Source organism: Aptenodytes patagonicus, chromosome W, assembly GCF_965638725.1.
Source record: "Aptenodytes patagonicus chromosome W, bAptPat1.pri.cur, whole genome shotgun sequence".
In the NCBI taxonomy this organism is placed as follows: domain Eukaryota; kingdom Metazoa; phylum Chordata; class Aves; order Sphenisciformes; family Spheniscidae; genus Aptenodytes; species Aptenodytes patagonicus.
This window is the reverse complement of record NC_134981.1, coordinates 23,098,093-23,169,639: the sequence shown is the minus strand read 5'-3', so window position 1 is coordinate 23,169,639 and position 71,547 is coordinate 23,098,093. Positions and strand designations below refer to the sequence as shown.

At 50.8% G+C, this 71,547-nt stretch overlaps 1 protein-coding gene and 2 pseudogenes across 1 annotated transcript; all 3 read right to left on the bottom strand.

The window, feature by feature from the left end:
* Nucleotides 1-27,744: 27,744 nt before the first annotated feature.
* Nucleotides 27,745-27,935, bottom strand: LOC143172277 (adropin-like). The gene has a single exon (XM_076361506.1). The coding sequence runs from the start codon at nt 27,933-27,935 to the stop codon at nt 27,750-27,752; it is 186 nt and encodes a 61-aa protein (XP_076217621.1). The 3' UTR covers nt 27,745-27,749.
* An 11,558-nt stretch (nt 27,936-39,493) lies between these two features.
* On the bottom strand, nt 39,494-40,552 carry LOC143172189 (ribonuclease P protein subunit p25-like protein; annotated as a pseudogene).
* Nucleotides 40,553-41,244: 692 nt separating this feature from the next.
* On the bottom strand, nt 41,245-42,647 carry LOC143172188 (transmembrane protein 271 pseudogene; annotated as a pseudogene).
* Between the last annotated feature and the right edge of the window lie 28,900 nt (nt 42,648-71,547).

Genomic DNA, 71,547 nt, shown 5'->3' with positions numbered 1-71,547 from the left:
TGAAAGAGATGAGAATTTAAAACAGATGACATGCAGTGTGGTGGCAAAGTGGTGGATCTAACCCAGCCAGCTCAGCTGCCTTTCTGTGCCACAAGTGGACAAGTCAGCAGGGTCGCTGAGCCCATCTTTCATGGCTGATGTGACATCTCCTATGCCAAATGACGGTGTCCGGGACTCTGCGGTGGGGAGGTTTAGCTGCTGTGAGAGGGTGCTTTAACAGAGGGAAGTCAAGCCCTGGCAGAACAGGCAGGGCCATCCACTGCGTCCTCCTGTACCCCCCCGATGAACATGACTGGCAAACTGGTAACAACAGGCGAGGAGAAGGCTGAGGTACTCAACAAATTTTTTGCCTCAGTCTTCACTGGCAATCTCTCTTCCCATACCTCTCGAGTGGATGGACCTCAAGGCAGGGACTGGGGGAGCAAAGTCCCTCCCACTGTAAGAGAAGATCAGGTTCAAGACCACCTGAGGAACCTGAACATATACAAGTCCATGGGACCTGACAAGATGCATCCCAGAGTCCTGAGGGAATTGGCTGATGTGGTTGCCAGGTCACTCTCCATCATATTTGAAAAGTCATGGCAGTCCCCGGCGACTGGAAAAAGGGAAACATTGCACCCATTTTTAAAAAGGGTAGAAAGGAGGACCCTGGGAACTACCGACCTGTCAGTCTCATCTCTGTGCCTGGGAAGATCATGGAGCAGATCCTCCTGGAAGCTATGCTAAGGCACATGGAGGACAGGGAGGTGATTCGAGACAGCCAGCATGGCTTCACCAAGGGCAAGTCCTGCCTGACCAACCTAGTGGTCTTCTATGATGGAGTGACTACATCAGTGGACAAGGGAAGAGCTACGGATGTCATCTATCTGGATTTCTGCAAGGCATTTGACACAGTCCCCCACAACATCCTTCTCTCTAAATTGGAGAGATATGGATTTAACGGATGTACTATTCAGTGGATAAGGAATTGGCTGGATGGTCGCATCCAGAGGGTAGTGGTCAACGGCTCAATGTCAAGGTGCGGGAGAGGGCTAAGCGCATCCCTCTGCCCTGCAGCATCCCAGCCCACTGCTCCAGGGTGCGTGACACAGCAGAGAAGAGAAGGTCTGTGGCACCTGGCTTAACTGTAGGAGCTGCTTCACTGTTGGGCTGCACCTCTCAGCTTTTCCTCATTCAATAAGAACTGGGTCACTCCTGATTTGACATGGTAGGAAAACAGCATCAGCCTCAGCTGATTTGACTCAGCTCCCACGAGTCAGTAAGAAACCAAAGCCTCAGCACATAGAAGAGCTGCTATTCATTCAGACAGGCTGAGGACCATTTGACCTCTTCTGAAAACCCTGTTACATTGTTTTACAAGAAAGTGCTTGTTTATCTGAGCTAACTTCCCTGTCAGTCACCGGTTCTGCCAGCCTGGCTCTGCTCCGAGAGTCTCAGTGTTTAGGATAATCTCTTTCATGTCTCGGTCCTGCACACTTCTGAATGCTGTTATCTGGTGCTAAATAGCTGATACAGCCTACCCCTAAGCTGGTTGCGCTTCAGTTTGGTCTAACATGATTCTCTCATGTTGCCCGTGACTTTTTTTTCCCTCTTAAACATTAATAGCATGCTTTGGAATGAATCACAAGGCCTCCTTCTGCTCTTCACTTTTGTACTAAATTTAATGTTACTTTCCAAATCACTTCTGAAAGGTGAAAGTCAAACAGAGAAACTAATCTGTGCTGAACTCGTGCAATAGCTAGGCTGATAATAGCAGCCGGTACATCTGCAGTACGCTGCAATCCCTTCTGCAACAGCAGAGATGACCCTTCCTTAGAGACCAGCATCCAAAGTCCAGCCTGGGCCCCAGCTGTGCTCATGGGGTGACTCTCCCCTGCATCTCCCAGGGTTTGACTCAGCAGCACAGTTGCATTGTTAGCGAGAGCATGGCAGCGCAGGCAGTCCCCGGCCCCAGCCTCCCTTACAGTCCTGCTGCTTCCCCAATTAGTGCTCATTTCATATTGCACATTTGGTTTGTGTCGTTATTGAATTTCATCTCACTGATTGCGAATTGCTGCTGAGGTTGTCGAGCTCATTTACAATTTCAGTTCTGGCACCGAAGCACTTGTAAGTCCTGTCCGCTTAGTCCCACCACAATTACTGCTGGGTTTCAGCGCCAGCCCCAGTCCCTGAAGCGTCCCTAGCTGCATTGCACACTCTGCTGAGGATGATGTCCATTGTGCCACATCCACCTTCTCACCTGCCTTGTAGTTTGCTTATGGGCTTGTGCCAACAGTGTTCCCGAAGTCAACATATTACATCTCCTTCCTCTGATTTACCAGGCCTGTTACTTTCAAGAACTGTATTAGATCAGTTTTATGTGATATGGCCTTACTAAAGCCTTACTAGACTGGCTGTTCCTTGATCTACCAGTGCTTACAAATAGACCATTCAATGATTTGTCCCAGGGTCTTTCTGGATAGCATATTTAGGCTGCCTAATCTCTCCTGCACTGTCATGCTCCTGAATACTGGGCAAAGTGTCTTTCCTTCAGTCCTCTGATACTTTCCTACTCTGCCATCCCATCTCAAATACCTGGTGAAGAACTGGGAGACTGTTTCAACCAGTCCCTTATGTGCCCCGGGGCAAATCTCCCAAGGCTGTGCCACATGAATACATCCCAGCTGTGCCAGTCCCCCTGTGCTCTCCCTATCGTGACCCACAGCCCAGCCCCTAGTGTCAGGCTGAAACTGTCCTCTTAGACTAGGACCAAGCTCCATCTCTTCACATGTTGGCAGGGTCCTGGCTATGCCCCGTGGAGAGTCAGCGCTGGAGGCTGGGGCGCAGGTGAAGGCAGGCAGTTGCATGAGCAAGGGCAGCATCGAGTCTGACGAGGGAAGCAGTCACCACCCTCTGCCACCTGCAGCCCTGTGGCAGGCCGGCAAAGCTGTTCATAAGGCAGATATCAAACTCTCACGGTTTGGAGACTGGCATCTAAAATGAACCAGCACAGGTTTCAGGTCATTATAAAAAGCAATAAACATCAAGGTTCAGGAGCTGCTGTCTCTGTACAGCAGGATGCGGCAGACAACTGGGGGCTCTCAGTGGCCCTGATGCCAATCGTCCCCACTCGCAAATTCAAATCTAAGAGAGGGGCCATTCTCAGCGGCGGCCAATAGCAAAGAGCAGAAAGGCACCTAGGAGCAGCTTTCTAAACTCTCTCAGATGCTCCTGATGGGCTCTGTGCTCCCAGTAGGTTTTCATGCAAAGTCTAACAGGTGAATCAAAGAAATCTTTGGAGATGTTGCCCAAGCCATTTGTTCACTCACATATGTTCATACAAGCAGAAAAAGGCAAGCTCGGTTCCTGTGTGGCTGAATGAACTAGTTAATCTCAGCAGGTGGGTTTCATCAAAATGCTGTATTTCATAACCTGAAAGAGCAATAGCTCTAGTAATGAAAAACTGGCCTGGGAGCATCTGTGTAAGAAACAATCCCTGCAAAGCCACTGACAAAAGAGGTTTAAATTTATCAGTTTGACTTTGCACTGAAACCAACTACTGTGCTGACAAAGTCACCTCACCTGCGACTCGGTAGCTAAGGGATGTGAGTGAGCAGTCGTGTCCTGAGCTGCCTGATGCACATCTTCAGGCTTGGAGCCCACCAGAGCACCCTATGATGGGATGGGAGCTGCAGCAGGATAGAGGTGAGGACTCTGACACTGCAGGGACACACCAAAATCTTCCGGGCTGGCTTTATTTCCTAAGAGCAGCTGCTAGGGGAGAGAAATGCCAGTGCACAGAGAGCCTGGCAGCTGGGGGAGGAGAAGGGAGGACAGCCCGACTGGCATGAAGTGGAGGCAGCATTAATCCCAGGGACTCTGCCCATCTACCTCACTGAGCTTTGACATGCCACCAGCCCTTGTTTTAAAGCAGACATAGGTCTGCCCAGCAGTCCACATCAATCTCAAAGATTCAGCAGGGAATAAGAAAGAGCCTTTTAGGTTTTGTGGCAGAAGAAAATGAACAGTTTTACTGGAAAGCAACCATTTTGCTGTGAATGCAATTTTGAAGACATTTTAAGAAAGCCCCTGCCCACTTCAGCCTGCTCAAAGGTTCTTCTGGATGATGGCAAAGGGACCTGCACTCATTTGGTGTTTTCACACCCCAGCAATCACCCCGGCCATGGTGCAGAGAGCCAGGAGATGCCTTGTCCCAGCCCTGCAGAGCTAGCGGTGGCCCCATAAGGCATGGATGAACCCCATGGGCTACTGCAGAAGGGTAGGAGGAAAGACTCGGACATGGCAGGGACATCTGTAGCCGTGAGGGGTTCACAGTCCTGACTCCCCTGGGCAAAAGCAGTGACTGATGCTGAGAGGTCTGCCTGCACACCTGATTCATGCCCTACAAGGAGAGGCAGGATTAGGTCCAAAATACCCAGTGAAATATTTGCAAACCTAGAAGGTTTAGCAAGCCTCTTATCTGCAAAATCATTCATGCTTTTAAAGACAGAGATTGGCTTTTGCTGCCAGTCAATGCTAAATAGGCAGCAAGTCTCTGCAAATTGCTCTATGAACACACACACCCCCCAGCGCTAAACAAGTGTTTCTCTCCTAGCTAGGAAAGGATGGGTATCAAGACAACAGGCATTTCTTTGGCATCTTATCCTGTAAGTGAGATACAACAGGAACCTGGTCTTCAAGACTTCTCATACAAAGCAGTTGTTCAGTAAAATGTGTTTATATAAGCAGGAAAGGGCACACTCACTTCCTGAGCAGCACAAAGCATTAGCTAATTTCCTGAAGGTTTGGGTGGTTTCAAGTATTTCATATCTTGAAAGGTCAACAGCTTCAGTAATGGGGGAAAAGCCCTGGAGCATATGTCTGAGCAGCTTTCTCTGCAGAGTGCACACTTGGATGGCATTTATCTTGAGGCTATCAATATTTACTAAAGACGGCTATAACATCACCTTGCTCTTGCTGCATTAGTCATGAAGGACACAGACCACAAAAACATGAGAGCAAATGGACTTGTACTTAGTGCATGCTCCCGAGCCTGTTGTAAAACCCCTGGGATCCTCCTTCTCACACAAGGACATTTCATAGCATCACAGGGTTAGAAGATAATTCAGGTTGGAAGGGACCCCCAAAGGTCTCCAACCTCCTGTCCAAAGCGGGGTCAGCTCTGAGGTCAGATGCGGTTGCTCAGGGCTCTACCCACTCTGGTCTTGAAAACCTCCATGGACAGAGATAGCACAACCTCTCTGAGCAACCTATTGCATTACTTGACTGCCTTCACGGTGAAAAAATTTTTCCTTATATCCAGTCCAAACCTCTCGTTTCAACTCATCATCCCTTCATGCACTGCTGTGAAGACCCTGGCTCTAACTTCTTGATGACCTCCTTGTAGGCACTGGCAGGCTGCTGCTGGGTTCCCTCTGAAGCGTCCCTTCTCCAGGCTGAACAATCCCAGCTTGACCATGCCATTACAGCCATCGCATGGGGCAGCTGTGGCCCGCAGCCTGAGATCTAGCCATCCGGGGACACTTGTGACGTGGGTATCTTTGGCTTTTTTTTAAGAGGGTAACAATTCATGCATTAATTCAGCATAAGAAAGCATCCGCATGGCCAGAGTGAGCCAGACTTGGAGGTTTGCAGCATTGCCCTTGTACAGCACAACCTGCCAACACCATTTTCTTACTTAAAGAAAGTAAGTAAAAGAAGCCCAAGCAGGAAATGTCAGGTATCTGATTCCCCCTTTTACATGTTTCAATGTTTTTTTCTGCTTTAACCTAAGTTTGAGATGGGCTCAAAGCAAAACTCCCAAAGGCAAATCCTGCTGGATGATGAAGGGATTGAATTCCTCCCCTCCCTGTTTCCCTGCCCTCTGTCCTTAAAGCCAGAGGGCTTTAAACTAGGTTCGAAGGGGGAAGGGGATAAAACCAGGCTCACTAGAGATGAGCCTAGGGGTGGCATGCCGATGCTGGGGGCGAAATCGATAGCCCAGCTCAAGTGCACCTACACCAACGCACGCAGCATGGGCGGCAAACAGGAGGAGCTGGAAGCCATTGTGCAGCGGGAGAGATATGACTTAGTCGCCATCACAGAAACATGGTGGGGTGACTCTCACGATTGGGGTGCTGCAACGGATGGCTATAAACCCTTCAGAAGGGACAGGCGAGGAAGGAGAGGCGGTGGGGTGGCCCTGTATGTTAGGGAGTGTTTCGATTGTGTAGAGCTCAACGATTGTGATGATGATACGGTCGAGTGTTTATGGGTAAGGATGAGGGAGAAGGCCAACAAGGCAGATATCCTGCTGGGAGTCTGTTATAGACCACCCAACCAAGATGAAGAGGCGGATGAAGCGTTCTACAAGCGGCTGGCAGAAGTCTCTCAATCGCTAGCCCTTGTTCTCGTGGGGGACTTCAACTTCCCGGACGTCTGCTGGAAATACAACACGGCAGAGAGGAAGCAGGCTAGGAGGTTCCTGGAGTGTGTGGAAGACAACTTCCTGACACAGCTGGTAAGTGAGCCTACCAGGGGAGGTGCCTCGCTCGACCTGCTGTTTACAAACAGAGAAGGACTGGTGGGAGATGTGGTGGTCGGAGGCCGTCTTGGGCTTAGCGACCATGAAATGGTAGAATTCTCGCTTCTTGGTGAAGTAAGGAGGGGGGGCAGCAAAACCGCAACCATGGACTTCCGGAGGGCGGACTTTGGCCTGTTCAGGACGCTGGTTGAGGGAGTCCCTTGGGAGACGGTCCTGAAGGGCAAAGGGGTCCAGGAAGGCTGGACGATCTTCAGGAAGGAAGTCTTAAAGGCGCAGGAGCAGGCTGTCCCCATGTGCCGTAAGAAGAACGGGCGGGGAAGACGACCGGCCTGGCTGAACGGGGAGCTCTTGCTGGGACTCAGGAAAAAAAGGAGAGTTTACCACTTGTGGAAGAAGGGGCAGGCGACTCAAGAAGAGTACAGGGATCTCGTTAGGTCGTGCAGAGAGGAAATGAGAAAGGTAAAAGCCCAGCTAGAACGCAATCTGGCCGCTGTCGTTAGAGACAACAAAAAAAGTTTTTACAAATATATTAATGACAAGAAGAGAGCCAAGGAGAATCTCCATCCTTTATTGGATGCGGGGGGGGGAACATTGTCACCGAGGATGAGGAAAAGGCTGAGGTACTTAATGCCTTCTTTGCCTCAGTCTTTAACAGGCAGACCAGTTATCCTCAGGGTATTCAGCCCGCTGAGCTGGAAGACAGGGACGATGAGCAGGATGAACCCCCCGTAATCCAAGAGGAAGCAGTTAACGACCTGCTACGCCACCTGGATGCTCACAAGTCTATGGGGCCGGATGGGATCCACCCGAGAGTGCTGAGGGAGCTGGCGGAGGTGCTCGCCAAGCCGCTCTCCATCATTTATCAGCAGTCCTGGTTAACGGGGGAGGTCCCGGGCTACTGGAGGCTTGCCAATGTGATGCCCATCTACAAGAAGGGCCGGAAGGAGGATCCAGGGAACTACAGGCCTGTCAGCCTGACCTCGGTGCCGGGGAAGATTATGGAGCGGTTCATCTTGAGGGCGCTCACAAGGCATGTGCGGGACAACCAGGGGATCCGGCCTAGCCAGCACGGATTCATGAAAGGCAGGTCCTGCTTGACCAACCTGATCTCCTTCTATGACCAGGTGACCCGCCTAGTGGACGAGGGAAAGGCTGTGGATGTGGTCTACCTGGACTTCAGTAAGGCCTTTGACACTGTTTCCCACAGCATTCTCCTAGAGGAGCTGGTGGCTCACGGCTTAGACAGGTGTACTCTGCGCTGGGTAAAAAACTGGCTGGACGGCCGGGCCCAGAGAGTTGTGGTGAATGGAGTTCAATCCAGTTGGTGGCCGGTCACGAGCGGTGTTCCCCAGGGCTCAGTTTTGGGGCCGGTCTTGTTCAATATCTTTATCAATGACCTGGATGAGGGGATCGAGTGCACCCTCAGGAAGTTTGCAGATGACACCAAGTTGGGCGGGAGTGTTGATCTGCTCGAGGGTAGGAAGGCTCTGCAGAGGGACCTGGACAGGCTGGATCGATGGGCCGAGGCCAACTGTATGAGATTCAACAAGGCCAAGTGCCGGGTCCTGCACTTCGGCCGCAACAACCCCATGCAGCGCTACAGGCTTGGGGAAGAGTGGCTGGAAAGCTGCCTGTCGGAAAAGGACCTGGGGGTGCTGGTCGACAGCCGGCTGAACATGAGCTGGCAGTGTGCCCAGGTGGCCAAGAAGGCCAATGGCATCCTGGCCTGTGTCAGAAATAGTGTGACCAGCAGGAGTAGGGAAGTGATCGTGCCCCTGTACTCGGCCCTGGTGAGGCCGCACCTCGAATACTGTGTTCAGTTTTGGGCCCCTCACTACAAGAAGGACGTCGAGGTGCTGGAGCGTGTCCAGAGAAGGGCAACGAAGCTCGTGAAAGGTCTGGAGAACAAGTCTTATGAGGAGCGGCTGAGGGAACTGGGGTTGTTTAGCCTGGAGAAAAGGAGGCTGAGGGGAGACCTCATCGCGCTCTACAACTACCTGAAAGGAGGTTGTAGCGAGGTGGGTGTCGGTCTCTTCTCCCAAGTAACTAGCGATAGGACGAGAGGAAATGGCCTCAAGTTGCGCCAGGGCAGGTTTAGATTGGACATGAGGAAAAATTTCTTTACTGAAAGAGTGGTTAAGCATTGGAAGAGGCTGCCCAGGGAAGTGGTTGAGTCACCATCCCTGGAAATATTTAAAAGACGTGTAGATGAGGCGCTTAGGGACATGGTTTAGTGGGCATGGTGGTGTTGGGTTGACGGTTGGACTCGATGATCTTAGAGGTCTTTTCCAACCTTAATGATTCTATTCTATTCTATTCTATTCTATCTCCTGCACACTAAATGTAGAAGTCCAGGCATCCAAATCCACCTCCACATTTTTTTTTATTTCCAAAGCAGGTCTCTCATCCCAGCTAGCCTTTTTCTTTATGTCAGGCTTTTACCATTTACAACCTAAAGCCACTGAAACTAGGTGTTCTCTAACCTCATTTTATTTCATTGCTAATCACATCAGTATCTGCACCCAGGTCCCTGTAGGAGATGGCCTGGAGGGACCACAGAGCTGCTGCCAGCCAACTGAGCTGCAGGACTCATGTTTAGAAATAACAGATCTCTCCACCTGTCTGCTTTAGGAACACTGTGGAGTCTTCAAGGAACATAAGTGTCATATGAAATGCAATCACAGAGCAAAACTGCAGTGGACTTAGCACACTGATTGAAACCAAAGCTGAATGCTCTGTAGCAACCACTCTGAGTGCATCCAGCAGAGACTAGCTTCCATAAAAGCAGCTGGCTGTCCAGTCCTTTTAAAATCAGGCCACTTATTCAGGCACCTAGTTATAGATTTGGGAGGTTTTTTTCCAGGCGGTGTTGGCATGGATGTGCATGTCTCAGTGATCATTTTATTTTATTTCAATTTTCATTGCAAATCATTTATGCTCATTCTGAAATAAAATGGCTATCAGGCAGAGCAGGAGACTAAGAAAATTACCCAGAACATGATAAAGAACAATAGTAGCAGTTAGTATCCACTGCACCAGCAGCAGAATGTGCACACTCAGGTTATTTATGAAGAGGTGGTGCTGTCTGAAGCAGATGCCCAGCTGCCAACACACACATTTTATCATAATGCCCCTGATATTTACAGCTTTTCTTAAATACCCACCTCCTGGATTCATGGGGATTGAGAGATTTTTGGATTCTAAAATGCCCTGATTTCCAAGTCAGTCTTACGAGTTGGGGGGCTGATACGCACATTTTGGACACATAGCATCAGCTTGAATAAGGAAATGTGTTTTTCAAAATATGCCAGGTATCCCTTTAAGACTGCAATTAGGGCCTGATTTTAAAACCACCTCCAGGCAACCTTCAAGTTTTGCAGGCATAATTATGTGCGGATGCAAAGCTAGAGGCTGTTTCTGAACGGGAGGCCTTTAATGTTTTATTTTCTGGCTGCACTTCCTGTAGTTTTCTGCATCCTGTTAATGTAGATTTTTTTCCCAGCATTAATGGAGCCTGCCCTTTGCAAGGCGCTGAATTGTTCCCAAGAAGTGTGCTCTGCTACAAAGTGGAATATCTCCAGGAATGAAAAGGCTGTAAACAACTATTTATTCCATTTCCACTGCATATCTAAAAGGTTCTGTTCAAAATAGAAACTAAACCACGTCTCAGACACACCCTGCTGCAACCAATATGGTTAGTGGCTAGCACAGGGGCCCAGGATTTCTATCAGCATCAGTCCTGGCCAGCCTACTGCAATGGGAAGGCAGCTCTTGTCTGGACCTTTCCTGCTAGGCGGCCCAATTCTGGGCTGCTCCTGGCTGATGGTCACTCTTCTGAGAGTTTGGGATTAAAGGCATAAAGCAGAATTAGTTCCTACTAGATTAGGATCTAATTAGGATTACTGAATTAGATCCAAGGTAGGATAGCCAAGGTGAGATACCCTGGGTGCAGTCCTGCCAAGCCAACCAGTCTTCTGTCATCCATAGCGTCATATGAACTCCAGGCCCATGGATGTTGCAGCTAATGTGACTCTGCAACAACACAACTAGAGTCACTGCAGCAGCGGCTAGGACAAGCTAGGGGTGGGATGGAAAGACTTGATTACACAAACTTTTGCCAAGTCCATAGGAGCTCCTCTGCAGCAGGTAAAGCTCTGACAAAGAACCTGGCCCAAGTGAGTAGCACAAAGCCTCCCTAGAGATGAGCTATCGCTGCAGAAACTTGACCACGTGAATAAGAAATCCAAGCATGCCCAGTGCTCACCTTCCATCTGCTCACGCTGCCCAGGGTGTATCACTGCCTGCAGACATCTCCATCCTCTTCCCCACAGTTCGGTGCTAGGACACCCACAGTTCTCTGCACTGTTCACCCCAGCACTCAGTCGAAGCTGTGAACGTCAGCTGGACCCTTGCCAGATGTGCTGGTTTTGCTGGGATAGAGTTAAATTTCTTCACAGTAGCTAGTACTATGTTTTGGATTTGTGCCGAAAACAGTGTTGATAATGCAGAGATGTTTTCGTTACTGCTGAGCGGTGCTTACACAGAGTCAAGACCTTCTCTGCTTCTCACACCACCCCACCAGCAAGTAGGCTGGGGATGCACAAGAAGTTGGGAGGGGACACAGCCGGGACAGCTGACCCCAACTGACCAAAGGGATATTCCATACCATATGACATCATGCTCAGCATATAAAGCTGGGGGAAGAAGAAGGAAGGGGGGGACGTTCGGAGTGATGGCGTTTTGTCTTCCCAAGCAACCGTTACGCGTGATGGAGCCCTGCTTTCCTGGAACACCTGCCTGCCGATGGGAAGTAGTGAATGAATTCCTTGTTTTGCTTTGCTTGCGTGCACGGCTTTTGCTTTCCCTATTAAACTGTTTTTATCTCAGCCCACGAGTTTTCTCACTTTTACTCTTCTGATTCTCTCCCCCATCCCACCGGGGGGGAGTGAGCAAGCGGCTGTGAGGTGCTTAGTTGCCGGCTGGGGTTAAACCACGACAGTTATCATCTTGAGGCCTCTCAAAACATCACCAGGTTCTTGCTCAGCCTCTATTGCTTCCTCCCAGACCTGCAGCCTGACAACACATCTGGGTTTCAGGGAGCTCCTCACACTGGGACGATACCAGGAGGATCCATGCGTGGGCTCAGATCAGAACAGAAAACAGGAGAGCCTGGGAAGAAATGACCCCTCTCGAGATGATGGTCTGACCACGCTGGGGGAATCTGCAGCCAGAACTGGTACCCAGATGTGGCAAGATCTCTACCATCTCCACCAAGGAGATACCTCCTCTGAGGGCCCTCCAGGACAAATGCTGGCTGCTTGCCTGGAAGCACTGCCCCTGCCATTTCCCTCTGTCCCAGCTCCAGCAACACAAAGAGTGGGGTGAGGATCAGGCCATGTTTGCTAGTGTGTTGAGGCTTTCAACCTCAGTAAGGTGACAGGCTTTGCGCTGCTGTTGTTCTTTTAATATAGCGTATCTGTCCACTTAGCGTTAGGCATGTGCATCAGCTTCAGTTAACCTCTGCTAATAGGATCCTTCTAGTCCTTAAATCTGGCAATTAATTGTCAGATATCTGCTGCTGACAGCTTGGCCGCTGTCTTGCTGAAGCTGCCAGCTGCTGGTACTCGTGGGACTCGCTGAGCAATGGAGAGATTACCTTGGGAAGTGCTCACCTTAAGGACCTTAATGACTTCTACATCATTTTCTTCACAGCCTGCCTTTATTTTGCAATACTCTTGCAAAGAAGCTCCATTAGGTTCAGCAGCCAGCTGAGCAGATGAGTTTAACTGGTCCATGGCACTGAAGTAATTATGTTTTGGTACAACAGAGACACAGCAGCAAACATGTAAAATTAATTCAGGTGCAGCATCCTGGTCAGTGACTCAAAGCAAAGAGCAGTTCAGGGAGGCCACCCCTGGCCACACTGTGGCCATGCTGTTGGCAACATGGACAGTCACTAGGAATATATCCCTCTGGTTTCCATAGATGATACTGGATTAGCTTTTCCCATGGCCAGTTCCTTCTTCAGATATGTATTAGCATCAGAGAGATTGATTACTGCTCACATCTCTCTTCTGCTTCTGTTATAATTAAAACAGCAATATATGCATGAAGCAATTAGATTTTAATAATACTTTTCTAAACAGGATGTTAAGGAGCTTAGTACAAAGACTTGGGCTGGAGCCAGATCAGCATCTTAAGACTAGATTGTCATTAAAATGACTGCCTCCCACCTGGACAGCTTACCCAAACACAGGCTCTACATCTGCTTTTAAGTCAGGGTGCACCTCATCTTCCTCTGCAGACAGGACCCAGGAGACCCCTACCAGACATGGATAGGGACAGATCACCGGTGCATGTGGAATCTGGGTCTGCTGGTGGGACAGGAGCATCCCCAGCCCCACCGCTATCCCCATCATTGTGTGCCAGGGAGCCAATATTCAGGTCTGCCCTGCAGAGAAATTGTTGATCAGGTCAGGGTTTTCTTCAGGGCAGGTCCACTCACCTCTGGAAGTGTCTCCCAGAAGGAAGCGAGGTGCTCCACGGGCACATCGCTGGTTTTCTCCTGTGGCGTTTTATCCTGTGTGTTTCTGGCTGATATGCAGTCCTTGGGCCCTGCATGATGAATCCTCTTCTTCTCTGTACAGCTCTTACTCAGACCCTTATGGACAGTCCAGTGTCATCAGGTCACTGTGAACATGAACAGGGAGGGTGTAACATAACCTCAACATCACTGCGGGCTGTGCGGGCTCAGCAGATGTACCAAAAGGCAGCAATGAGCATCCTCCACGAAGCAGCACTGTGCCAAGCCCATCTTCAGGAGAGGATTGACACCAGCAAAGCTGCTAACCGGGAGTTCCCAGGGCAAAGGAGCATCGCGGGGGGTTACAGCTGAGCCTTGTCTGTCTCTGGGGCAGGAAGGGATTTCTCAGCTGCTGTAACAGGGTCAAATCCTGGGGAAGAGCAACAGCTCTAGCTGCAGGATTTCCCGTGCTCATCCTGCATCCAGCTTCTCACTGACCCCTTTTAAGCCCTGATTTGCATGCTGCAGCATAACTCAGTCCTAGCTGATGTGATTTAGCGTGACATCCCACATAGTCCAGACTAATAGTGTATCTGGTTTCCAGGCCTGGGAGTGTTTGTGTGGCGTTTATCATTTGCCTGGCCGTTTCCTGTGTAGCAGGTGAAGAGAAGCTGTGCAAGTCATTTAATTTGTGGCAAATGGGAGACATGGTCTGAAGTAAACAGGATGCGCTTCAGTGAGGACAGAGGCAAAATAGGAGGAGAGGGAAAGGAGATGGGAATAATCAACTGGGGAGGTGAGCAGAAAAAGATCTCGCTTGCCAGCAGTGCCCTGCCATAGCAGAAGTGTTGCACTGGAGAGCACAGGCAAGAGAAGGGTAAGCAGGACATGTGAGCTGATCCTGTCGTGCCACTTAGCAGCGCAAAGGCCTCAGCTCTGATTTGGGGTACCGGGCTTGAAAGACATGAGGAGCAGGAGAACAGCAAGGACAACGTGGTCAGCTGAGAGGCTGGAAGCAGGGAGGTGCAGAGAGATGTGCACTCCTAAAGAGGTCCCAGGCTGGTGGGGTGAGGAAGGCAGCACTCTGAGATTATAAAATGGCAGCAAAAGGCTTAGGGAAAGGGTTTTAGCAGGCATGAGAGGGACGTGCTGGCAGCCATCACCAGGGGATGGGTTGGCAGCACCGTCCCTGGGGGTTTTCAAAAGAAATGGCCGTGCAGGTGATGGGAGCAGAGCGTGACAATCCATGCTGCTCAGGGCACGTTGTGCTGGGCACCCCAAGGACTGGGTCAAGCGCTGGACAAGCATCTGTCAGAAGCAATTTAAAAGTAGCTGCTCCCGCCATGGACCAGGGCGGACTAGCGGACTAACCCCTCCTAGCCCTGCTCCAGGTGACACTGTGATTTAAATGAAACCTACACACAAGGATGTGTTGTGGAGATGACACAATTGTTCACGTGGTTGAAATATCTAGTGCTATTTCCAGAGCATCCCTGAGTTCAAGTGCAGTCATGGAAAGCAGGAGAGAGGAAGAGAACACTGTGGCCTGACATTAAATTGCAGACTGAGCTCTTTCAGTAAGCACAATAGTATCAGTTGTAATACATCTTTCATGCCATTGGCATTTAATATTATTAAATATGGGGCATCTGCAAGTGAAGACATTTATTTTCACTTCTATTTATAGCAAAACTCAGTTTCCAGTGTACTTGTATTTATCCAGAGTGAAGTATATTCACACACTTTCATGTTAGTAGCAAACAAGAATACAGTTCCTATGCATATATTTTTATGAGTTATATTAAAAAAATGGCATGACAAAAGTTTTAAAGTAAGTGTAATGTTAAGAGAGAAATAGCAGCTGGACTTTCTTAAGGCAGTTAAAAGGTGATTGCAGGGGATATATATATTAACAGTGGTGGTCAGAGAAAGAGGTACAGGAAAAAATTGCAACTTTTTAAAATATACTGTTTGTACAACAGTGAATGATCTCTCATGAGATGCTATAATCTGTGAGATAACAGTAGTACCAAAGTATTGCAGGAGCTGCATATTTGCATCCGTGTTTGGTTGCTTTTCTTAAACTCTAATCCGTAACAGCTTACTGAGCTGTCATGCAAAAATGCTAAAGTAAAGCTGAAGTAAGAAAAAAATAAGAGATGCTGAGTGATAAAAAAATGTTGCCAGGCAGCTGACCGGTGCTACCTGCCAGCTGGCATCAAGGGCTGCAGCTTAAGACTGCCGGGGTCCATGCGCACTGCAGGGCATCTTGATTTCGCCCCTTTGGATGGGATTGATGTACGTGCACATGGGTGCTGTGTCTGCCTGAGCCTCTTGCTGCAGGGCTGCCAGCCCAAGTAAAGAGGTACCACAGATGTGGCTCCTTGTGGTAGGCACAAGAGCTAGGGAAGCCTGGGTGTCTTTAGGGTTGGTTAGGTTGCATTGAGGTTTGGTGTCTGGGTGTGTTTGGGTTTCATTGGAATTGCAGCAATATTTGAAGTTGAGCCAAGGTATCGCCTGTCTAGTGGTTTGTATGGACATTCCCAACTAAAACCTGCTTCTCGCTTCCTTCCTCCCCACTACTTGTGTCTGAGATATCCCACAGCTAAAACATCGGGCACTAATGCCCCCACCAGCATTTCCATCTGATGCCATTATAACACGCGGCACGTGGGCAGGCTTTGGGTAATGGAGCTTCCCACTGAGCGGTGCTAAGAGCTAATTAAAGTAATCCATCCCATCCAGACTTTTTTGCAGAAAGTCTGAACCCAGTAGGGCTGGATCCAGGGTTTGAGGGCAGTGGGGGATGCACTGCCTGTCCCCCCCAGGGAGGCAAAGGAAAGGGCATCCCATCCCTCTCTCCTTATCCCAACAGTGGTTTGCACCACCCTGGGCTGGAGGCAAAATCTTTTGGGCTTTTTTACTCCCCTCCAGCCCTTTTACAAAGCCTCTGCGGGTCAGGGGAGGGTAATTATCTTGCACACTGAGCACAAAATGATTTTTCACAGTGCTTAGCACTAAATCTGTGAACTAATATGACTGAAAATCATTTCCATGTGCTTTGTGAGGAGTTTATCATCTCACCAGGCTGCTCTGTTTGAGGTGGCTGCTGTTGGCTCATCTCAGTGACCGAGGGTAAAGATGCCCGAAGGCAAAGCTGTTCTCCAGCTCGCTCTCTCTCTCACACACACACACTCTCACACTGCGCACAGTTAGAGTGCGGCTAAATCGTCCCCAGGACTGGCAAAAGCCAGTGTGACTTCCTGAAGGAGCAGAGAGCCTGTTGCTGATGCTTCCTAATCGCAGCGTCAGTGCAGGGCAGAGTTAAGGATATTTGCTCAGCTAGCCCATTTCAAACCGTAATGTCTTTGGATAACTTTCAAATTTAGCCTTCACTTTAAAGATTTCGTTTTGGTGATACATGAACTGAGGATCACAACCACATCCCAGTTTTGAACCCATAAGTGTCAGATATGGAAAAGGCAGAAAAGCAACTGTTTTAAATGGTTTTGGTGGGTTTCTGTGGTTGGTACTGGGATAAATTCAGAGAGAGTTAACGAGTCATTATAACACCTAGTTCAGAGGAGCTGCAGGGGACCGCCACGGGCCCTGTCTGCAGTCAGCTTGGCTGTGCTCGCTGAAGTTTTCATGCACGGCTGCTAAATGTGGACTTCTTACAGCTATATTTAGGTGCCTAAATTAGTGGTGTGTAAGAGACATTGCTTGTGGCTCTGGAGTTAGCAAGAGCAGGGAGCGTTCAGCGTGGCTGGAAGCCAAATCTCTTCGTTGGCAGCCCAAGCAGAAGAGCCCGGTGCTAAGCCTTTCTTAGCCCTTAAGTGAGCCTGGTCTTGCCTGTCCTGCGCCCTGCAGTGCCCACCAGCACCATCCTCGTGCTCCCCTGCATCTGGGGCTGGCGAGGCCAGGCTCCGCATTATGGTCACTGTGAGACTGCTACACAGTTTAGCAGTTTCCTGTGCTCAGCCAGGGTATGCAACTGGACCAGGCCAGCTAGCAAGTGCTTTTGGAGGGTGAATCCTTCACTGGAGAGCCTGATGGGGCTGCATCTGGAGCAGGCAGGGCTGCAGCAGCTGGGCAGGCGTTTCCCCCGCCCCATGCCTAATACTCCTAATCTGGCAGCTCCTCTTCCTCCACTGGCATGGGCCAGGCCCCAGCACGTTGCAATGATCTGCATCTCTCTGGAGGTGCCAGGGTGACAGCATACCTTGTCCAAATATTCTACTAACTTTTCAGGATTCTGCACTTGCTCAGGGGTGAAGTTCCAAAACACTGGGGGTGCCCATTGGCCTAGGTACTTGCCCATCTTGTCCCACACACCCTGCCACTCATAATTATTCAGCCTTGGGGCAGATCTCTGGATGATATTCTTAAAATTGCTTATTAACTTTAGACAAAACCGAAACAATATTCCAAAGAAGTACCAATAGAAGTATCTTAACTACCCAAGGATGTTCAAGATACTGAAAAGTTACTCTAATGAAGGAGGAAACATCATAGAAGGAGGTAGCGACGCTGCCATTCTGTAATTCCTCCATAGAAAAACTCTCAGAAAAGTTACTGCAATTGCTAGCTGTCTCCACAGAGTGGTACCCGAAGTACAGTAATGGCTTCAGTACGACAGATACCAATTTAAGCCCAAGGTCAGTGTGTTAAAAATAAACCTCCCAAGCGAAACATCACCAATCACTGCAGACCACAGCCAACTGCAAAACCCAACACCAATCTCTAACATGTACAGCAAAAAAACGAGCACAATGCAGATTAGACAAATCAATATCAAGAACAGAGAAACCAACATTGTGACCCACAACTGTTAACAGATATAAGTTCCTTAATACGCTCTGGTTAATCTGCTATTATCTCAAACCCTTCGAGCCCCACGTTGGGTGCCAAAAAAGGACTGTCGTGGTTTAACCTCAGTCGGCAACTGAGCACCACGCAGCCGCTCGCTCACTCCCCCTCCACCCCCGGTGGGATGGGGGAGAGAATTGGAAGAGCACAAGTGAGAAAAACTCGTGGGTTGAGATAAAAACAGTTTAATAATTGAAATAAAATGATAATAATAATAATAATGTAATAATAATAATAATATACAAAGCAAGTGATGCACAGTGCAATTGCTCACCACCCACCTACTGATGCCCAGCCAGTCCCCGAGCAGCGGCCCCCCCAGCCAGCTTTCCCCAGTTTATGTACTGAGCATGACATCACATGGTATGGAATGTCCCTTTGGCCAGTTTGGGTCAGCTGTCCTGGCTGTGCCCCCTCCCAGCTTCTTGTGCACCTTCAGCCTTCTCAGTCGGTAGAGCATGGGAAGCTGAAAAGTCCTTGACTAGTGTAAGCACTACTTAGCAACAACTAAAACATCGGTGTGTTATCAACATTATTCTCACCCTAAGTCCAAAACACAGCACTGTACCAGCTACTAGGAAGGAAATTAACTCTATCCCTGCCGAAACCAGGACAGCTCCTTGCTGAGGATCAGTAAAGATCGCACCGTGGCACCGATCAGCACGAAAGCAAAAGCCAAACTCCTCCATGGCTTTGCTGGAGGCTGCCAAAACTCACAGGGAAGGGTTTGGCTCCTCCTGTGTGCACATCTTTTGCTTGGCCAGAGAATACTATGAGGGGGGTGAGCAAGGGCGTGGGGTCCCAGTCTGCCTCCGCCAGAGCAGACACAGAGCTGTGGTGACAGCTGTCCTCCCTTATAGCTGTGGATGAAGGTTTGACCTTGCTATTAGCTCTCTGCTGCTGCAGAGCCCAGCCTTTCCATCAAACAATCTCTCCCCTCTCACATGGGTGTTTGTAAATCAGCCCACCCTGCAGCATGCTGCAGGCAGGTACCTGCCATTTAGATACAGGTGACCCCTGCCCACATCCCCTGGGTTTCACCCAGTTCCCTCTGGTTTATGCCCTGTGATACTCCCAGCTCCTTCCAGGTCTGATCTGATTTTGTTTGCACCTCCTGCCTGTCGCACATCGCTGGCCTTTGCTCCCGCACCTTTACTGGAGAGCAGGCTGGTCCCATTGCTGCTTCCAGTGGCTTCACTGGGGCTTCCAGCAAGCAAGAGCAGGTCACCTGGGGCCACGAGACCTGTGTCCCCTGCTATGCTTTGGCATGGCCCAGTGTAGATGCTAGCAGAGATCTTTGAGTCAAATATGTGAGCTGGAGCAAGGAGAGGTGCTTGCCCTGAACAGAACAGCTTTTAGCTGAAGCTGGAGGGACGAGCATCTTTGGGGCCAGTGATCCTGCGTGGTTGTTGACGCCTGAATGACCCAGCCATCCTCTGGACTTTTCTGCCGGTTTCATTCCCTGCAAGCAGAACATTTCCTGCATCATTTATTTCCAAACAGTAGCAAAATAAGCCTAAATCCTTATCTCCAGTCTGTCAGCTAATCCTTCCGCGGGCCAGGAGCAATGCTGTCAAATCAGGCTGAGTGTGACTCGAGGCTCTCCGTGGTTGATAAGCGCATTGCTGCTGTATGTAAATGGCTTCTTGAGAGCCCCAAAGTGGTCCTGGCACAGTAATCATCCCCAGCTTAGCGTAACTCCAGCTTCACCCACAATATAACAGCATTGGGTTGCAATAGGACCATGACAGGGTAGGTTTTGGAAGGCTTCAGGGCTGCAGGTCATATCACCTCCCATTGATGCATGTTTGGTTGGTGGCCCAGGAAGCCAGTGAGGAAAATCTTGCTGTGTTCACGAAGGAGTTTGGGTTTCCTTAGTCTTCCCAACAGAAATGTTCCAGTGAAGTCTCTGCTTTCATTCACTGAATTCTCTGGACCCATTGCTGGGCTAATGGAGGAGCCCTCACCCTGGAGGTGTCACCTTGACCTACTCCTGAGCCAGGTAGAAGGAACAAAGAAAGGTCTTCTCCAGAAGCATCATACCTCTGAAGTCCTGGCAGGCAGTGTGACCTTTCCCACTGAGGATAATAAGGATGGGAGTTTTGGGCAGCCCCATTGGTGGCTTCTTGGAGCTCCTCATCCCTTTCTAAATCAATCTCTAAAAGCTTAAGCCCCTTTTGCATGGGAAGCTGGTGTCCTAGGTCACTGGGATGTTTTGTAAAGTGGCCAGATCCTGTCCCAGGACGGCTGTGCCCAGAAATCCCATCCTGTCAGGAATGGCAGGGACTGGGAGCATCAGTGTCACAACAGCAGCAGGGCAGAGCCAGGCCTGTGCCCCTTGTCCAAGACTCAGCAAGGGGAAGGGTTTACTGTTCAGTGAGGGAATGAAGGCATCAGCCAAGACACAGGGAATCCAGTTTAAATTACTTCCATATCTTGGATGTAGAGTTCAGTATGTGCCAGCATGGGGAGGGCTGGGGCTCTCAGGGCAATGGATCTGGGGTCTTCAAACAGCCAGTCCTCGTCCTCGTCCTTGTCCTTGTCCTTGTCCTTGTCCTCGTCCTCGCCCTGCCCTCATCCCTGGGGCTCCACCTTAGTCATCTTCCACCTCCCGCTTCACTTCCAGTGTCAGTACTCACCTTTGGGGCTGAGAGGACCGTCAGGGGTCCTGCAGCAGTTGTGCCCGCACTTCCAATAGGGCCAGGAGCTCCTGTCGTGGTTTAACCTCAGCCGGCAACTGAGCACCACACAGCCGCTCACTCACTCTCCCCATCCCGGTGGGATGGGGGAGAGAATAGGAAGAGTAAAAGTGAGAAAACTCATGGGTTGAGATGAGAACAGTTTAATAACTGAAATTTAAAAAAAAAATAATAATAATAAAAGAATATACAAAGCAAGTGATGCACAATGCAATTGCTCACCACCTGCTGACCAATGCCCAGCCAGTCCCCGAGCAGCAGCCCCCCTGGCCAGCTTTCCCCCAGTTTATGTACTGAGCATGACGTCACATGGTATGGAATAGCCCTTTGGCCAGTTTGGGTCAGCTGTCCTGGCTGTGCCCCCTCCCAGCTTCTTGTGCACCTTCAGCCTTCTCAGTCGGTAGAGCATGGGAAGCTGAAAAGTCCTTGACTAGTGCAAGCATTACCTAGCAACAACTAAAACATCGGTGTGTTATCAACTTTGTTCTCATCCTAAATCCAAAACACAGCACTATACCAGCTACTAGGAAGGAAATTAACTCTATCCCAGCCAAAACCAGGACAGCTCTGTGCTCAGTTTCTCTGCCTGGAGAGCCAGAGCGGAGTCCAGGCATAAGGCAAAGTGAGCATGAGGGCAATGGGGGATTTGGCCATGAACACAGCAGCATGGGGACACGTAAGGGGCCTCCTCCCCATCTCACCTCCCAGGGGTCATGCCCCATCAGTGGGGCAGAGTCCATCCCTGTGCAGAGACATCACTGCCCTGGCCAGGTGCTTTCCTGACGCATCCCTCATCACCATTTCAGCCAAGAGCATTTGGCTCTCCTACTGGGAACTGTTAATGATAAAATCAATGCAAATGCTGCTGTGAGCGGCTCCAGTACCTGTTCGATGATCTCCTCGGGGACAAACCTCCCATGTAAGCCCAGCTCTGCATCTGTCAGCTTGGGGGGGGGGGGGGGCGTGCTCTGCCCTGGCTCCCTCTCAGCTCCCTGTCGTGGTTTAACCTCAGTCGGCAACTAAGCACCACGCAGCCACTCGCTCACTCCCCCTCCACCCCCAGTGTGATGGGGGAGAGAATTGGAACAGCACAAGTGAGAAAAACTCGTGGGTTGAGATAAAAACAGTTTAATAATTGAAATAAAATGATAATAATAATAATATGATAATAATAATAATACACAAAACAAGTGATGCACAGTGCAATTGCTCACCACCCGCCGACCGATGCCCAGCCAGTCCCCGAGCAGCGGCCCCCCCGGCCAGCTTTCCCCAGTTTATGTACTGAGCATGACGTCACATGGTATGGAATGTCCCTTTGGCCAGTTTGGCTGTGCCCCCTCCCAGCTTCTTGTGCACCTGCAGCCTTCTCAGTCAGTAGAGCATGGGAAACTGAAAAGTCCTTGGCTAGTGTAAGCATTACCTAGTAACAACTAAAACATCAGTGCGTTATCAACTTTGTTCTCCTCCTAAATCCAAAACACAGCACTGTACCAGCTACTAGGAAGGAAATTAACTCTATCCCTGCCGAAACCAGGACACTCCCGATGAGCCCCCGTGGTTGCCATGTAAGCAAGGATGCAGGCAGAGAACGGTCTCAGCTACACACCAGGTGGCAGAGCCCTGTGAGTGCCCTTTCTGCACCTGGCTGTGGCATCTGTCAGGAGAAAGACCCTGTCGGCAGCTGCGCACAGAGGTGATGCCTCCCCGCAACCCGTTCGCTCTGGGAAATTGCAAACAGCTCTGCTCCAAGAAGGGCTGCTCCTCAGAGGCCCGAGGCAGGCAAAGCCCCTGGATTTGTAGGAAGCTGCCACGTGCATCCAAGCGAATGCTGCGGTGCTGTGGCGGCGCCATCAGCCAGCCTGCAGCAGCCCGGCCAGCTCAGCTCATATGCACAGCCGCCCTAGGAAAAGCAGATGAAGGAATAAAGGGAAACTTTCTGTTCCAGTGCCCCCAAAAGGACATTATAATTTTCCTTCCCTGTGTCATCCTGCTTGCCTGGTTATTTTGCATTAAATTAGGGCTCTGGTTCAGTTACAGCTCATTACTGGCTTGCGTGTGGCTTTGTTGCAGCTTGCTCAGAAGCACCAAAGGAGCTGAGCCAGTGTGAAAGTCGAGGTTTTTAGGAACAGCTCGATGACTAGGAGCTGAGGCTTGCCTGCGGCTGGTGACTTCAGCAAGGCTCAGACATGCTCTCTGTGGTCCTGGCATTGCTACCTGGAGGGCATCAGTCAGGGACCCTCTCTGACCCTACCAGTGGGGAGAACAAAGGGCTTGAGATGGAGGTAGGTCGATAGGGGACGTCTTCAGCATCTCCCTTTCCCGGCTGAGCAAAGCAGTTGTCTCTTTAGCCTATCCCAAGGATCTGTGCATGGTGCTGTGTGACTCAGGGTGCCAAAGGGAGTGTTTTGAATGCTGTCAGACAGCAAAGCAGCTTTTCTGCAGAAATAGCTAAGTCCCAAAATACCCCAAGCAGCTGTGTTTATCCCAACGCTCTCGCTCAGAGAGATGCTCGGCTGTGACATGGGCTCCCAGTGCCCAGACTGGAGCCATGAAGGGCGTTGCTCACTTAATGGTGTTGCTCACTTAATGGCGTTAATACAAACCAGCACCGTCCTGGCATGCAATCGATGGACTTGGTAAATAAAAACAACCCTGGCTCATCCCAGTGTTCAGGCAAGGAGCGGGGCTGTCTTCTCGGGAGTGGAGGAGTTTCCAAATGCCTCCGCCCCCCCAGGGCTGCTTTCACCCCAGCCATGCCCTCCAGCAGCCGAGGAAACCTCTGCTCTGTCAGGGTTGTGCTGGGCTGGAACAAGGGAGCAGCCCGGGGAGATTCCCCAGGGACTTCCTTCCCAGCCATCATCGCCTTCAGTGATGTCGTTTGCTAGAGAAACATAGTGGGATCCCTGCAGCCCTGCATCTTTCGTTTTGTTGTGCCCCAGCGTTTCTTTCCAGTGCTGAAGGAAAGACACGTGTTTGTAATTGCTGTACCTGGGGTCATTAGAGGAGCTGATTCAGCGAGAGGCAAATTGATCTTTTCTAAGTGGGGAGAGAAGAAAGCAGGCAGCCTCCTTGCTCAGATGCTGCATGCTGCTCCCTTGGCCTTCCGAGAGCATCCCCGTGCAGACGCCGTGCTTCGGGGATGCCGGGAAGACCCTGGAGCAGAGATCCCCCAAATCCAGAGGCGAGGCAAGGCGAGAGCTGGTGGGCTGGCAAAGGGGAAGGCTGTGAGTGGAGGGCAGCACTGAGCAATGGGATGTGGCGACTGGGTGGATGCTGTTTCAGAGGAACCCCACGGGGTAGATGCTCAGCTGCAGGAGGGCTTGGTGGGCTGAAGGCCGGTCAGAAAATTCCTGTGCTGTGGCTGTGTGTGCCATGATATGTATCTGGAGAGCCCAAACCCGGTTATCACTTTCCCAAAGTCCCTGAGCTCAGATGACAGCAATGCACTGATGCTGCAGCCCACAGCAGAGGGGGACATGTTCTGCCTAAAGCATTAGGTGGCACTGGCACCCTTAGCAAGGACATCAATCCCCCATCAGGCCTGGAAGCTCCTGCTGCTCCCAAGCAAGCGAGGACTGAACCGGACAGCCTTATTTCCCTCGTGCTACGTGATTTCTCCCAAGATACTGGTGGTTTGCTCTAGCATCCCGGGAGGGAGCCCCTGGGAGAGTTGGGATGGGTGCTGGGGGGCTGTGGGAATGGCTCATCCTTGCTGCCCACACTGGGGCACACATTGGGGTTGGCACAGCAGTGTGCAATGAGGCATGAGGCTGTCCTGTGGGACATTCAGGTTGTGCCCAGGGGCAGGAGAGCCTCAGTGAGGAGCTAACGGCCCACCTGGGAGCCCCAACTCCCTTTTCCCCCTGGGTTAGGGGCTCTCAGCACCTGCCCGTCCTCCCAGGGAAAGACATTTGGGTGCAAAAGGGCCGATTCCTGCTCCTGTGACTGCTTCTCCCCAGGAGCACTGGCATAGGATGGGCATGGTGGGACCGTTTTGGGGAGATTTGGACATTGCATCACCGTGACTGCCCTGGGAGTCGCGCATGCCTGGCACCTCCCTGGGGCCTGGGGGGGGAAAGCTGAGAGGCTTGGACTGAGGTCTGCAGTGACCCGGTCCCACAGGGCTGGGAAGGGCTGGGAGGAGAGAGACAGAAGAGGGTTTGTGTCACTGTGGATCAACAGATCCACTCCCATCCCCACCCAAACCCTTCCTTACTGCCCCCCCCAACCCATGGGGGCTTTTACACATCTCATGGCACCTTGGGCTTGAAATACAGGGACAGGCAGGTGCATCCCCCTGCAGATCAGCCCCCAGCAAGGGCCGTGAGCCGGGACACAGCACCCTTAGCATCCCTCCCTGTGTTGGACCCCCGCATCCCCACGGGCCTCCCTGCTCACAGCTCTGCCCTGCTTGCTCTCTCCACAGGAGAAGAAAGGCCAGGAGGTTAAGAAGGGCCCCGAGGTGGAAATTGCAAATCTGGACAAGTTGCTTAACCTGGTGAGAGAGCAAGGCAGGGAAGCAAGCGGAGGGAATGATGGCTCTGCTGGGGGCTGCCAGCCAAACAAGCCCGGCTTTGACTGGCAGCTGCTTGGCATGCAAGCTGCCAGCCCCGCGCCGCCCACTCTTTGCATAGTGGGAACACTTCACCTCCATGCCCGGACAAATAAACAGAGGTGCTGGGAGGGCCACAGCGTGCAGTCATCTCTGGGGACAGGTGGCCCCTCGCTGCGCTTGGTCCTGCAGAGCCGCACAACCCTCGGCTCTTCCCTGCTCTTGGCTGGGCTGGCACCAGGTGAGAGCCCTGTGGAGGGCAAGCGAGGGACGGTCCTGCCAGCCCTGAGGAAACCTCAGGGCTGCAGCCCAATGGCCTGGCCCGTGCCACCCCAGCTGTGCTGGCGTTGCCCCAAGCCTGGCCAGTCCCACCACGAGTGGTGGACAAAGGGACCGAGCACTGAGCAATCAGGATCCCACCACTGCACTGCAGCAGCCCTGCAGCCATGTGTGGGGTCAGCCACATGCGGCTCCCTGGATTTTGGGGTGGCAGCCTAGGCCAGAGGGTGTCTGGGGACCTGGCCTGGCCCCCCACTGCTGTGGGAGAGGGACATGCCATCACTCCAACCAGGGTATTGCAGCAGCTGCCAGCCACCAGCCTCAGGATGCTCACAGCTCCCCTCTCCCCAGGGGGGGCTCAGCGTGGGGCCCAGCTGCCTCTGCCCAGCCGGCAGCTGCGGGAACGAGCAGGCACTGGGGTTTGCAGAGCCTTCCCACCACTCCAGCACTTTGCAGCAGAGGGATTAGCTGCTATGTGGCTGTGGTGGCAGCAGGAGCCGCGGTGGCCTCACTGCATGCTGATGAGCAAGGACAGGCTGTCACCACTGGCGCCTTGCACACAGCTGCTGGGACTGAGGACCAGCGGTACTCGTTCCACCAAGTAGGTGTGGTGGCAGGTCTCTTCCATCCGCTCAGCTGGCCTGCGTCTCCCACAAGTGTCCCCTGCCCTGTAACTTAAGGCCACGGCTTGGAAACTCTCTGCTGCCTCTAGCACCCGGGTTGGAGGAGTGCTCCCTGCTGCCCCCCACCTGGGCATACATGCTGCAGGCATGAAATACCCAGCCAGGTTTCTCACCCAGCATTTAAAAGCCACAGACAGATGCAGACACGAGCCCTTCCTCGTCGCCATCACCCATCAAACTGCCCACAGCCCTGCAGAGACAGCAGCCACCAACCCCAGGGCAGCTGTTCCTCAGCGCTGCAGGACGGGCAGGACACGCTGCCTCCCCCAAATTTTCCAGGTGCTGGGCAGAGCTCAGAGACACTGCCTGGGTCCTATGATTGGTTTATTAGTCTAGTAAAAACACCGCTGCAAAGGGACACGTTAGCTACACCTGACATGGGGAGGAACTACAGGCTCTGCCAGGCCTGGCCAAGCCTGTCCCCTTGGCACAGCCCACCCCTCCGTCCCCTTATTGCAGCAGCTGTGCCAGCGGGGACCTTGGCTATTGCTCGGCTCTAGGATGGGCAGGGTAGAGCCCTCCGAAACCCGCAGCACCCACAAGCAGGGCAGGGGAAGGCAGCTGCTGGGCTTGGGGACAAGCCAGACCGCCAGCATCCCTCCCTGCGGAGTCACCGCGGTCCCCGGGGAGCAACGGGGCTGGAAGACCCTTCAGTGCTGTTTGGCTGAGCACCTTCAACTCTCCCCATGTCTCCCACCTCACCAACAAAAAGCCATCCCAGGCTGCTCTCAACAGGGACAGGGACACCAACGAGGGCACGTCTGCTGCCCACAGGCTGGCTAACCCCTGCCGCCAGCCTCGGCTGGGAGCAGGCAGGAGGGCAGGCAGGGGCACATGCCCAGCGAGGAGGAGGGCCATTTGCCTGGCAGTGTTGGTGCTAATGCTGGAGGGGACTGACAGAGAGACTGGGGATGAACGGACAGACTGTGCAGACTCTCTCGTGGCTTATCAAACTGGCTGCTGGCGCAGATAGGTGCCAAGTGCCCTCCTGAGGCTGGGGGCACACGGCACCCCAGGGCCACCCCCAAAAACAGCCAGACTGGTAACACCCCACTCCGCTGGCGGGGCCAGGGCTGCTGGGGTCCCCCCCAGGTACATGCCACTGTGGGGCAGCCAGCCCACTAGGGGACAGGCCTCCGTGCCAGCCCCACTGCCTCTCCTTTCCAAGCCCCTGGCCAGCTCCGCTCAGGTCTGCAATGCGGCGAGGCACTGGTGGCCGACTCTCCATGTGCCACCGTCCCCAAGGGATGGACAGAGCGTGGCCACCGGCCCGGGCCACCAGCACCAGGGAGGAGCCCACAGGCTGTCCCCGAACGCGGGGTACGCTCGAGGACAGGGCTCCTGCCGTGCACACTGGCCGCTGGGACAGACAGGATTGTCCCCACAGCACGTCCCTGGCCGCTGTCTCTCCATCCCCATGGTCACCGTGGGCATCCACAGGGACTTCACGCACCAAAACCATGCGGGTGAAGGGCTGTGCCCCATGTCACGGCCCCTGCGAGCGGCTCGGTGTCCCCTCTGCTCTCAGCCTGCCCGGTCCAGCGCCCCAGTCCCAGCGCGGGCATCCAGGCTGGCACGACTCCTTCAGTTCAGCTGGGTACCCAAGTCCCTGAGTGGCTCAGGGCTGCAGCAGGTACTTCTCTTCGTTCCTCGCTTCATCCATGTCAGAAGCTGGGCTCTTCTTGGGACACGACGGGGTCTTGCAGGCCTTGCAGAGGATGAGAAAGAGGATGAGGATGAGCAACGCAATGACGCAGTTAAAAGAAATCGCCACGACCGCTCCGGTGGAGAGAGCAGCCCCCATCACTGTTGCCCCACAGGAAAAAGCGGGGCCCCCAGTTTGGCCCCACGCTCGGGACACCGGCGCAGCAACGGAGCGCGCAGCCTCCACCTGCCGGCATTGACAGGGGACAAAGGGGACAACAGCGGTGCTGGCGACAGGATGGGGCTGGGGCCAGGCGGGCAGCACGACGGTGTCACCCCCGACACAGCTTGGCCACCCGCAGCTGTGGCCTGGGCTTCACCGCACCGCCAGGAAGGATCGATCGGAGCTTTCCCTCGGCTTCCCCTTCTCCAGCAGGGTGGTGGGGACACGGGGACCCCTCTCCTCCCTCCTGCACCTGGAAGGGAGAAAGTCACCGTCACTGCCATCACGAGGGGACAGGCTGCCCAAGCCCCTCGGGGCAGGCTACAGGGGTGCCAGCAGGCAGTGACCCCAGGGCCCAAGGGGCTCCGCTGGGGTTTGGAGGCTGCAACAGCTCCCAGGGCACCTGCCATTCAGGGGGACCTTTCCAGCGCCCCATGCCCCAGCTGTCCCCTGCCAGGGTGACCAAGCTGGAGGTGTCCCCAGCAGGACACGCACTGCCCCATCCCAGCCCAAACCTCCCTGGTCCTGGGGCATCCCCAGGTGATTCCAGGCGGCCTTGGCCCAGCTCTTGTCCCCTCTCCACCTTCCATCTACTTTTCCTCCCACCCCCACCCTGTCACCTGGACCCCGCTGGGAGTTCCCGCACCCCAAAACAGGGCAAGTGGCCGGGTGGGCAGTGGGTGGGGTATCGGGGCATCCTCCCCTTGTGCTTTTTCCTAGGGCGGGCAGAGACCCGATTTCAGGAGTCCCCGGCACCCCAATCCCCTGCCCTGCCGAGGAGCGAGACACCCGCAGAGCCCCCGGCCTGCAGCGGGCCATCGGGCAGCAACAGGTCACGCCGGATCCGCCCTCCCATCCTGGGGCCCCGACATTACCTGCCTCCGCTCCGCCCCGGGAACCGCTGGGACCCCACCTGCGGGCAGGCGGCGCTGCCGGGGCCGGGGCCGGGGCTGGGGCTGGGGCTGGGGCAGGGGCCGGGGCCGGGGCCGGGGCCGGGGCCCGGTGCGGAGCGGGGGGCCGGTGCGGGGTCCCTGTGTGGAGCGGGGGGCCGGTGCCGGGCCGCGGCGCGGAGCGGTGCGGGGCCGCGATGCCGGTGCAGACCCCGGGCGCGGTCCCGCCGCGGGCCGCTCGGTGGGTGCCGCAGCCCCGCGCGCTGTCCGCTCCCTCCCGCCGGCACTGGGGGGGCGGGCCCTGCTGGGGCCCTGCCCCCGCCCCGCCCCCGGTCATTGGTGGCCGCCCCCGGCCGGTCGTGCGCCATTGAGCGAGCGCTCGGCTCAGGGCCCGCCCCCTCGGCCGGCGCCCACGTGAGCGACGGGGAGCGCTGCCATGCAGCGCGCGCTCTGCCGGCCCGGTCTGCCCTGGCCCGATCCCTGCCCTTTCCCTGCTGTCTGTGCTGCCCGTATTACCTTGCCCCTTCTGCCTTGCCCGTACTGCCCCTGCTGCCGGTACAGCCCTGTCTGTACTGCCCTGCATATCATGCCTGCCCTGCCCATGCTGTTCTTCTGTACTGCCTGCCTATCCTACCTACCTTAGCCACGCTGTTCTGCTTACCCTCCTGTACTACCCTGCCTGTACTGCCCCTCCTGCCCATGCTGCTGTGCTTGCCATCCTCTGTAGCCCTGTCCTGCCTTGCCTGTAACTGCTCTGCCTGCCCTGCCCATACTGCCTCTACTGCCCCTACTGACCCTGGCTGTACTGTCCTGCCTGCGTGGCCCACACTGCCCCTGCCTGCCTACCTGCCTGCCCAGCCCATCCTGGTCCTGCCCAGCTCTGCCCTGCCAGCCCTGGGGCCTCTGCCTGGCTCTCCCTGGTGCTGTCTTGTCCTGCCCTTATGTCCTGGTTTAACCTCAGTCGGCAATTGAGCACCACGCAGCTGCTTGCTCACTCCCCCCAACCCGGTGGGATGGGGGAGAGAATTGGAAGAGCACAGGTGAGAAAAACTCGTGGGTTGAGATAAAAACAGTTTAATAATTGAAATAAAATGATAATAATAATAATATGATAATAATAATAATAATACACAAAGCAAGTGATGCACAGTACAATTGCTCACCACCCGCCGACCGATGCCCAGCCAGTCCCCGAGCAGCGGCCCCCCCGGCCAGCTTTCCCCAGTTTATGTACTGAGCATGACGTCACATGGTATGGAATGTTTCTTTGGCCAGTTTGGCTGTGCCTCCCTCCCAGCTTCTTGTGCACCTCCAGCCATCTCAGTCAGTAGAGCATGGGAAACTGAAAAGTCCTTGGCTAGTGTAAGCATTACCTAGCAACAACTAAAACATCGGTGCCTTATCAACTTTGTTCTCCTCCTAAATCCAAAACACAGCACTGTACCAGCTACTAGGAAGGAAATTAACTCTATCCCTGCCGAAACCAGGACAATATCCACCCCTTATTCTATACCATCTGCGTCACGCTCAAGTCTCATATTTTCCAGTACATTTTCATTAATCACCACCCCGTTTTTTATATATATATATATATTGACACACACAGAGATATCATTTCCTTAGTCTATGGGCCATCCCTCTAAAATGTTCGGTGAGTTCATTTAGTCCATGACTTTGGGCTCCATCTGTCGTAATAATCTTCCAGGGCAGGAAAAATGGAGATGGTATGCGGTGTTGGATTGTTTCGTATTGAAGTCAGTTCTGGTACCATCATCACTGTGCTTTGCTCGGTTTCATCGAAGTTATTCTTCATTAGTCTGGGTGATTCTTATTGTAATAACATTAGTATGGCATATAATATTATGCAGCACTTAACATCACATAATTCAGATCATTGGCTATTCTCACCCAAAATCAAATCCCCTTGAGGTACACATCGGTCTTCCCCATCCTCCCGCATTATCCACCAAGTGCACTCAGGTCCTTGAGCAAAAGCAATCCCACGGATGGGTTTGCCTTTGCCCAAGGCAGGAATAACCCAAACTGTTTTCCCCAGCATATTTTTTATGTGCACTACAGGGACTTTATTCCCATCTACAGTACGTAAAAGTTCTGACTGGGCAGGGCCTGCTCGATTGGCAGATCCCCGAGTGTTGACTAACCAGGTGGCCTTTGCTAAACGCGTATCCCAATGTTTGAATGTCCCACCACCCATTGCTCTCAGTGTAGTCTTTAACAGTCCATTGTATCGTTCAATGTTCCCAGAGGCTGGTGCATGGTAGGGGATGTGATACACCCACTCAATGCCATGCTCTTTGGCCCAGGTGTCTATGAGGTTGTATCGGAAATGAGTCCCATTGACTGACTTAATTCTTTCTGGGGTGCCATGTCGCCATAGGACTTGCTTCTCAAGGCCCAGGATAGTGTTCCGGGCAGTGGCATGGGGCACGGGATATGTTTCCAGCCATCCGGTGGTTGCCTCCACCATTGTAAGCACGTGGCGCTTGCCTTGGTGAGTTTGTAGGAGTGTGATATAATCGATCTGCCAGGCCTCCCCATATTTATATTTCAGCCATCGTCCTCCATACCAGAGAGGCTTTAACCGCTTGGCTTGCTTGATTGCAGCGCATGTTTCGCATTCATGGATAACCTGCGCAATAGTGTCCATGGTCAAGTCCACCCCTCGATCACGAGCCCATCTGTATGTTGCATCTCTTCCTTGGTGACCTGAGGTGTCATGGGCCCACCGAGCTAGAAATAATTCACCCTTATGTTGCCAGTCCAGATCCACCTGAGCCACTTCAATCTTAGCAGCCTGATCCACCTGCTGGTTGTTTTGATGTTCTTCAGTGGCCCGACTCTTGGGTATGTGAGCATCTACGTGACAGACTTTTACAACCAGGTTCTCCACCCGGGCAGCAATATCTTGCCACAATGCAGCAGCCCAGATGGGTTTGCCTCTGCGCTGCCAGTTGCTTCGCTTCCATTGCTGTAACCACCCCCACAGGGCATTTGCCACCATCCATGAATCAGTACAGAGATAGAGCACTGGCCACTTTTCTCGGTCAGCAATGTCTAAAGCCAGCTGGATGGCCTTTACTTCTGCAAATTGGCTCGATTCACCTTCTCCTTCAGCAGTTTCTACAACTTGTCGCATAGGACTCCATACAGCAGCTTTCCACCTCCGATGCTTTCCCACAAGACGGCAGGACCCATCAGTGAACAGGGCATATTGCTTCTCATTTTCTGGTAGTTCATTATACACTGGGGCCTCCTCAGCACGCGTTACCTCCTCCTCTGGCGATATTCCAAAATCTTTGCCCTCTGGCCAATCCATGATCACTTCCAGGATTCCTGGGCGACTGGGGTTTCCTATTCGAGCCCGTTGTGTGATCAGTGCGACCCACTTACTCCACGTAGCATCAGTTGCATGATGTGTACAGGGGACCCTCCCTCTGAACATCCAGCCTAGCACCGGCAGTCGGGGTGCCAGGAGGAGCTGTGCTTCAGTGCCGATCACTTCTGAAGCAGCTCGAACCCCTTCATATGCTGCCAATATCTCTTTTTCAGTTGGAGTATAGTGGGCCTCGGATCCTCTGTATCCCCGACTCCAAAACCCTAGGGGTCGACCTCGAGTCTCCCCTGGTGCTTTCTGCCAGAGGCTCCAGGTAGGGCCGTTCTCCCCGGCTGCGGTATAGAGCACATTTTTTACCTCTTGCCCTGCCCGGACTGGCCCCAGGGCTACTGCATGAACTATCTCCTCTTTAATTTGTTCAAAGGCTTGTCGTTGCTCAGGGCCCCATTTGAAATCGTTCTTCTTTCGGGTCACTTGATAGAGAGGGTTTACAATCAGACTGTAATTTGGAATGTGCATTCTCCAAAAACCCACGACGCCTAAGAAAGCTTGTGTTTCCTTTTTGCTAGTTGGTGGAGACATGGCTGTTATTTTGTTGATCACATCCATTGGGATCTGACGACGTCCATCTTGCCATTTTATTCCTAAAAACTGGATCTCCTGTGCAGGTCCCTTAACCTTACTTTGTTTTGTGGCAAAACCAGCCTTCAGCAGGATTTGGACTATTTCCTTCCCTTTTTCAAAAACTTCTCCTGCTGTGTTGCCCCACACGATGATATCATCAATGTATTGCAGATGTTCTGGAGCCTCACCCTGTTCCAGTGCAGTCTGGATCAGTCCATGGCAAATGGTGGGGCTGTGTTTCCACCCCTGGGGCCGTCCGTTCCAGGTGTACTGGACGCCCCTCCAAGTGAAAGCAAATTGTGGCCTGCACTCTGCCGCCAAAGGGATTGAGAAGAACGCATTAGCAATATCAACTGTGGCATACCACTTGGCTGCCTTTGACTCCAGTTCGTATTGAAGTTCTAGCATGTCTGGCACAGCAGCACTCAGCGGTGGCGTGACTTCATTTAGGCCACGATAGTCTACTGTTAGTCTCCACTCTCCATTAGACTTCCGCACTGGCCATATGGGACTGTTAAAGGGTGGGCGAGTCTTGCTGATCACTCCTTGGCTCTCCAGTCGACGAATCAGCTCATGGATGGGAATCAAGGAGTCTCGGTTGGTGCGATATTGCCGCGGGTGCACCGTGGTGGTAGCGATTGGCACCTGTTGGTCTTCGACCTTCAGCAACCCCACAACAGAAGGGTCCTCCGAGAGACCAGGCAAGGTGGACAGCTGTTTAATTTCTTCCGTCTCCAAGGCAGCTACACCAAAAGCCCACCGGTACCCTTTTGGGTCCTTGAAATACCCTCTCCTGAGGTAGTCTACGCCAAGGATGCACGGAGCATCTGGGCCAGTCACAATGGGGTGCTTCTGCCACCCATTCCCAGTTAGACGTACTTCGGCTTCCAATACAGTTAGCTGTTGGGATCCCCCCGTCACCCCAGAAATACAGATGGGTTCTGCCCCTTTATAGCTTGATGGCATTAGGGGACACTGTGCACCGGTGTCTACTAGAGCCTTATACTTCTGTGGGTCTGATGTGCCAGGCCACCGAATCCACACAGTCCAGGAAACCCGGTTGTCCCTTTCCTCCCCCTGGCTGGAGGCAGGGCCCCTCTAGTCCTCATCATAGTACTCGTTTCTCATTTCTTGTACATACGAATCAGAAGTTTCTTCATTAAGATCAGGAGTAAGATCAGCCCTTCTACTCTCTCTGGGGAACTGCCCGCTGGAAACTGGAGCAGCAATTTTCCTGGAAGAACCCCTTTCTGTGATTGTTTTCCCCTGCAATTCACGTACCTGTGCCCCTAGGGCTGCAGTAGGTTTTCCATCCCACTTCCTCGTGTCCTCTCCGTGGTCACGCAGGTAAAACCATAGGGTGCCCCGTGGTGTGTACCCTTTATATTCTCTCTCTTGAGCAAAAGAACGCTGACTCCTAATAGCCGAGATACTGGTCTGTACAGGTGAGTAGGAGGACCTATCCTCTCTGAGTTGCTGGATCTCCCGGGACAGTTTCTCCACAGCCGAGACGAGGGAGGAAGAGAGACTTTCCTCATATTGCCGGAGTTGACCAGCCAATTCATCCACCGTTTGTTCCTCTCCATCTTTCCAGGGCATCACTGCCCATGAGTTGGCGTATGACGATGGTGAGCTCCTTATAAACTTCCGCCACATGGGTCGTGTGCACTTGACTTCGTCTGGATCTTTGGATAGCTGTTCATTGCTCAGGTCACCATAAATCACCTCCAGCACAGCTAATTCTCTCAGAAACTGGATACCCTTCTCCATGGTGGTCCACTTGCTTGGGCGACATATGACATCTTCCTTAAAGGGATACCTTTCCTTCACGCTTGACAGGAGTCGCCTCCAAAGGCTGAGGACTCGTGTCCCTTTTCCAATCGCTTGGTCAATGCCCCCTTCCCTGGAAAGGGATCCCAGCTGCTTGGCTTCCCTACCCTCTAATTCTAGGCTACTGGCTCCATTATCCCAGCATCGGAGCAGCCAGGTGACAATATGCTCGCCTGGACGACAGCTGAAATCTTTTCGTATATCTCGCAGCTCACTCAGGGATAGAGATCGGGTGGCCACTGCCTCGTTTATGAGTTCTTCCTCTTCCTCCTCCCCGAGCAGCGGCCGGCTCTCCTCCTCCTGTTCTCGTGATGGCCCTTCTCCAGGGTTGTCAGCCTCGTACACTTCTTCCTCCGGCTCCCTTTTAGAAGAAGATTCTTCCTCCCTTACTAAACGAGCTGACTTCCGCTTCCAAAATTTCTTCTTGTGTACAGGGGCGACTGATACCGGCACAGGCTGGTTCTTTGGTTCAGCCACAGGGCGTGTCGCCGGGGTCTGAGTGGCCACAGTGCCTGTTGCTGGAGTCTGAGTAGCCGCAGTGCCTGTCGCCGGGGTCGGAGTGGCCGCAGTGCCTGTTGCCGGGGTCTGAGTGGCCGCAGTGCCTGTCATTTTACCGTCAGATCCAGAGACCTTCTCTTCCCTTTGAGGGTACTGAATGGTGTTGAACAGGGCTCGGTAGGCATGGGTCAGGCCCCAGCACGTTGCAATGATCTGCATCTCTCTGGAGTTGCCAGGGTGACAGCATACTTTTTCCAAATATTCTACTAACTTTTCAGGATTCTGCACTTGCTCAGGGGTGAAGTTCCAAAACACTGGGGGTGCCCATTGGCCTAGGTACTTGCCCATCTTGTCCCACACACCCTGCCACTCATAACTATCCAGCCTTGGGGCAGATCTCTGGATGATATTCTTAAATTGCTTACCAACTTTAGACAAAACCGAAACAATATTCCCAAGAAGTACCAATACAAGTATCTTAACTACCCAAGGATGTTCAAAATACTGAAAAGTTACTGTAATGAAGGAGGAAACATCATAGAAGAAGGTAGTGACACTGCCATTCTGCATTTCCTCCGTAAAAAAACTCTCAGAAAAGTCCCTGTAATTGCTAGTTGTCTCCACGAAATGGTATCCGTGGTACAGTAACGGCTTCATTGTGAAACTTACATACCACACTAAGGTCAAGGTCAATGTTCTAAAAACAAACCTCACAAGCGAAACATCACCAATCACTGCAGACCACAGTAAACTGCAAAACCCAACACCAATCTCTAACATGTACAGCAGGAAAAAGAGCACAATGCAGATTAGACAAATCAATATCGAGAACAGAGAAACCAACATTGTGACCCACAACTATTAACGGATATAAGTTCCTTAATACACTCCGGTTAATCTGTTATTATCTCAAACCCTTTGTGCCCCACGTTGGGCGCCAAAAAGGACTGTCGTGGTTTAACCTCAGTCGGCAACTAAGCACCACGCAGCCGCTCGCTCACTCCCCCCTCCCCCGGTGGGATGGGGGAGAGAATTGGAAGAGCACAAGTGAGAAAAACTCGTGGGTTGAGATAAAAACAGTTTAATAATTGAAATAAAATGATAATTATAATGTAATAATAATAATAATAATGATAATACACAAAGCATGTGATGCACAGTGCAATTGCTCACCACCCGCCGACCGATGCCCAGCCAGTCCCCGAGCAGCGGTCCCCCCGGCCAGCTTTCCCCAGTTTATGTACTGAGCATGACATCACATGGTATGGAATATCCCTTTGGCCAGTTTGGGTCAGCTGTCCTGGCTGTGCCCCTTCCCAGCCCCCCTGTGCACCTGCAGCCTTCTCAGTCAGTAGAGCATGGGAAACTAAAAGTCCTTGGCTAGTGTAAGCATTACCTAGCAACAACTAAAACATCAGTGCTTATCAACTTTGTTCTCATCCTAAATCCAAAACACAGCACTGTACCAGCTACTAGGAAGGAAATTAACTCTATCCCTGCCGAAACCAGGACACCTTAACCACCTGCTGCTGCCTGTCCTGCTCCTGTACACGCACACATGCACAGGCATATGCACACACACGTGCATGCGCACACACACGCACCCTGTCCCCGTGTACATGGGGGCATCAGGATGCTGAGGATGGAGCAGCCGGGGCCAGGCTGGGGTCTCTGCTGGGACACAGTGCCCACAAGGAGGCTGGGTGGGCACAGGCACCACTGCAGTCCGTGGAGAGGGGGAACGGGTCATTTAGGGACATTCAGTGTCCCGGGAATCTGGGCAGCAGCGGCCTCATAGGCACAGCCGGCTTCACCCTGTCCTGTGCAGCGGGGAAACCGAGGCACGGGGCAGCCCATCCGCGGGTGCAGGCATGCCGCACCCCTGCTGAGCTGTAACTGCCAGCCTCAATATGGGGACTGGAGCCATAGATGCTCTGGTGTGGGGTGTCACCCCGAAGCGGGGGATGCTCCGGGTGAAGGACAGAGACATGGCACCCAGTGGAAGTGGCTGGGGGGCACACAGGGGGCTCTCCCCACGGCTGTGGGGGTTCCTGGAGACCCCCAGGTATCAGGTCCCAGCACCTACAGCTTCTCTGAAAAGCCATGGCCAGGCCACATGTCTGCCTGGTGGCACAGACACACGGCAGTGACACGGTGGGAACTGCTGCCGCCTCTCGGGGCACGGGGGGCCTGTCTGGCCCCGGCAGCCCCGCACGGGCGTGTCACATCAGGGGAAAGAGGCAGCTGGATGAAGAATGGATGAAGAGCAGATCCATAAGAGAGCTAGGGACCTCTCCTGGCTGACCCGACAGGCTGCTCAGGGGCTTGCGGGTGCGATGCGCGGCTGCTCCCTCTCTGGCCCTAGGAAGTACAGCTCCTGCGTTGCCGGGTGCCATAGCACCCAGAAGGGAGAGCCACCGCAGTCAGCCGAGGGTAACTTTCAAACTGCAAAACAAAAATAAAAATCACTTTGCAGCTTTGATGAGAAGGCGTTAAACGCACCACTGCCACGAGGGAGGATTACACAGGCTATCTGAGGCTCTAGCTCTCCGTTAAGAAGGTGTTTTTAACAGTAAACAAACACATTGCTTGCTGCAATGTCAGAAGCAGTCTGATCAGACAGTCAAGTATCTTTCCTTGGCATTTATCGCTAATCTGCTAATTAGTCAATAAAAGCAGTTTCCTCGTTAGATGTAAGGGAGCAGCAGCTGGGAACAGCACAAAGATAAATCAGCTTAACTCTGCCCTATCTCCAGGTTTCACCTGCTCTGGCACAGCAGAGAGGTCTGGGCATTTCCTTGACTACCTTGTTAGCTCCAGGGTTAACGGTGGGGCCGGCTGGGCAGAGCGTGACAAGACCAACAGGAGAAGGGAAGGGGAGGAGGAGGAGAAGATGATGATGTGTAAACCTGGCACTGTCCCGGCTCGTGCCAGGCGCTCAGCCAGTGTGAAAGCTTGTGCTGATACAAGGCGAAAGTCCCATTGACTTGACAGCGTCCCTCAAAGCAGAGCATCAGGCCCAACTGGAGCTATGCTCAGGCCAACACAGGCAGCGACCCAGGAAGGAGAGCAGGCAGGAGAGGCAGCACTCAGGGCACAGTGTGAGCAGGGGGTGTTCTGTCGAGAGCTCTGTCTGTCACAGAGAACAGCACTTTCTTCTTGCCCTGCATCACTTACCACAGCTGCTCTAGAAGTGAAACTATGGTGCAAGAAAAGATGCTCCATCCTTTGCCTCACTCAGCAGAGTTTGGGCTGAGTATTTTTGAGACTGCAGTTCTAGTCAGTTTAAAATAAAAAAACAAAGAATAGCAAAAAGCTTCCCAGAAAAAAAAAAACCTTGACCTTTCCTTGGATATTAAAGGTGAACAGCAAAGGCAGGAAAAAACATCTCCCTTGCATCAGGGTCCATTTACAGTCACGAGAGGAAAAAACTCAGAGCAGCAGGTCCCCTCTTCCTCAAGAAGAGCTGAAAGAGCAAAGTTTCAGCCGGCAGCCGCAGCCTCAGCCCCACCAGCAACGCTTACAGGGTGACCTCCAGTGGGATGAGGAAGACATGACAAATTTCACATTACATGAAGAGGAAACTTTATTTTAAACCCATCTCTGTGCATTATAAAGGAGCAGAAAGGGGAAAGAACAGGATATTTTGGAGCTTACTATTACCACCACCCAGGGCACTTGCACAGCTACAGGATTTCAGGCTGGTTATGACATGAGTCAACTCTTGCCACTTTGGCAGAGAGAGGTGTAACAATCAGCTCCACAGAGGAGGCGAAAGGAGGACAGAAAGGGTGCGACATGCACACAATCGCAGATGGAGTTGTATCCCTGCAGTCCTACATTCAAACCACCTCAAACCACTGGGCCACCTGAAGGGCTCAGCAGAAGATGGACTTTCAGGCATAGATGAAGTGGCCGATCCAGCCCTGTATCCCGCTGTCTGCACACACGACATGTGCGCCTGCTGCCTGGGCTGCTGCACTGCCCCGAGCAGCTGAAACCCCGCTCAGTGGGCAGCCATTCCCCTGGGCTCACTGACAAGATGCCAACGGTCCTTGCTCAAGCAGAGATGATTCCTGTCTTCCCTGAGCCGCACGCTAAGGCCTGGCAGCCTTTGATGAGGACACTCGTCAAAACACAGTTTCAGACACTTGCAATCATGTCCATTTTGAAACAGTAACTTCTCCTGCCTTCCCCTAACAACTCTGCAAGCCCCTGTGTTCAGCAGCAGCTTTCCAGCTACAGCAGCTGGCTTGTTTCCGTAACTTCCCCAAACTACACCCAAACACGTCGTCGTCTCAGAACTTCACACAGGACTCCCCAGGCCCTCCTCCAGTGGACCAAGGGTGCTTTCCCGCATTGCCAGCTCCCCTGCCTCCACCCTGCCCTCAGACTCCACTTTGAGTGTCTTGATCCAGAAGGCATCAAAAGAGCCTGGAGCCTGGTATCCCAGCTCCTGAGGATCGAGGGAGTCTGCTGAGTAGGACACATATGGCAGGAATGTTTCTCTTCACTGTCAAGGCATCATGGCCTGCCTCAGGCACAATGGGTTCCCAGATCTCTTTGATCTGTTTAAAGAGCACTTTGGTGATCTGGTACAGCTCTTTGAGTCTTCATTTCGTGATTTCCACACACATAATGGTCTTGCTGATGGCCTTGCCTGAGCCAGTGAAAAGGATCTGCCTCACTCAGTCCAGCTCCATCTTGCCGATGGCATAGTCCATCAGATTCCTGATTTTGCTCCCATCCTTCACTTTGATTTCAATAATATCAGGGGGCAGGTCTTTTCTTCTGTGCACAGAAGGAGAATTTAAATAGGGTTTTGAAAACATAGTTGGAAGATGTCTTCCAAGATGTTCTACAGCTTTTCCTTTTAAATTGCATCAGTTAAGATTGTTTTAGAATACATATATTTTAATTAAAACATCAATATTCAAGCATACCAGGTTGATGGTTTGATAACAGGTAAAATGAAATTCATTACAAAGTAAACTCTGTAGTTGTACAAAATAGGATTAAACTGTCCACTTGTGTAAAACAAAAATAAACCCTGCCTTGCATTTAAAATGTAGAACCTGTTTAAATAAGATATGGGTATGACATTTGGACTGCCTTTAAATTGACATATCCTATTATTTTAGTAAAGTAACTAACCATTAATTTTAAGTTGCTGTTAATTTGGTAAATATTTTCACTGTAGACTTCTGAAAGCTTTTATAGTAAGAAGTTATCAACAAAAGCAGGCACATTAGTGTAAAAACATGTTGCTGTTGATTTTTTTTCTTTTCCTCTTGAAAGTGTAGGTTTATTTTTAACGTGCATCTTACACAACCAATGGAGGTGTTAACTCACTTCATTTTTAACAGAACTCAGTTCTTCAAGAAGTAGTGTAAATGTAAGTATCCTCAGAACAGCTCTATTAAACATTACAAGAATGTCTCTGTTGTTTTAAAAATTGTCTCCAAGAGGTAAGGAAGTTGCCTTATACTTTTTTCTTATCATAAATGTGGTCATTTTGTACTGCTAAAGTTGAAGCTTGATGGTTCACTTGAACTAAAATTGGCTAAGGAGGAACCAACCCTTAGGCATTTCTTGTTCAGTCTTTTAAAAACTCAGTCTTGATATTTCACAGACAGACAAAAAAACCTCATCAGGCCCAAATGTATGAATGGGCTTGCTTAGTATCCCTGGCCATCTAAAGCACTTTATGCTCACGATGATTATCTGCCAGGTGTATCATGCAGTGCAGACTCAGTGCTAAAGGAGAGGGATGCACAGGGTGGTTGTTTATGAACAGATTTCCCTGGATCAACCCCAGGCGGTGGCAGCACAGGGAGGAAAGGAGCTTCTCTCCCAGATATAGTGCTGAGATTGGAGAGGAGCCCAGCTCTGGCCTTCCCTGTCAGAGGGTGTCATAACCATGCCATCTATGTTACAAAAGCTGTCTCTGAGCTGTGTGGCAGGGGCATCCGGTCCCAGTGGCTGGTTATCTGTGCAGGTAGTGAGGAGGGCTGGAGGAAGAAGAGTGCCACACAGACAGGCTCCCCCCCTATCTTTTTTCCTTGTTTCCATACCCTAGTTGCTGTTGGCACAAGGCTTCCTTGGGTAGTTGACCTTGCAGATGGGGGGGCTGTTTGCAGGGCAAGGGGTAGCAGTATGGATAAGATGTGTTGAGCTCAGGGTCCATGGGTGAATAGCCAGGCAGCTCGATGGAGGGATGGCCCCCACTGTGCACCTCCATGCCAGCCTTGTCTAACACATGGAAGATGCCCATGTTGATGTAGGAGACCTCCTGGAAAGAGCAGTCCCTGGGAGAGAGCATGGACTCCTCTCTGGAGAAGATGGAGCCCTGTCTCTGATGCTGCACCTGATGGCTGCCACCCTGCCACTGATTGCCCTCTTGCTGCTGCTGCCATTGGTGTTGCAGTCGGTGCTGCTGTCTGAGCCTGTGCCGAGATGCCTTGTAGTTCTTGATGAGCAGCAGGTTAAACAGGCCCAGGAGACACTCCAGTGTGTTGAAGATGGTGGAGTGTGGGGATGGGAATCTCACTAACGGACATTCCTGAGTTTGATTTTAATGAGCAAACACTGTACCACCTGGCATGACAAGGCACATAAGCAGAAGATAATGGAGAAAGGAATGTGCAGCTGGAAGGAGAAAAACAAGATAAAGGCCATGAGGGCATTTCGCATGATCAGGAAGAACGGGCCAATCTGCTAGAGCATAGATGCGCGTGAACACAAGGCTATAACCTATCTGCAAGCTGCAGGTAGTATGTGTACACTTCTGCTTGCTATAAAAGATGCTAACAAAGAGCAATAAAGGTCTTTGGTTGCCGTGCCTGCCAGAGTCCGTGCCGCTTTAACCCCCACAGTGGAGAGTACCAAGCTACGCTGGTAGTCCTGCAGCTTCTGGCAGCACAGTGCTGCTATGACTGAAGAGGATCCCTCTGAGGACAAGCCACTCCACAGATGAACTAAGCTGCTGGCCTGCAGCAGGCAATACTGCGAGTACTTCCTCTCCACGAGTGACATGGTGTCACCATCAATGACAGCACCGGCAAAAGCACTCAGCACGCCCATCATGAACACAAGCACCCCCAAGAGCAGGAAGTTCTGCCGGCCCCCGGGGAGTGCCTTCTGCTCCACGTCGCACCCTGTGCCCTGCCCTGCTGACTGCTGGGCGTGCGGCTGCCTGTCAACCCCGCTCCCACTGCCTGCTTTGTCTGGCTGGTGGCAGCAGAGCAGTGCTGAGCTCAAGAGCAACAGGCCAGCTGTGAGCAGCAGCCCCGAGTAGAAGGCACCGGCAGTCGTGCTCAGGCAGAATGGCTTGTCCTTGAGCTCTGAGCCCAGCAAGAAGCACTTCAGGCCCATGGCAGTGGTGCTGAGTGCACAGGCAAGCAGGAGGCTGCTGGAGAGCACGGCGCAGGCTCCCTGCACACTCCACTTCATCCTCGCGCTGCCGCAGCCATTGCCACTTCCCCCGGCCACCCACTGCTTGCCTCCCTGGCACTTCCTCCCTCCTCATCCTCTTGCATCCTCCTTGGCAGCAGCTGCCATGCAATACAGGGACATGGTGGAGAGGGGACAGGGAGTTCTCCAAAGGCAGCAGCGCTGCCCCCCATGGCAAGCAGCCGCTGGCCTCAGTGAGCCAAGTGCATGCTCTCCCCTTCCCCCTTCTCCAAGCAGGGAGGCCCCCTCCTCTTGGGGATCCTGGACGCATGTCAAGGCAAAATGGCAGGAGAGGGGCAGGGATTGGCTTCCCAACCCCTCCCTCTGCCTGGGTGTTGCCTCGTGGCAGCAGTAAGGGGGCTATGCTACGGTAAAATTTGTGCAGGGTGGATGCTTCTGGTTGCAGTGATCCTCTCTCCTCAGGCTGGGTTCTTGTGGCAGACGTGCACAGAGGGGGAAGTGGTTTTACAGCCACTATAAGAAAAGGGGGATGCATGGCACCAAACCCAGGCAGTGACAACATTAGCAGTAAAGGCTACTTCATACTGAGCATATTGTTCTCCCCTTCTCAACCCATCACTACTAATCTGGAAAGGTTTCTGTGTATTTCAGGTTTTGGGTTTTTTTTTAACCTGTTCTTGCACTGTGTCAGTTAATTTGGTGCATGCTGCTGTCATCTATAGCACACAGTCCAGCCAGTGGCAGAGTGCTCACAGCAGCAGGAGAGACTGTGTTTTTAGACCCGGAGGAAGACAGGCAGATGACTCTTTGTTTTAATATGACAAATATGGAAGTTGAATACTCTTAATCATGTGGCAGTATTATCTCGGAGCTGTCTGGGTGAAGGCACTCACATGTAAGGCAGTCCATGGGAGCACCACTGCGGGTGTTGCATTCGCTATACGTGCAGAGGCTGTTCAAGGCACAGGCTCCCTATGCTAGGGTGCTCTGCCTGGCATAACCTTCAGCTGTCAGAGAGGGAACAGTCTCCAGCATGGAAAAGGTGCCCTGGCATCCTCCTCGTTGGGAGAGCTGCTTTCTTTGACTCTGCTCTGAGCTTTGTCATTGAAATTTGTCCAGCCCTTTCTTGCTGGACTGATGCTACCTCATGGGCGGTCGTGCTCTGAGGATTGGCTTTCTCCAAAGAAACCCTTATGCCGTCAACCTCCCCTCCCTCACACATTGCATGGTGTGGGTTGCCAGATGCCCCCCCTCCTGGGAGTGGAATACATCTGCCATGATGCGCTGCGGGGAGCAATGTTTGTGAGGCTTAGTGGGATGGAGGCTGCAAAGAGCATCAGTCCAAACCTGGGCACCCAGTGATCCAACAGCTCCCTGCCTTTGCTGCTCGCTTGGTTTGACCAGGAGCACTGGGTGTGCCTCCTTAAGGAAGGATAGAAATCTAAGAGGAGGGCTTGGAAGAGGAGGAGAACTGGAGGAGGGAAACCATGACTGTGCCAGGAGCTAAGTGTCTGGTGAAGATTGTATGGAAAGGGAAGTTGGCAGGGAGGCTCTTCCTTGACTGTCCCTTCTCTCTCCAGGAAGCTACAGCATCCAGCTCCCTCAATTTCCCCTTCTGCTGTGTGTTAAGTGATGTTAGGAGCGCAGCCAGCTCCTTCAGCCTCCCTGTCCCAGGACCTCTCCTACCTGGCTGCTGGAGCTCAGCCCAGGGACCCGGGGCCTCTGCCCAGTCTGAGGGACACAGCTGCCACTTTCCCATTTGCAGATTCAACCAATAATGAAGCTGAGCACATATCCCAGAGACACAGACACAGACAGGACACTGACACAGCCAGTCACACAGATTGCCACAGACAAGGTACTGCCTTCAACAGTGCCTACATACAGGACTCACATAAAACATAAACATAGATAGGAAAGTCCCCTTCCTCCTCTTCAGCTGGTGGGGATAGAAGTTCACTAGTGAAGGCGCACACACAACGCTCTCTAGGTTCACAAGCACACACACATTTGAGGATCCCTCGAGTACCAGCACAGCCCCTCTGTCCACCTGGCACCCCTGCCCAGATCCCGGGCCCTCTTACCTGCTTCATGGGTCCCCTACTCTCCAGCTAGTCCAGCTTGATGCTCTCTAGCAAAAACACACGTACTCACACACTCGTCCCTCATGCACTCCACATTCGCAAGTTCCCCTGGGTGTACCAGCATGGAAACTCCACCTGCCTGACACCCTGGCCCAGACTTGAGGCCCCCCCCTACTCGCCAGCTAGTTCAGCTTAAATTTTGATAGTGAATACACACTCATACCCCATGAATACCAGGATTGGTGAAGATACAGACACTCGGCCCCCTCCCCAGCAGCTGGCATCAGGCACATGGGCTGTGACCTGTGGTCCCGCTCCAGCCGCTGGCACTGAGCCCCTCACTAACCTCGCTCACCCCAGTCCCCCCCAGTAGCTGGTTTTGGAGACACACACTGTTCCTGCCCCAGTGGCTGGAAGTTAAAGACCCCCACTTGCTCCAGTAGCTGATGCTGAGATTCCACTCGCTCCAGTAGCTGACACCACAGGCCATGGGGCGTCCGCACCCTCAGTCTGACTCCAGTAGCTGGCACCAATTTTCACTCACACACACACAGGTCTTGTGTGTTCTTGTGGCACACATACACACAGGATAGAGAGTGAGATTACACAGAGATAGTTAAGAAAAGATTTAATGAGATAGGACAGACTGCAGTGATCAGGCACAGGGCTCAGCCAGACAAGTGTACTGACCGACCCCATTTTAAATGTGACCGGCCCCTTTTATACCCTCTTCTGTCTACCCCCCTCTTTGTTCCTCCCTGCTCCCCCTTCCCCCTGCACATCCCCCAACGGGTTTGTATAGCTCTATTCCCGCAACCGTCCCAGTCCAGGATCCCCCCTGGTTTACAACTTTATCAGTTGCAAAGTCCAGGTTGATCTTCCTGGAAGTGGCACCTGTGGTGGTTTCTTGATAGTCCATCAATTATTGTGACTGGCGAAGTTTGTTTCTTGTCATTGTCTCCATTGTTATGAAAATTTGCAACTGGCCCATGCTGACCAAGGAGAGAGCCTAGGATGCAAAGTATAGAATTACAAGGGTAAATATTTATTCATGCACATGAGGTGTCCCAGCCAAATTGGGCACACTGATTGTGGTTTTACACAGGGTTCTTATACCCTTCAAGTGTTCAGGTACAACACAATTTGACTAATCACTAACACACACACACATGATTACTAGTCATAGGAAAACTTTGCAAAGCAACTATATTTCTGCAGTGTTATCATCCTTCAGCATTCTTGCTGCTTGTCTATTGATCCAGATGTCTCTGGAGTTGGTCTTGCTATAGTTACTTATCTATGGTGCCAGATGACGCTGGGAGGGTTTCAAAGACATGTTAGAGGGGCTAGGATGCTGGCTTGGTTGTCCAGGGGTATCTTTTATCCTTCATGGACAGCTCTAAGCTTCCAAGAAGCAAAGTCCTTATTTCTAGGGCCGAGCTGTCCTTTAGTTTGTTTTACTTAAGCATGAACAATACCAAAGTCTCCAGTAAAATTCCACTACCTCATTACATTGCAGTCTATAATGTGAACAAATATATATTAACAAATATTGTTACTGTCCTCACAGTATCCTTCTGGGCAAGTTGTCCAACTGTGAGATGAGCAGGTACATGGTGCGCTGGGTGAAGAACTGGCTGAATGGCAGGGCTCAAAGGCTTGTAGTGAATGGGGCTCCATCTGGCTGGCGACCAGTCACCAGCGGTGTTCCTCATGGCTCAATTCTAGGGCCGGTTCCAATCAATATATTTGTCAACGATCTGGATGCAGGAGTTGAATGCACCATTAGTAAATTTGCTAATGATACTAAACTGGGAGGTGCTGTTGACTCTCTCGAGGGACAAGAGGCCTTGCAGAGGGATCTAGATAAATTGGAGCATTGGGCAATCATCAATGGCATTAAATTTAACTTTCATACTATAAAGACTGATTAATATAATAGTTAGGGAAGGGAATTTTCATAACACCAGGCCATGAATATAGAGGGGCAACAAAGGGTCATCCCCCCAGTTCAGCTCTGACAACATGTGGATTGACATGCGCAGGAAATGCGTGGTGTACTCTGCCACACTCTGCCCCCTCTGGTGTAGACTGAGCAGAGGGTTAGAAAATGAGGTTGAAGCACGAGTTCTCCAAAGAAATCCACCATCCTCACAAGCAAGGAGGTAGAATCATCCAAAACCCCATCTCCTTGAGCATACAAAGACTGAGCCCACTGTAAGGCCTTGTCCCCCAAATGGGACAAAATAAAGCTGACCTTTGCGTGATCACTGGGAAAAGCACTATCCCAACCCTCCAAGAAAACCGCCATAAGAAATGCAAAAAGAGAGGGAGGGTTTCATATTCCCAGTAAATGGGGAGGGATAGAACAAGCAGACATAGGGGAAAAACCACCACCATGCAAAAGAATAGTAGTAGGGGGAGAACAGGGAGGCGAAGCAGAGCCTGCCCTTTCTAGAGCCTCCACACAACAACAAAGCTACTTTATTGAGGCTTGAGTCTTTTCCTGTATCTCACCCAGTAACCATCTCAGTTCCTGTGAATACTGCGACTTGAGCTGTTGTATCTGCTTCATACAACACTGCAGAGCTTTAACAGCATCCTCCGCAGACACACCTGCGGGGGCTTGGGGACCAGACATCTTCGCCTGGTATTCCCAGCGGGGAGGATCTCTTTAAGCTAGTTGTCAGGACAGGCCCAGGATGAGAGACAAAACCTTAGGATTCAAAGGCTCTAGCAGGCAATAGCTCAAAGAGGCTGAGCTCTGCCTGCTAGCCAGTTTTATTAGATCTCCTGATAACAAAACAACAGCAGCTGAAGACATAATACTTAAAGAACATGGATACCCATGTAAACCTGACAATGGGGTTGGCTGGGCACACTACCTGGTCCGGGTGAGACCCAACAGTGTCAGCCTTGCACTCTTGCTGGCTCCCTTCCTCCTGCAGCCAGGGATTGGGATCAGGCAAGGGAAACACATCTGAGGAACTTGGAAGGAACAGGCTGGCCAGCCCCAAACTAGTGGGATTGCTTTGTTTACTCTTTCAATAAAGAAGCACTTTGTGGGACCTGAACAAGAGTGGGGCACCCAAAATATCTTTGTCTCTGTGGCCTCAAGGGGCCAGTGGGACTCTGTGCACAGACAGGGTGGGAGGGATGGCTGGTGTGGGGGTGCCTTGCTGCCCACTCACTCCTCATGGTGAGCATGAAAGGGAAAAGGGAAAACCAGAAACAAAATATGCAGAGACACAGCCCTGACAAAAAACCCCGTGGTGTTATGAAAATTTCCTTCCCTATTATAACAATCAGTCTTTATAGTATGAAAGTGTATTAACTTTGTTAACATATATTAGTTTACATTACACACTGCAATGCAATGAGGTAGTGGAATTTTACTGGAGACTTTGGTATTGTTCATGCTTAAGTAAAACAAACTGAAGGACACTAGCTCATTACAAGGACCATAAGAACAGCCTGGCTTTGCTTCTTGGAAGCTTAGAGCTGTCCATGAAGGATAAAGGATACCCTTGGACAACCAGCATCCTAGCCCCTCTAACACATCTTTGAAACCCTCCCAGCATCATCTGGCATCATAGATAAGTAACTATAGCAAGACTGACTCCAGGGACATCTGGATCAATAGACAAGCAGCAAGAATGCTGCAAAAAAAATATAGTTGCTTTGCAAAGTTTTCCTATGACTAGTAATCACTAGTGTGGGTGTTAGTGATTAGTCAAATCATGTTATACCTGAATGTTTGAAGGGTATAAGAACCCTGTGTAAAACCACATTCGGGGTGCCCCAATTTGGCTGGGACACCTCATGTGCATGAATAAATATTTACCCTTGTAATTCTATACTTTGCATTCTAGCTTCTCTCCTCGGTCGGCACGGGCCAGTTGCAAATTTTTGACACTGGCCGGCGATGTCTGTAGAGAGGTAGCCCGGGGGTTGGCGCCGGCAGATTTGCAGATTGCCATTAAACGTGCGTCTGAAGCGGCGCAGCTCCTGTGCTTGCCTAGTTCTGCTCCGGCTTCGGCCCCCCGCTCCCCCCAGCGGCCCTCTTTGCTTGGCGGGGGGGAGGGGCAGGCGCCATGCTGGCGGTGCCGGGGCTGGGGGCCGTGTGGCCCCTCCCCGAGTCCGCCCTACCGGCTCCGGCCCTGCTGCTCGCAGCGCAGCAGTGGGGGGACCGATGCAAATCGGGGCAGGGTTTGCCCAGTGCCCTTTTCCCCCTGCTGAGGACTCTGCAGAGGAGACGGTTGGTTTGGCTACCTTCGGGGACAATTGGGATTTTCCGCCCTTTTCTGAATCGCCCCTTTCAGCACCCGCCATTGTGGAGTCAGGAAACGGCTGCAGCCGGCGCGGGAAAGAGGCCACCGCCGGCTTTAGATGTGGCGAGTTCCGGCGCCCCTTCCTCCTCCCCGCTCCTCACGGTGTCGGTCTCGCTTCTGCTCTCGGGTGCAGAGCGGTCGCTGCTGAGGCACTGGTGGACTCTGGCTCTTGTAGGAATTTGATTTCTGCAGAGTTTGTAAAAAAAGGCTTGTGTGCCAATACAGCGCCGATCTGTCCCTGGTCCTGTTTTTGCCATTGACAGGAAACCCGCCGCGGGGGGAGTTCCACTGAGTGGCAGACACCGCTTCTGCAGCTCTCTGTCGCCCCGGGATGCTGGCAGTTTATTTATTTTTTTGTTCTCTCTATGCCCTTTTATCCAATCATCCAGGGCACGCCTTGGTTAGTCCGGCACGATCCGATGGTTCGTTGGGCACAGAGACGAATTTACCTTCCTGCCATTGAGGCGGAGGCTACTGCTGCTCTCCCCCCTCCCGCCGCAGCCGGCGGGGTACTGCGAGCTCTGAGGGCGCCGGTGGCGGTAGTTGGCCAGGGTTCCGGGCAGGCGCTAGTGCCTGCCGGGTGTCCCATGCCGGCAGCGCCAACTCCCCCGAGCCATCTGCTGGCCTGTTGGGAGCGCTGCCGTCAGAATTTAGGGATTTTTGGACGTCTTTGAACAAAAGCAAATAGAGACCTTACCCTCCGCCCCCCATCGGGTGTATGAATGTTCTATCGAGCTGTTACCAGATGCTCCTCTCCCCTCGGGTCGTATTTATCCTCTGTCACGGCCAGAGGTGGTGGCCTTGAAGGCTTATATTGAGGATGGTTTAGCCCAGGGTTTTATTCAGTACTCCACCCCTTGGTGCCCCTGTATTTTTTGTAAAGGAGAAGGATGGTTGTCTGTATCACGATGAGCGGATATATATATATATATCTCTCTATATATATATCTCCCTGTCATCCCACTGCACATGCAGGTCCTTCAGCAGTGTCATGACGTGCTGACAGCAGGACATGGTGGTCATCGGAAGACTTTGCATTAAGTTACGCAGAGCTTCTGGTGACCTACAGTGCATGCGGATGTCGTGAGCTATGTTTGGTCTTGTGATGTCTGTGCTTGGACCAAGAGACCGACACAGATGCCACAGGGACTATTACAACTCTTATGAACTCCTGAGCGGTCATGGCAAATTATTTCAATGGCTTTTATTGTGGACTTGCCTGTGTCTCAGGGGCGTACAGAGGTGCTTGTGGTGGTGGACTTGTTTACGAAGGCTACTATTTTTGTTCCACTGAAGAAGCTGCCCACAGCCCCTCAGACTACACGTTTGTTTTTGCAGCATGTGTTTTGCTGCCGTGGTCTGCCAGATAGCATGGTGACGGATCAAGGGGCCCAGTTCACTGCCCAGTTCTGGAGGTGGCTTATGGGCCTGCTGGGGGTGCAACTCCATCTTTCCACCCTGTATCACCCACAGTATAATGGTCAGGCAGAGTGGGTGAACCAGATCCTGCAGCAGTATCTTCGTTACATTAATTACCATCAGGATGACTGGGTCTCTGTGTTAGTTGGCAGAATTTGCCTATAACAGCAGTGTCCACTCTTCCACGCAGCAGATCCTTTTTTATGTGTAGTATGGTTTTCATCCCCATGACCACCCAGCTACTCTGGGGGTTGTCCAGGGTGTTTCCACTGAGGGTTCCCTTGAGCAGTTGTGGCATATACATTTGCTTCTTTGAGAGCAGCTGGAAAAAGCAAAGGCTGCTTACAAAGACTATGCAGATAGACATTGGTGACCAGCACCAGACTTTGCAGTTGGGGACTATGTTTGGTTGTCTGGTGAACATGTTCATTTGGTGCATTCTTTTTCTAAGTTGGACCACCATTATGTGGGCCTGTACAAAATCATGGCCTGGGTGTGTCTGGTTGCATTTCATCTGCAGCTTCTGCGTGCTCTCAAGAGTCACCCTATTGTTCACATCTCTCTGTTCACCCAGATCCCTTCCAGCAGCAACCTCGACCTCTGCCTCCAATTGTTGTCCAGGACCAGAGAGAATATCGTGTCCAGGCTATTTTGGATTCCAGGATATCCTGGGGTACCTTGCAGTATTTGATTGATTGGGCAGGGTATGGCCCAGAGGACCTAGAATAGAATAGAATAGAATAGAATAGAATAGAATAGAATAGTTCAGTTGGAAGGGACCTGCAGTGATCATCTAGTCCAACTGTCTGCCCACTTCAGGGCTGACCAAAAGTTAAAGCATATTATTAAGGGCACTGCCCAAATGCCTCTTAAACACTGTCAGGCATGGGGCATTATCGTGGTTTAATTTCAGTCGGCAACTAAGCACCACGCAACCGCTCGCCCACTCCCCGCAACCCCGGTGGGATGGGGGAGAGAATTGGAAGAGCACAAGTTAGAAAAACTCGTGGATTGAGATAAAAACAGTTTAATAATTGAAATAAAATGATAATAATAATATGATAATAATAATAATAATACACAAAACAAGTGATGCACAGTACAATTGCTCACCACCCGCCGACCGATGCCCAGCCAGTCCCCGAGCAGCGGCCCCCCCGGCCAGCTTTCCCCAGTTTATGTACTGAGCATGACGTCACATGGTATGGAATGTCCCTTTGGCCAGTTTGGCTGTGCCCCCTCCCAGCTTCTTGTGCACCTCCAGCCTTCTCAGTCAGTAGAGCATGGGAAGCTGAAAAGTCCTTGGCTAGTGTAAGCATTACCTAGCAACAACTAAAACACCGGCGTGTTATCAACTTTGTTCTCATCCTAAATCCAAAACACTGTACCAGCTACTAGAAAGGAAATTAACTCTATCCCTGCCGAAACCAGGACAATATCCACCCCTTATTCTATACCATCTGCGTCATGCTCAAGTCTCATATTTCCCAGTACATTTTCATTAATCACCACCCCCTTTTTTATATATATATATATACACACACACACAGATATCATTCCCTTCATCTGTGGGCCATCCCTCTAAAATGTTCGGTGAGTTCATTTAGTCCATGACTTCGGGCTCCATCTGTCATAATAATCTTCCAGGGCAGGAAAAAATGGAGATGGTATGTGGTGTTGGATTGTTTCATGTTGAAGTCAGTTCTGGTACCATCATCACTGTGCTTTGCTTGGTTTCACTGAAGTTATTCTTCATTAATCTGGGTGATTCTTATTATAATAACATTAGTATGGCATATAATATTATTAGTATTATTAGTATATCTGTGTATTATTAGTATAACTCTTATAACTATAATTAGTACTTAACATCACATAATTCAGATCATTGGCTATTCTCACCCAAAATCAAATCCCCTTGAGGCACACATCGGACTTCCCCATCCTTCCGCATTATCCACCAAGTGCACCCAGGTCCTTGAGCAAAAGCAATCCCATGGATGGGTCTGCCTCTGCCCGAGGCAGGAATAACCCAGACTGTCTTCCCCAGCATATTTTTTATGTGCTCTACAGGGACTTTATTCCCATCTACAGTACGTAAAAGTTCTGACTGGGCAGGGCCTGCTCGATTGGCAGATCCCCGAGTGTTGACTAACCAGGTGGCCTTTGCTAAATGTGTATCCCAATGTTTGAACGTCCCGCCACCCATTGCTCTCAGTGTAGTCTTTAACAGTCCATTGTATCGTTCAATTTTCCCAGAAGCTGGTGCATGATAGGGGATGTGATACACCCACTCAATGCCGTGCTCTTTGGCCCAGGTGTTTATGAGGTTGTTTCGGAAATGAGTCCCATTGTCTGACTCAATTCTTTCTGGGGTGCCATGTCGCCATAGGACTTGCTTCTCAAGGCCCAGGATAGTGTTCCGGGCAGTAGCATGGGGCACGGGATATGTTTCCAGCCATCCGGTGGTTGCCTCCACCATTGTAAGCACGTGGCGCTTGCCTTGGCGGGTTTGTGGGAGTGTGATATAATCGATCTGCCAGGCCTCCCCATATTTATATTTCAGCCATCGTCCTCCATACCAGAGGGGCTTTAACCGCTTGGCTTGCTTGATTGCAGCACATGTTTCGCATTCATGGATAACCTGTGCAATAGTGTCCATGGTCAAGTCCACCCCTCGATCACGAGCCCATCTGTATGTTGCATCTCTTCCTTGGTGACCTGAGGTGTCATGGGCCCACCGAGCTAGAAATAATTCACCCTTATGTTGCCAGTCCAGATCCACCTGAGCCACTTCAATCTTAGCAGCCTGATCCACCTGCTGGTTGTTTTGATGTTCTTCAGTGGCCCGACTCTTGGGTACGTGAGCATCTACGTAACGGACTTTTACAACCAGGTTCTCCACCCGGGCAGCAATATCTTGCCACAATGCGGCAGCCCAGATGGGTTTGCCTCTGCGCTGCCAGTTGCTCTGCTTCCATTGCTGCAACCACCCCCACAGGGCATTTGCCACCATCCATGAGTCAGTATAGAGATAGAGCACTGGCCACTTTTCTCGGTCAGCAATGTCTAAAGCCAGCTGGATGGCCTTTACTTCTGCAAATTGGCTCGATTCACCTTCTCCTTCAGCCGTTTCTACAACTTGTCGCATAGGACTCCATACAGCAGCTTTCCACCTCCGATGCTTTCCCACAAGACGACAGGACCCATCAGTGAACAGGGCATATTGCTTCTCATTTTCTGGTAGTTCATTATACAGTGGGGCCTCTTCAGCACGTGTTACCTCCTCCTCTGGCAATATTCCAAAATCTTTGCCCTCTGGCCAATCCATGATCACTTCCAGGATTCCTGGGCGACTGGGGTTTCCTATTCGAGCCCGTTGTGTGATCAGTGCGACCCACTTACTCCATGTAGCATCAGTTGCATGATGTGTACAGGGGACCCTCCCTCTGAACATCCAGCCCAGCACCGGCAGTCGGGGTGCCAGGAGGAGCTGTGCTTCAGTGCCAATCACTTCTGAAGCAGCTCAAACCCCTTCATATGCTGCTAATATCTCTTTTTCAGTTGGAGTATAGTGGGCCTCGGATCCTCTGTATCCCCGACTCCAAAACCCTAGGGGTCAACCTCGAGTCTCCCCTGGTGCTTTCTGCCAGAGGCTCCAGGTAGGGCCATTCTCCCCGGCTGCGGTATAGAGCACATTTTTTACCTCTTGCCCTGCCCGGACTGGCCCCAGGGCTACTGCATGAACTATCTCCCGTTTAATTTGTTCAAAAGCTTGTCGTTGCTCAGGGCCCCATTTGAAATCGTTCTTCTTTCGGGTCACTTGATAGAGAGGGTTTACGATCAGACTGTAATTTGGAATGTGCATTCTCCAAAAACCCACGATGCCTAAGAAAGCTTGTGTTTCCTTTTTGCTAGTTGGTGGAGACATGGCTGTTATTCTGTTGATCACATCCATTGGGATCTGATGACATCCATCTTGCCATTTTATTCCTAAAAATTGGATCTCCTGTGCGGGTCCCTTGAACCTTACTTTGTTTTATGGCAAAACCGGCCTTCAGCAGGATTTGGACTATTTCCTTCCCTTTTTCAAAAACTTCCCCTGCTGTGTTGCCCCACACGATGATATCATCAATGTATTGCAGGTGTTCTGGAGCTCCACCCTGTTCTAATGCAGTCTGGATCAGTCCATGGCAAATGGTGGGGCTGTGTTTCCACCCCTGGGGCAGTCGGTTCCAGGTGTACTGAACACCCCTCCAAGTGAAAGCAAATTGTGGCCTGCACTCCGCTGCCAAAGGGATTGAGAAGAACGCATTAGCAATATCAACTGTGGCATACCACTTGGCTGCCTTTGATTCCAATTCATATTGAAGTTCTAGCATGTCTGGCACAGCAGCACTCAGCGGTGGTGTGACTTCATTTAGGCCATGATAGTCTACTGTTAGTCTCCACTCTCCATTAGACATCTGCACTGGCCATATGGGACTGTTAAAGGGTGAGCGAGTCTTGCTGATCACTCCTTGGCTCTCCAGTCGACGAATCAGCTCATGGATGGGAATCAGGGAGTCTCGGTTGGTGCGATATTGCCGCCGGTGCACTGTGGTGGTAGCGATTGGCACTTGTTGGTCTTCGACCTTCAGCAACCCCACAACAGAAGGGTCCTCCGAGAGACCAGGCAAGGTGGACAGCTGTTTAATTTCCTCCATCTCCAAGGCAGCTATAACAAAAGCCCACCTGTACCCTTTTGGGTCCTTGAAATACCCTCTCCTGAGGTAGTCTATGCCAAGGATGCACGGAGCCTCTGGGCCAGTCACAATGGGGTGCTTCTGCCACCCATTCCCAGTTAGACATACTTCGGCTTCCAATACAGATAGCTGTTGGGATCCCCCCGTCACCCCAGAAATACAGATGGGTTCTGTTCCTATATATCTTGATGGCATTAGGGTACACTGTGCACTGGTGTCTACTAGAGCCTTATACTCCTGTGGGTCTGACGTGCCAGGCCACCGAATCCACACAGTCCAGTAAACCCGGTTGTCCCTTTCCTCCCCCTGGCTGGAGGCAGGGCCCCTCTAGTCCTCATCACAGTACTCGTTTCTCATTTCTTGTACGTACGAGTCAGAAGTCTCTTCATTAAGATCAAGAGTAAGATCAGCCCTTCTACTCTCTCTGGGGAACTGCCCGCTGGAAACTGGAGCAGCAATTTTCCTGGAAGAACCTCTTTCTGTGATTGTTTTCCCTTGCAATTCGCGTACCCGTGCCCCTAGGACTGCAGTAGGTTTCCCATCTGTCCTGGTTTCGGCAGGGATAGAGTTAATTTCTTTTCTAGTAGCTGGTACAGTGTTTTGGATTTAGGATGAGAACAAAGTTGATAACGCACCGATGTTTTAGTTGTTGCTAGGTAATGCTTACACTAACCAAGGACTTTTCAGCTTCCCATGTTCTACCGACTGAGAAGGCTGGAGGTGCACAAGAAGCTGGGAGGGGGCACAGCCAAACTGGCCAAAGGGACATTCCATACCATGTGACGTCATGCTCAGTACATAAACTGGGGAAAGCTGGCCGGGGGGGCCGCTGCTCGGGGACTGGCTGGGCATCGGTCGGCGGGTGGTGAGCAATTGTACTGTGCATCACTTGCTTTGTGTATTATTATTATTATTATCATATTATTATTATTATCATTTTATTTCAATTATTAAACTGTTTTTATCTCAACCCACGAGTTTTTCTAACTTGTGCTCTTCCAATTCTCTCCCCCATCCCACCGGGTGGGGGGGAGTGAGCAAGCGGCTGCGTGGTGCTTAGTTACCGACTGAAATTAAACCACGACAGTCCTTTTTGGCGCCCAAAGTGGGGCTCGAAGGGTTTGAGATAATAACAGGTTAACCGGAGTGTATTAAGGAACTCATATCTGTTAGTAGTTATGGGTCACAATGTTGGTTTCTCTGTTCTCGATATTGATTTGTATAATCTGCATCGCGCTCTTTTTCCTGCTGTACATGTTAAAGATTGGTGTTGGGTTTTGCAGTTTGCTGTGGTCTGCAGTGAATAGTAATGTCTCGCTTGTGAGGTTTGTTTTTAGAACATTGACCTTGACATTAGTGTGGTATGTAAACTTCGCAATGAAGCCGTTACTGTACCACGGAGATCATTTCGTGGAGACAACTAGCAATTGCAGTAACTTTTCTGAGAGTTTTTTTTCGGAGGAAATACAGAATGGCAGGGTCACTACCTTCTTCTATGATGTTTCCTCCTTCATTACTGTAATTTTTCAGTATTTTGAGCATCCTTGGGCAGTTAAGATACTTCTATTAATACTTCTTGGGAATACTGTTTCGGTTTTGTCTAAAGTTGGTAAGCAATTTAAGAATATCATCCAGAGATCTGCCCCAAGGCTGGATAGTTATGAGTGGCAGGGTGTGTGGGACAAGATGGGCAAGTACCTAGGCCAATGGGCACCCCCAGTGTTTTGGAACTTCACCCCTGAGCAAGTGCAGAATCCTGAAAAGTTAGTAGAATATTTGGAAAAAGTATGCTGTCACCCTGGCAACTCCAGAGAGATGCAGCTCATTGCAACGTGCTGGGGCCTGGCCCATGCCTACCGAGCCCTGTTCAACACCATTCAGTGCCCTCAAAGGGAAGGGAAGGTCTCTGGCTCTGACAGTAAAACGACACGCACTGCGGCCACTCAGACCCGGGCAACGCGCCCCGCGGCCACTCCGACCCCAGCGACAGGCCGTGCAGCCACTCAGACCCCGGCAACAGGCCCTGCGGCCACTCAAACCCGGGCAACACGCACTGCGGCCACTCCAACCCCAGCGACAGGCACTGCAGCCACTCAGACCCCGGCGACATGCACTGCGGCCACTCAGACCCCGGCGACAGGCCCTGCGGCCACTCCAACCCCGGCGACATGCACTGCGGCCACTCCAATCCCGGCGACATGCACTGCAGCCACTCAGACCCCGGCGACATGCACTGCGGCCACTCAGACCCCAGCGACATGCACTGCAGCCACTCCAATCCCGGCGACATGCACTGCGGCCACTCAGACCCCGGCGACATGCACTGCGGCCACTCAGACCCTGGCGACATGCACTGCGGCCACTCCAATCCCAGTGACATGCACTGCAGCCACTCAGACCCCGGCGACATGCACTGCGGCCACTCAGACCCCAGCGACATGCACTGCGGCCACTCCAATCCCGGCGACATGCACTGCAGCCACTCAGACCCCGGCGACATGCACTGCGGCCACTCAGACCCCAGCGACATGCACTGAGGCCACTCAGACCCCGGCGACATGCACTGCGGTCACTCAGACCCCGGCAACAGGCCCTGCGGCCACTCAGACTCCGGTGACATGCACTTGCACTGTGGCCACTCCAACCCCGGCAACAGGCCCTGCGGCCACTCAGACTCCGGTGACATGCACTTGCACTGTGGCCACTCCAACCCCGGCGACAGGCCCTGCGGCCACTCAGACTCTGGTGACATGCACTTGTACTGCAGTCACTCAGACCCCGGCAACAGGCCCTGCGGCTACTCTGACTCTGGTGACATGCACTTGCACAGCGGTCACTCCAACCCCGGCGACATGCACTGCGACCACTCCAACCCCGGCAACAGGCCCTGTGGCTGAACCAAAGAACCAGCCTGTGCCGGTATCAGTCGCCCCTGTACACAAGAAGAAATTTTGGAAGCGGAAGTCGGCTCGTTTAGTAAGGGAGGAAGAAGCTTCTTCTAAAAGGGAACCGGAGGAAGAACTGTACGAGTACCCTGGAGAAGGGCCATCACGAGCACGGGAGGAGGAGAGCCGGCCGCTGATCGGGGAGGAGGAAGAGGAAGAACTCATAAATGAGGCAGTGACCACCCGATCTCTATCCCTGAGTGAGCTGCGAGATATACGAAAAGATTTCAGCCGTCGTCCAGGTGAGCATATTGTCACCTGGCTGCTCCGATGCTGGGATAATGGAGCCAGTAGCCTGGAATTAGAGGGTAGGGAAGCCAAGCAGCTGGGATCCCTTTCCAGGGAAGGGGGCATTGATAAAGCAATTGGAATACGTATCCTCAGCCTTTGGAGGCGACTCTTGTCAAGCGTGAAGGAAAGGTATCCCTTTAAGGAAGATGTCATATGTCGCCCAAGCAAGTGGGCTACCATGGAGAACGGTATCCAGTTTCTGAGAGAATTAGCTGTGCTGGAGGTGATTTATGATGACCTGAACAATGAACAACTATCCAAAGATCCAGACGAAGTCAAGTGCACACGACCCATGTGGCGGAAGTTTATAAGGAGCTCACCATCGTCATACGCCAATTCATTGGCAGTGATAACCTGGAAAGATGGAGAGGAACAAACAGTGGATGAATTGGCTAGTCAACTCCGGCAATACGAGGAAAGTCTCTCTTCCTCCCTCCTCTCGGCTGTGGAGAAACTGTCCGAAAAACTGTCCCGGGAGAATCAGCAACTCAGAGAGGATAGGTCCTACTCCTCACCTGTACGGACCAGTATCTCGGCTATTAGAAGTAAGCGTTCTTTTGCTCAAGAGAGAGAATATAAAGGGTACACACCACGGGCCACCCTATGGTTTTACCTGCGTGACCACGGAGAGGACATGAGGAAGTGGGATGGGAAACCTACCACAGCCCTAGGGGCACGGGTACGTGAATTGCAAGGGAAAACAATCACAGAAAGGGGTTCTTCCAGGAAAATTGCTGCTCCAGTTTCCAGCGGGCAGTTCCCCAGAGAGAGTAGAAGGGCTGATCTTACTCTTGATCTTAATGAAGAAACTTCTGACCCGTACGTACAAGAAATGAGAAATGAGTACTGTGATGAGGATTAGAGGGGCCCTGCCTCCAGCCAGGGGGAGGAAAGGGACAACCGGGTTTCCTGGACTGTGTGGATTCGGTGGCCTGGCACGTCAGACCCACAGGAGTATAAGGCTCTGGTAGACACCGGTGCACAGTGTACCCTAATGCCATCAAGCTATATAGGGGCAGAACCCATCTGTATTTCTGGGGTGACGGGGGGATCCCAACAGCTAACTGTATTGGAAGCCGAAGTGAGTCTAACTGGGAATGGGTGGCAGAAGCACCCCATTGTGACTGGCCCAGATGCTCCGTGCATCCTTGGCATAGACTACGTCAGGAGAGGGTATTTCAAGGACCCAAAAGGGTACCGGTGGGCTTTTGGTATAGCTGCCTTGGAGATGGAGGAAATTAAACAGCTGTCCACCTTGCCTGGTCTCTCGGAGGACCCCTCTGTTGTGGGGCTGCTGAAGGTCGAAGACCAACAAGTGCCAATTGCTACCACCACAGTGCACCGGCGGCAATATCGCACCAACCGAGACTCCCTGATTCCCATCCATAAGCTGATTCGTCGACTGGAGAGCCAAGGAGTGATCAGCAAGACCCGCTCACCCTTTAACAGTCCCATATGGCCAGTGCGGAAGTCTAATGGAGAGTGGAGACTAACAGTAGACTATCATGGCCTGAACGAAGTCACGCCACCGCTGAGTGCTGCTGTGCCGCACATGCTAGAACTTCAATATGAACTGGAGTCAAAGGCAGCCAAGTGGTATGCCACAGTTGATATTGCTAATGCGTTTTTCTCAATCCCTTTGGCAGCGGAGTGCAGGCCACAGTTTGCTTTCACTTGGAGGGGTGTTCAGTACACCTGGAACCGACTGCCCCAGGGGTGGAAACACAGCCCCACCATTTGCCATGGACTGATCCAGACTGCACTGGAACAGGGTGGAGCTCCAGAACACCTGCAATACATTGATGACATCATCGTGTGGGGCAACACAGCAGGAGAAATTTTTGAAAAAGGGAAGGAAATAGTCCAAATCCTGCTGAAGGCTGGTTTTGCCATAAAACAAAGTAAGGTCAAGGGACCTGCACATGAGATCCAATTTTTAGGAATAAAATGGCAAGATGGACGTCGTCAGATCCCAATGGATGTGATCAACAAAATAACAGCCATGTCTCCACCAACTAGCAAAAAGGAAACACAAGCTTTCTTAGGAGTCGTGAGTTTTTGGAGAATGCACATTCCAAATTACAGTCTGATTGTAAACCCTCTCTATCAAGTGACCCGGAAGAAGAACGATTTCAAATGGGGCCCTGAGCAACGACAAGCTTTTGAACAAATTAAACGGGAGATAGTTCATGCAGTAGCCCTCGGGCCAGTCCGGGCAGGGCAAGAGGTAAAAAATGTGCTCTATACCGCAGCCGGGGAGAATGGCCCTACCTGGAGCCTCTGGCAGAAAGCACCAGGGGAGACTCGAGGTTGACCCCTAGGGTTTTGGAGTCGGGGATACAGAGGATCCGAGGCCCGCTATACTCCAACTGAAAAAGAGATATTAGCAGCATATGAAGGGGTTTGAGCTGCTTCAGAAGTGATCGGCACTGAAGCACAGCTCCTCCTGGCACCCCGACTGCCGGTGCTAGGCTGGATGTTCAGAGGGAGGGTCCCCTGTACACATCATGCAACTGATGCTACATGGAGTAAGTGGGTTGCACTGATCACACAACGGGCTCGAATAGGAAACCCCAGTCGCCCAGGAATCCTGGAAGTGATCATGGATTGGCCAGAGGGCAAAGATTTTGGAATATTGCCAGAGGAGGAGGTGACGCGTGCTGAGGAGGCCCCACTGTATAATGAACTACCAGAAAATGAGAAGCAATATGCCCTGTTCACTGATGGGTCCTGTCGTCTTGTGGGAAAACATCGGAGGTGGAAAGCTGCTGTATGGAGTCCTATGCGACAAGTTGTAGAAACTGCTGAAGGAGAAGGTGAATCGAGCCAATTTGCAGAAGTAAAGGCCATCCAGCTGGCTTTAGACATTGCTGACCGAGAAAAGTGGCCAGTGCTCTATCTCTATACTGACTCATGGATGGTGGCAAATGCCCTGTGGGGGTGGTTGCAGCAATGGAAGCAGAGCAACTGGCAGTGCAGAGGCAAACCCATCTGGGCTGCCGCATTGTGGCAAGATATTGCTGCCCGGGTGGAGAACCTGGTTGTAAAAGTCCGTTACGTAGATGCTCACGTACCCAAGAGTCGGGCCACTGAAGAACATCAAAATAACCAGCAGGTGGATCAGGCTGCTAAGATTGAAGTGGCTCAGGTGGATCTGGACTGGCAACATAAGGGTGAATTATTTCTAGCTCGGTGGGCCCATGACACCTCAGGTCACCAAGGAAGAGATGCAACGTATAGATGGGCTCGTGATCGAGGGGTGGACTTGACCATGGACACTATAGCCCAGGTTATCCATGAATGCGAAACATGTGCTGCAATCAAACAAGCCAAGCGGTTAAAGCCTTTTTGGTATGGAGGACGATGGCTGAAATATAAATATGGGGAGGCCTGGCAGATCGATTATATCACACTCCCACAAACCCGCCAAGGCAAGCGCCACGTGCTTACAATGGTGGAGGCAACCACCGGATGGCTGGAAACATATCCCGTGCCCCATGCCACCGCCCGGAACACTATCCTGGGCCTTGAAAAGCAAGTCCTATGGCGACATGGCACCCCAGAAAGAATTGAGTCAGACAATGGGACTCATTTCCGAAACAACCTCATAGACACCTGGGCCAAAGAGCACGGCATTGAGTGGGTGTATCACATCCCCTATCATGCACCAGCCTCTGGGAAAATTGAACGATACAATGGACTGTTAAAGACTACACTGAGAGCAATGGGTGGCGGGACGTTCAAACACTGGGATACGCATTTAGCAAAGGCCACCTGGTTAGTCAACACTAGGGGATCTGCCAATCGAGCAGGCCCTGCCCAGTCAGAACTTTTACGTACTGTAGATGGGAATAAATTACACTAGCCAAGGACTTTTCAGCTTCCCATGCTCTACTGACTGAGAAGACTGGAGGTGCACAAGAAGCTGGGAGGGGGCACAGCCAAACTGGCCAAAGGGACATTCCATACCATGTGACGTCATGCGCAGTATATAAACTGGGGAAAGCTGGCCGGGGGGGCCGCTGCTCGGGGACTGGCTGGGCATCGGTCGGCGGGTGGTGAGCAATTGTACTGTGCATCACTTGTTTTGTGTATTATTATTATTATTATCATATTATTATTATCATTTTATTTCAATTATTAAACTGTTTTTATCTCAACCCACGAGTTTTTCTAACTTGTGCTCTTCCAATTCTCTCCCCCATCCCACCGGGTGGGGGGGAGTGAGCGAGCGGCTGCGTGGTGCATAGTTGCCGACTGAAGTTAAACCACGACACCATCCCACTTCCTCATGTCCTCTCCGTGGTCACGCAGGTAAAACCATAGGGTGGCCCGTGGTGTGTACCCTTTATATTCTCTCTCTTGAGCAAAAGAACGCTTACTTCTAATAGCCGAGATACTGGTCCGTACAGGTGAGGAGTAGGACCTATCCTCTCTGAGTTGCTGGATCTCCCGGGACAGTTTTTCGGACAGTTTCTCCACAGCTGAGACGAGGGAGGAAGAAAGACTTTCCTCGTATTGCCGGAGTTGACTAGCCAATTCATCCACTGTTTGTTCCTCTCCATCTTTCCAGGTTATCACTGCCAATGAATTGGCGTATGACGATGTTGAGCTCCTTATAAACTTCCGCCACATGGGTCGTGTGCACTTGACTTCGTCTGGATCTTTGGATAGTTGTTCATTGCTCAGGTCATCATAAATCACCTCCAGCACAGCTAATTCTCTCAGAAACTGGATACCCTTCTCCATGGTGGCCCACTTGCTTGGGCGACCTATGACATCTTCCTTAAAGGGATACCTTTCCTTCACGCTTGACAGGAGTCGCCTCCAAAGGCTGAGGATACGTGTCCCTTTTCCAATTGCTTTGTCAATGCCCCCTTCCCTAGAAAGGGATCCCAGCTGCTTGGCTTCCCTACCCTCTAATTCCAGGCTACTGGCCCCATTATCCCAGCATCGGAGCAGCCAGGTGACAATATGCTCACCTGGACGGCGGCTGAAATCTTTTTGTATATCTCGCAGCTCACTCAGGGATAGAGATCGGGTGGTCACTGCCTCGTTTATGAGTTCTTCCTCTTCCTCCTCCCCGATCAGCGGCCGACTTTCCTCCTCCCGTTCTCGTGATGGTCCTTCTCTAGGGTCATCTGTCTCGTATACTTCTTCCTCCGGTTCCCTTTTAGAAGAAGCTTCTTCCTCCCTTACTAAACGAGCCGACTTCCGCTTCCAAAATTTCTTCTTGTGTACAGGGGCGACTGATACCGGCACAGGCTCGTTCTTTGGTTCAGCCACAGGGCGTGTTGCTGGGGTCTGAGTGGCCGCAGTGCAAGTGCATGTCACCGCAGTCTTAGTGGCCGCAGTGCCTGTTGCTGGGGTTGGAGTGGCCGCAGTGCAAGTGCATGTCACCGGAGTCTGAGTGGCCGCAGGGCCTGTCGCCGGGTTTGGAGTGGCCGCAGTGCATGTCACCGGGGTTGGAGTGGCCGCAGGGCCTGTCGCTGGGGTCTGAGTGGCCGCAGTGCATGTCGCTGGGGTCTGAGTGGCCGCAGAGCCTGTCGCCAGGGTTGGACTGGCCGTAGTGTGTGTTGCCCGTGTTTGAGTGGCCGCAGGGCCTGTGGCCGGGGTCTGAGTGGCTGCACGGCATGTCGCTGGGGTCGGAGTGGCCGCAGGGCGCGTTGCCCAGGTCTGAGTGGCCGCAGTGCGTGTCGTTTTACTGTCAGAGCCAGGGACCTCCTCTTCCCTTTGAGGGTACTGAATGGTGTTGAACAGGGCTCGGTAGGCATGGGCCAGGCCCCAGCACGTTGCAATGAGCTGCATCTCTCTGGAGTTGCCAGGGTGACAGCATACTTTTTCCAAATATTCTACTAACTTTTCAGGATTCTGCACTTGCTCAGGGGTGAAGTTCCAAAACACTGGGGGTGCCCATTGGCCTAGGTACTTGCCCATCTTGTCCCACACACCCTGCCACTCATATCTATTCGGCTTTGGGGCAGATCTCTGGATGATATTCTTAAATTGCTTACCAACTTTAGACAAAAACGAAACAATATTCCCAAGAAGTATTAATAGAAGTATCTTAACTGCCCAAGGATGCTCAAAATACTGAAAAGTTACTGTAATGAAGGAGGAAACATCATAGAAGAAGGTAGTGACACTGCCATTCTGTATTTCCTCCGAAAAAAAACTCTCAGAAAAGTTACTGCAATTGCTAGTTGTCTCCACGAAATGATCTCCGTGGTACAGTAATGGCTTCATTGCGAAGTTTACATACCACACTAACGTCAAGGTCAATGTTCTAAAAACAAACCTCACAAGCGAGACATCACTAATCACTGCAGACCACAGCAAACTGCAAAACCCAACACCAATCTCTAACATGTACAGCAGGAAAAAGAGCGCGATGCAGATTATACAAATCTATATCGAGAACAGAGAAACCAACATTGTGACCCACAACTACTAACAGATATAAGTTCCTTAATACACTCCAGTTAATCTGTTATTATCTCAAACCCTTTGTGCCCCACGTTGGGCGCCAAAAAGGACTGTCGTGTTTTAACTTCAGTCGGCAACTAAGCACCACGCAGCCGCTCGCTCACTCCCCCCTCCCCCGGTGGGATGGGGGAGAGAATTGGAAGAGCACAAGTGAGAAAAACTCGTGGGTTGAGATAAAAACAGTTTAATAATTGAAATAAAATGATAATAATAATAATAATACACAAAGCAAGTGATGCACAGTACAATTGCTCACCACCCGCTGACCGATGCCCAGCCAGTCCCCGAGCAGCGGCCCCCCCGGCCAGCTTTCCCCAGTTTATGTACTGAGCATGACGTCACATGGTATGGAATGTCCCTTTGGCCAGTTTGGCTGTGCTCCCTCCCAGCTTCTTGTGCACCTCCAGCCTTCTCAGTCAGTAGAGCATGGGAAGCTGAAAAGTCCTTGGCTAGTGTAAGCATTACCTAGCAACAACTAAAACATCGGTGCGTTATCAACTTTGTTCTCATCCTAAATCCAAAACACCATACCAGCTACTAGAAAGGAAATTAACTCTATCCCTGCCGAAACCAGGACAGGCATCGACCACCTGCATCGGAGACGCTTGCCCTGGCTAAGGTTCAGGCTTTTCATGCCCATTATCCTGCTAAGCCAGGTCCACTAGAGGGTGTGGGGGTGCACACTGGATGAGGGGGGGTGATGGTGTCAGGTTTATGCTTGTATCTTTTGTTCAAAGGTGATGATGTTTTGTAAATATGTGTTATCAGGAGAGCTAATAAAACTGGCTAGCAGGCAGAGCTCAGCCTCTTCAAGCTATTGCCTGCTAGAGTCTTTGAATCCTAAGGTTTTGTCTCTCATCTTGGGCCTGCCCTGACAACCAGGGTCATTATAACATCTTCCTGCTCCCAGGCTATCCCCTCTGAGGAATGGGGCATATGGGTCTGATGGTTCTTGATCACATGAAGATTTTGTTATGCTTCTTGTAGGATCTTGGCTACCCTTGTGTCAGGTGCCAGCACTGTTGGTGAAAATCTGGCCTTTAGATCTTTAAAAGTACTTGCTCTGTGTTATTATATCTCCTAAAAGATAAATGCATACTGGACACACTGTTATACAAAGTACAGCACTCATCTGATGATGTCTCTATTAAAACCTAAGCACTGCCTTGAAAAGCACATACAAACTCTCCATTTATCCACCAAGACAGTGTCCTTGAGAGACACTCGGGGTGGTGGAGGATGGAGAGAAGAACTGTAGCTAGAAGGATTTAAACACTTAATGAAACAATTATAGGTAGAATGGCCAAAATGCCTTATTCCCTCACATACAACATAAATATTCTTATTTAAATGTGAAGGAAATATGTGTTTTGTATCACTTCATTGTTATTGCCAAGAGCTTAATGGGATTAAAAAATGGATTAGCTACTTATTATGAACAGTGAGAACACTCACTTACATTGGCCCCAAATTAAGAAGGGATATAAATTATATGCATCAATGTGTTAGCATTTAACTGACAAGGGTTAGGGAAAGAAAAACAAAACTTCCACGGGGATCATGTTGTTCCTTTATTGTACAAGAAGTTTCTTGTGCTTGCCTTGCAGCTTCCAGTTCTGCTGCTGTCAGATGTGGGAAGTTAGGCTTCTCCAGTATGATAATTCCCATGATTTTGTGACCATCTCAGTTTTTCTGTTTTCCTGATTTTGAATGCAAACTTCTAAGGAAAGGATCATTCCTTGCCCCGTGTTCATAACAGGAGGCTGAACTCAGTTAGCTTCTGTACTGGTTTTGGCTGGGATAGAGTTAAATTTCTTCATAGTAGCTTGTATGGTGCTATGTTTTGGATTTGTGATGAAAACAGTGTTGATAACACACCAATACTTTAGTTACTACTGAACAGTGCTTACACAGTGTCAAGGCCTTTTCTGCTTCTCAGACTGCCCCGCCAATGAGTGGGCTGGGGGTGCACAAGAAGCTGGGAGGGGATACAGCTGGGACAGCTGACCCAAACTGACCAAAGGGATACTCCATACCATATGATGTCGTGCTCAGCAATAAAAGTTGGGGGAAGAAGAAGGAAGGGGGGATGTTCAGAGTTATGGCATTTGTCTTCCCAAGTAACCGTTACGCGTGATGAAGCTCTGCTTTCCTGGAAACGGCTAAACACCTGCCTGCCAATGCGAATTAGTGAATGAATTCCTTGTTTTGCTTTGCTTTTGTGTGCATCTTTTGCTTTTCCTATTAAACTGTCTTTATCTTAACCCACGAGTTTTCTCACTTTTACCCTTATGATTCTCTTCCCCATCCCATTGCGGGGGGAATGAGTGAGCGGCTGTGTGAGGCTTAGCTGCCTACCAGGATTAAACCACGACAGCTTCCCTCATAATAATTTGTTGTGAGAGACTAGGCTGACACACAAATTTAAAATGAGCATTGATAATTCTATTGGAGCTTTTTATTCCCCCACTGGGGGCAACTGTCTGCTAGTAACTTTTTCTCACAGTTTCCTTGCTTATTTCTCTCCAAAATGTCTGTCTGCCTTTCAAGCACGAGACTCAATATGCAAGCCTAGGAGTTATTCCACTACCAACCTCCCCACGTGCATAATTTATTATTTATGTCTCCTGAGTGTCACTCTGAGTTAACAGAATTCCACTTATAGTTATTTAGCACTCTGCAGATTAACATCTATTTAGTAAGAAGACTCTACATATACAGTAAGGGCATTAATATATACCATGCATTCATATACAATTCTTTGGGAAAAAACACTACAAACAGTACTAATGCTATCACATTAATAATAATAAAACAATACATGTAAGATTATATTAAATTACTGTACAGCATCTGTGTCTTCAACTGAATAATTGCCTTGATTATTGAATGGGAATTTCTAGAAGAGAAAAAAAAGACTAACCTACCAGCCTAGAGAACGGTTAATTGTAACTACAGAATTCTTTGAATCTGAAAGGGTTTAACACTTCATCTAGGTCCTGGCTTATAGCCCATTGAAATAAATGGGAAGATGTCCATTTGTATGTTCATAGGTTTTATATTTTTTTATATATATATAAAAAAGTGTGTGTATGTGATTGGTCAGCCATGTCTGCCCACAGAAAATAAAGGTTTCTGTGTCCAGATACTTTGTGCAACACAAGAAGATAAAACTGCAAGACATTTGGTCATGTTAGTGAGTCAGTCACCTATATCAGTCACCACAAGCAAGTCTGTCTGTCAGCCTCAGTTAATAGCAAAGTCAGGTTTTGATGGAGCTATACTAAAAATGTTGTGCACAAAGTGCTTTAGGTGCTTCATGTTTTGAATCTTTGGGTGTTTTATTTTTATTTACTGTTTGGTTTTGGTTGGTTTTTTTTCAGATTTTAAATACTACCTCAAGGTGGTTACTAGTGCTTTTTTTTTAGATTTTCTAAATCAAAATTTATTACTTTTGTTTTGTGGATGCATTTTAGCAGTCTTCAGAACAGGTCTGTAGGGTGGAAGGATATTTGGTGGTACAATACTGGCATGTCATCAGGACTCTATTCAACCATATAGTGAGCTTTGTGTGTTCAAAAGTTGAATGTGAGTGAGCAAAGGTTGTCTTTTGCTCATGGAAGAGTTGGAGGGCTGTGGTGGATGTGTAGTGGAAGTTGGCACAGTTGTCAATAATAGAGGATGATTATTTTGCTTGACGTGCTCAGAGCTGGATATTTGCACCAAGGTGCAGGTCAGCTTCTTAATCTCTCACTGTGACTCATTGGCACAAAGGATGACAGTGCTATTCCTTATTTGTATCCAGGCTGGGAAACTAAACTGTTTATTTCTGAAGTAGATTGAGATCTTCAGCTTATGTCACCAAAGTGCAAAGCACAATGTTATTTTATTGTCTGCCTCTCCAGCTACACTGCATTTATAGTCAGATATATGTGTTGATATTTCAAAGTCAGTTTTGCTAAACATAGCTTGTCATAGCTTTGACTGTCCAAGCATGATGTCTGTGTAATGTCCCATAACTTATTCTGTTTCCCACTTCTTCATTTTTTCTAGTTCTATAGGGGACATTGTCAACTATAAAAACTTCTCTTTAAAAACAATATGTCCCATTATTAAGCACACCTTATAAACCTGAAACTTTAAACCTCTCGTGGTATGAAATCTATTACTCTCCAGTAATGCAGTTTATTTTGCCCTTTAAACTGTAGAAATTGAACCTATTGCTTTTCATTCTGGTCCTACTTCTCTTCCATTTGCAAGATAACCCTGCATGTTTATGTGTGCTTGAGGGCTGCTGTTCTCCCACTTTCACAGTACTTTTACATGGAAGAATCACCTGAGAAGAGAGTTTATGGAAAGCATTCTAGGGGATACACTTTGGGAAAGACCACAGGACAGGCTACAGAGTTGGAGCTAACTGCTAGGTTGGTCCTAGAGATATTGCCTCAATGCCATTTTAAATAGGGAACAGAGAGCTTGGGAAGAAAAGGGAAGGAGTCAAGAGAGACAGCAGGCCTCTACTTGAAGCTGAGGGTGTGTGGTTGTCTTGCCAGATATTGATTCAAAGACTGGTGGATTAAAGCTACTGAGAAAAAGGATTTAAGAAGCCTGAACCTGTAGTTGCAGTTCTGGGAGTCTGTCTGACACAAGGTCACTTGAACTATTGTATGTAGGAATTTGTTAGCTATAGAGTACCACTGCTTCTGAGGTATGGTTATGCTAATAAATTAAATGTGCCCAGTAGCATTTTCAGGTGCTGAGGCCAATGGACACAGATTGGCCCACCTCCACTGTATTAAAATCTCTTACCCTTCATACACAGAGTGACTGTGTTGTATCCAAACAGCTGTTAAAAACAGATAGTTCTCAAGAGTGGAGGTACCAGACCAAACACCCTGTGCAATTTATATGGACTAAAGAAACACATCCTATATGCAAAGCCAATAATTTATTTTTAGCCTAATTAAAGTCTTAGTGGTCTAATAAAAATATTATTAGTCCAGTTGCAATAATACTAACACTTATAGCCCAAGTTATCCAAATATTACACCTCATTCCCAATAATGATACATTTAAAACACAGACTTTCTAGTATCTACCCCTTTCTCTGGTATTATGCTCACCCTTCCTATGCTCCTCTGGCTCCTAAGGTTGATGGTGCTAGTTTTCCTTAAGAAGAAGGTGGCGAGGGGGTGTGTGTGCAGTGAATTGTCAGCACTGTAAGTCCTTTGCCAAGAGAAGTATGGTGTTCATGTTGATGGTTTCTTCTTTCTCACACTAGGATCTGCTTAGGGCTAGTTTTATATGTTTGTTAACACACCTTGCTTTTTCTTCACTGGTCTATAATTCTACTTTTTATCCAAATTTACTATATATGGTGTGTTTTAGATATGTCTTTGTTACCCCAAAAATTGGTTTGACCCAGCTCACAAGGCTGCATTCCTTTAGAACAGAATAGAATAGAACAGAATAGAATAGTTCAGTTGGAAGGGACCTACGAGGATCATCTAGTCCAACTGCCTGACCAATTCAGGGCTGACCAAAAGTTAAAGCATGTTATTAAGGGCATTGCCCAAATGCCTCTTAAACACTGACAGGCATGGGGCATTGACCACCTCTCTAGGAAGCCTGTTCCAGTGTTTGACCACCCTCTCGGTAAAAAAAACATTTCCTAATGTCAAGTCTAAACCTCCCCTGGCGCAGCTTTGAACCATTCCCACGCATCCTGTCACTGGATGCCAGGGAGACGAGATCAGCACCTCCCTCTCCACTTCCCCTCCTCAGGAAGCTGTAGAGAGCAATGAGGTTGCCCCTCAGCCTCCTTTTCTCCAAACTAGACAAACCCAGAGTCCTTAGCCGCTCCTCATAGGACATGCCCTCCAGCCCTTTCACCAGCTTTGTTGCCCTCCTCTGGACGCATTCCAGGACCTTCACATCCTTCTTAAATTGTGGGGCCCAGAACTGCACACAGTACTCAAGGTGAGGCCGCACCAATGCTGAATACAGCGGGATAATCACCTCTTTTGACCGGCTGGTTATGCTGTGTTTGATGCACCCCAGAATGCGGTTTGCCCTCTTGGCTGCCAGGGCATGCTGCTGACTCCTATTGAGCCTGCTGTCGACCAGCACCCCAGATCCCTTTCTGCGGGGTTGCTTTCCAGCCACTCCTCTCCCAATTTATGCTTGTGCCCGGCGTTACTGCGTCCCAGGTGCAGAATCCGGCATTTGTTCTTGTTAAATTTCATGCCATTGACGATTGCCTAATGCTCCCATCTAGATCCCTCTGCAAGGCCTCTTGTCCCTCGAGAGAGTCAACAGCACCTCCCAGTTTGGTATCATCAGCAAACTTGCTAATGGTGCATTCAACTCCTGCATCCAGATCGTTGATAAAAATATTGTTCAGAACTGGCCCTAGAATTGAGCCCTGAGGAACACCGCTGGTGACTGGCTGCCAGCCAGATGTAGCCCCATTCACTACAACCATTTGAGCCCTGCCCTTCAGCCAGTTCTTCACCCAGAGCACCATGTATCTGTTCATCTCACAGTTGGACAACTTGTCCAGAAGGATGCTGTGAGGGACAGCATCAAAAGCCTTACTAAAATCCAGAAAAACTACATCCACTGCCTTCCCTTCATCT

Excerpts from the sequence above, each read along its gene's own strand:
- LOC143172277 (XM_076361506.1), bottom strand. The coding sequence starts at position 27,935 with ATGGGGGCTGCTCTCTCCACCGGAGCGGTCGTGGCGATTTCTTTTAAC.